This window comes from Nicotiana tabacum, chromosome 23, assembly GCF_000715075.1.
Source record: "Nicotiana tabacum cultivar K326 chromosome 23, ASM71507v2, whole genome shotgun sequence".
NCBI classification, from domain to species: Eukaryota; Viridiplantae; Streptophyta; class Magnoliopsida; order Solanales; family Solanaceae; genus Nicotiana; species Nicotiana tabacum.
The window spans coordinates 107,199,756-107,271,844 of record NC_134102.1 but is presented as its reverse complement, the minus strand read 5'-3'; the positions used below and the strand labels follow the sequence as shown (position 1 = coordinate 107,271,844).

Below are 72,089 nucleotides of genomic sequence, written 5' to 3'. Positions count from 1 at the left end.
GAAGCCTTTGGCTTCAGAGAAAGACTGGGAAAAGATTCAAGCACTCTCGAGGGAGTGTTTGTTGAACAATGCCATGCACAATGCCGCAATGGTGCATTCCTTTCCTCCTTTGTTATGTCTTCTACTTTTGCATGAATGTATTCTAAGTTTTACTTCTTCTTTTTTGTAGGCCAACTTTCTTTCTTCTGAGGGACTTTAGAGGTTGATTCGTGAGAATGAGGAACTTACTTCTAAACAGAATCGGCTTTTGGTGGAACGGGACCAAACTATTCTCTGCCTCTCGGAACTGGAAACCAAAGCTACTGAGGTCGTTGTTTAGGAAGCTCGTTTGCAGCAAAGCGAGCAAGAAGTGGTAACCTGACGAGCGTCTGGCGTGTATAAAATTTAAACTCGTACTTTATCAAATTATAATATAGAAAGATGTCGAACCCACAGAGATTGGTTTATCTACTCTATAGACGTTTCTTGTTTTAATTACTATTTGAGAAAATCAGGAAGAGTTGAGGTGTGAATTAACAAACTAAAAATGCATGAATAGAGCAATAGAAAATATTTTATTTTTCACAAATATAATAAAAAGGTGTTGGGATCATAACTTCACTTAATATTTCTATTATATAATAGATAAAATTATCCTTCAATTTTTATTTCTCACAAATGTATAAATGCTTTTAACGATTATATTTATATATTATTACTTAAGTTGAACAATTAATTGCAATCCTCTCGGTTATACAAATTAATCGTCAAAATAGTAATATTAAAGAGCCAGAAATATATGCTTAAACAAAAACTTGCTTTTTTTAGTAAGTCATTTTCGTTTACCCTACTTGTTATAACTGATTACTACAATATTCGCCTCTTTCGATTACAAATAAGTGTAGAATCACTTTTAACATATTAGAGTTAGATGTCACTAAATAAAAGTTAACATCTATCAATACCAAAATTAACTATATTACTCTTCCGCCTTTTTCGATTACAGAATTAGTAAGAAGTTAATATGTAGTACGAAATAGATGAATGTTAATAAAATTAAATAACACCTAATTATAAAGCAGATAAAATTTAAATGGAAAAAACTTCAGCTCAAACATGTGAAATTGAGGGATAATATGTACTGTTATATAGAAATATTAAGATCTGTCACTCTCCCAACACAAAAAAAGTTACTCTATAATGGAGTTAGTACTAACAACGAAAATATTCTTTCCCATTAAATAAGAAAATAGAAAGAAATATTCAAGAGAATAATTTCCCCTATTTAATTAAAAATAGGTGCTAGAGTAATTTCTAACATTATAATTTATTCGGAACTAGAAATGAAGACACTGTAATAGCTAAAAGAAGAAAAGAAAGTACTGAAAGAAGCAAGGAAAAGAAGAAGCTCTCCTCTCAATTTTCTGTCATGTGAGAAGCTCAATGTAACGTTATTTATACATGAAAAAGTACTGATTTCTCACATATATTTTCCCAAGTTAGCAACTTGCATGTACTTGTAGTTGTAAAGTTTGCTAAAATATAATCCTCCAAATCGGCAAGTGGGCCATTTGCTCGGATTTTTTCATGTGCACAAATACTTTCATCATTTGTCAAGTTGCATACACCACTTTTATTTTTAACTTTTCATCATTATAGTTCTTCTTTGCAAATTTGGAAACTGAACTTTTTCTTCTCATAGTTCTTTTTTCTTATTAGTTTAATTATTTCCTACAAAGAAAGAAAAAATATTAGTACTAAAAATTAGATTCCAACTCAACTTGTGCATGATATTTTTCTCTTATCATAACCCTTAGCCAAGAAATTGGCCCGCTGAGGGTTATATTTGATGAAGCCAAGGCCAAATGGGCTGAAGTCCAGGACGCTATTCTTTCTGCAACTGGGCGCGAGGCTGCTACTGCCGAAAAAGTGACTGACTTAGAAGCAGCCTTGAACTCCAAAATCAATGAGCTTGCTACTGTGAGGGCGAAACATGCCCAGTTAGAAGAGAAGTATGGGAAAACTATCGAGCATGATAGGCTCTTTAGTTCAACTGTCCGCGACCTTGGTATCAGCCTCAAATCTGCTAGGTCCGCTCGGGAAAACCTTTCTGCCAAGGTAACCCAACTCAAAGAAGAACTCAAGCGCCGAGAGGCTTCCCAAGTTGTTGAAAAAACTTATGCCATGTACAGCATGAGCAGAAAAACCATGGAAGAGGCCAAAGCTGCTGTCATTAACTTTGATGCCGAAATTGCTAAGGCACGCGAGCTTGAATTAGCTGCTAAAAGTGGACTCCCATCGAGGTCTGATGTACCTGGCCCTTCTGATTCAGGTTTCGAGTTTTCAGGAACTGAAGAATAATCGAAAGATGATGATGTTGAAGGCCAAACTGATGAAAATGTTGAGCCATCGGGGATGCGGACACTTCTCTTCCTCCTGGTTTCGGAGACACTGCAGTTTAGCTTTTCTTTTCTTTTTCCCATTTCATACTTTTACCGTTTTGGCATGTTCTTGTAAATAAGGACATATTTTTGCTCAAGTATTGTTTGAGTCTTACTTTCATTTGAATATCCATGCAAGTCTTTAACCTTTGCATTTGCTTAAGAACTTTGTGCACATTTTTCTGTTCACGCTTTACTATGTGAAGCCTCGGATGCATTTTCCTCGAAGCACTTTGGTTCCGAGCATTATCCCTTTTACGTGAGGGTTTCTATAAGTATTTGCGCAAGTTTACTTTTTGCGTCCTTTCGTGTATGTCTTCAGGTGCATTTTTCCTCGAAGGCATTTTGATTCCGGGCACAAATTCTTCCGAAACGAACCCTTTAATGTGAGGGTTTTCATAAGTATTTGTGCAAGTTTATTTTTTGCGTCCTTTAGTGTATGTCTTCGAGCGCATTTTTCCTCGACGACATTTTGATTCCGGGCACAAATTCTTTTGAAACCAACCCTTTAACGTGAAGGTTTTCATAAGAGAGGGCCCTCTTATATTTATGGTGCTCTTGAAGAGGACGTCTCCTGTTCATTATGGCACTAACATGTGAAGTACTTGTTTAACTTTCAAATGAAAAAGTTAGTTCATCGTTCAAATAAGAAACAAGATAAAAATAAAATGATTTCATTTCATGTAATTCCTTCTATTTTCAAGCATTTATTATGCTAAGAAATTGCCATTACTTCTGGGTAGCATTTATTATCCTAAAACGAAATTGCCATTACTTGTGGCTAACTTATATAACTTGTTTCTACGGGGTTGGTTGCGCAGTCCCCGGTCTCGATGATGCCTTTGGTTTCCAAATTTTTGTTTCCCGGTTGACGTGGCATTCAATGTTGTCTATCCTCATATCATTTCCCTCCCAGTGTTCGAATGCGAAGAATGTAAATTGGAACACTGGAAGTCTTGTATCTTCAAAGATTCCACCAATAAATTGCTAGATAATCCTTAACTCGGAAACATACCTTACTCCCCCTTAGGAATCCATGCTATCGAGCGAAAGAATATCTAACAATCTTCCAGTGGTTTGTGCTTGTGAACGGTCGGGTAACCTCTGTTCGGTAGCAAACTTAACTTCCTAGTGGGAATTTGCTATCGAACCAAAGATTATCTAACCGTCCCCGAGTGGAAGCTTGTTTGTTTGCCTTGCTATCAAAGGTCTTTTTGTTGTTGTCTTTGTAGTATGCTTTCTATCGTTGCCTCATTAAAAACCTTGCCAAAAAAACCCAATTGGGATAAAAACTGAACGAAGGTAAAAAGAGTGCAGCACATACTTTCCGCTTGAATAAAGTTCATTACCAATAATATCTTTTGAGGTGTGCCACGTTCCAGTTGCTAGGCAACTTGTCTCTATTATGGTTCTCCAACTCGTATGAACCTTTCCCAGTTATAGCTAAAATATGGTAGGGACCTTCCCACATTGGACCTAGCTTCCCCACGTTGAGCTCCCGGGTATTTTAGGTTACTTTCCTCAGAACCAAATCTCCTACTTTGAAATAATGGAGGTTGGCTCTTCGATTATAATATCTCTCCATTCTCTGCTATTGAGCTGCCATTCTTACACGTGCCGATTTCTGGTGTTTCTCGAGCAGTACCAAGTTGATTAACATTGCTTCGTTGTTCGATTCCATCTGTCCAAAAATATTTCAAAGTGGGTTCACCCACTTCCACCAGGATTAAAGCTTCAGCACCGTACACAAGGGAAAAAGGAGTTTCTCCTGTGCTCGATTTGGTCGTTGTTTTGGTGGACCCACAGAACTCCATGCAATTCTTAGGGCCATTTGCCTTTTGCTGCTTCCAATCTTTTCTTGAGGTTTTGAATAATCACTTTGTTTTTTGACTCCGCTTGACCGTCTGCACTCGGATGATAAGGAGAAGATGGGATCCTCTTTATCTTCAAATCTTCGAGGAACTTTGTAACTTTGGCACCGATAAACTGTGGCCCATTATCGCATGCTATCTATTTTGGTATTCTGAACCTACAAATTATATTTTCCTACAGGAAATCGATCACTTCGCGTTCTCCAATCTTCTGATAAGGACCTGCTTCCACCTATTTAGAAAAATAGTCAGTCGGAATTAAAAGAAACCTTACATTTCCAGGAGTCGGTGATAGCAGTTCGACGACGTCCATCCCCTATTTCATGAACGTACATGGGGATAGAACCGAATGTAAGGGTTCTGCCGATTGGTATACCAGTGGTGCGTAGTGTTGGCACTTATCACATTTTCATACGAAGTCTTTGGCGTCTTGTACCATGCGAAGCCAGTAATATACTGTCCGTACCAACTTTAGCACCAAAGAATCTGCGTCCGAGTGATTGCTGCATATCCCTTCGTGGGCTTCTCTCATAACATAATTAGCTTCTGATGCTCCTAAGTACCGGGCCAGCGGGCCTTGGACGGATTTTCTATACAATTGGCCTCTCTTGAAGCTATAACGTGCATTTTTGGCGCGAAACGCCTGTGATGCTTTGGGGTCTTCGAGCAACTTCCCATGCTCGAGATAGTTGATTATTTCTTTTCTCTAGTCCCAGAACTCGGAATCAAGTCCCCGGGCCAATTTGAGCCCTGCAATCAAAGCTTCATACTCTCCTTCATTGTTACTTAAAGGGATTGTTCTGATGGCTTGCCTTAAGGTTTTCCCCGAAGGCGTGATTAAGACTATTTTGAGTCCAGACCCTTTTACGTTGGAAGATCCGTACGTAAATAAGGTCCAAACCCACGATGTTGATTTTGACACCATTACTGCCTCCTTGGTTGCCAGAGGCAGTAGTCCCGGACTGAAATCGGCCACGAAGTCAGCCAAGACTTGCGACTTAATTGCAGTCCTTGGCTTATATTGTATGTCGAACTCACTCATTTCGACGACCCATTTCGCCAATATTCCCGAGAGCTTGGGTTTATAGAGGATGTTCCGCAAAGGGAAAGTAGTCACCACAGCTATCAGATGGCATTGGAAGTAGGGCCTCAGCTTCCTAGCGGCAACTACGAGAGCTAAGGCCAGTTTTTCCAAATGTGGGTAGTGATTTTCTGCTCCCGTTAAAAATTTTCTAACGTAATAAATGGGAAATTGTGTATCTTCGTCCTCCTGGACTAAAATCGCATTTACCGCAACTTCTAAAACTGCGAAGTAGACTAGCAAAATTTCACTTTTTTTTGGTTTTGAGAGCAATGGAGGGTTTGATAAGTACTTCTTCAGGTCCCTCAGAATCTGCTGGCACTCCGGTGTCCATTCAAAATTATTTTTCTTTTTGAGCAGTGTGAAGAAGCGATGGCAGTTTTCTGACGACCGATAAATGAACTTGCTCAAAGCTGCTAATCTTCTTGTGAGACTTTGGACTTCCTTTACATTCGACAATTGATCCGGGATATCCTCTATGACCTTGATTTTGTCGGGGTTTACCTCGATTCCCCTTTGTGAGACCAGAAATCCCAGAAACACGAACATGCACTTCTCGGGATTAAGTTTCATGTTATGCTTCCTCGGGATGCCGAATATTTCTTGCAAATACTTAAGGGGGTTACCTGCATTCAAAGCCTTAATGAGCATATCGTCTATATAAACTTCCATAGTCTTTCCTATTTGCTTTTCAAACATCTTATTTACGAGCCGTTGATAAGTGGCTCTATCATTTTTCAACCCGAAGGGCATCACATTGTAACAATATGTACCGAAATCTGTTATAACAAAGTCTTTTCTGATCTTCCAGGTTTATTTTGATTTGGTTGTACCCAGAATAAGCATAGAGGAAACTCATTAACTCATGCCTGGCCGCGGCATCAATTATTTGATCGATATTTGGCAGTGGGAACGAGTCTTTCGGGCATGCCTTATTAAGGCCTTTATAGTCTACACACATGCAAAATTTATTGTTCTTCTTCGAACTACTACTACATTAGTTATCCGGTCTGGATATCTTTCCTATCGGATTGAACCGATATTAGGCAAGCAGGTTACCTGTTCTTTGCCGAATTTATTCCTGGCCTCGGCAATAGGGCATTTCTTTTGTCTTACCGGAGGTAGGTTGGGATCCAAACTCATCTTGTGCATGGCTACATCTATCGGGATACCTATCATATCCTCGTGCGACCATGCAAGACAATCGGCATTAAATTTAAGGAATTCAATAAAACCAGACCTGAGCTCCGGGTGCAATCCTGTCCCCAAATGGAATTTTCTTTCTAGGAATTCTCCGAACAATGAAACTTGCTCCAATTCCTCTGTCGTGGACTTCGTTGCGTCTGTCTCTTCTGGAACTTGGAAATATCTCGGCACCCGATAATATTTTGATGACTCTGCCCCCGGGCTAACTTCTTCTAGCTTGGGAGTAGGTGTCGGTTCCTATAATTGATATATCGTGTGCTCCTTCTCTCTGCTACTGGAAACCAGAATTGCATTCATCTCTCTCGCTACTGGTTGATCACCTCTTATCATCTTGATTCCTTCAGGAGTTGGAAACTTCAGCAATTAGTGATATGTTGAGGGTACACCTTTCATCTCGTGTAACCATGGCCTTCCCAAGATGATATTGTATCCCATGTCACTATATACTACTTATAAGAGAGTTGTTTTCATTATTACTTCAGCATTTGTGAGCAGCAAAATATCTCCCCAGGTCGTCACACTCGCAAGGTTGAATCCAGCGAGGAGCTTTGTTGCGGGAATAATGCTTCCGGTGAGTTTAGATTACTCCAATACTCTCCATTGTATGATACTAGCCGAATATTCTGGATCCACTAGAACACGTTTAATCTTAAAATCCAATGCATTTAAAGAAATTACATGTGCATTGTTGTGTGGTAACAACAATCCGTCTGCTTCTTCCTCCGTGAAAGTGATATCGTCTTCCCGGAGTCTTTTACTATGAGTTATCGATACTTTCATCTTCTTCGTTGCCGAAAAGGTGACCACGTTAATCTCATTCTCTCCGAAGATCATATTGATCATTTGGCGTGGGGGTTCTTCTCCTGCTTTTGAAGGTTTTGCGTTGTCTCTATTACGACCATAATTGTTCTTAGCTCGGTCACTCAAGAATTCTTTGAGGTGACCATTCTTCAATAGTGTTGCCACCTCTTCCCCGAGGTGTCAGCAATCCCCTGTTCGGTGGTCATTCGTCCCATGGTATTCACACCATAAGTTGGGATCCCTCTAGCTAGAATCGAATCTCATAGGTCTCGAGAATCGTGCTTCTTTAATATTTCTCATGGCTGACACTAACTTCACTATATTGACGTTGAAGTTATATTCTGATAACTTGGGGTAAGAAGAATCCCGAGACCACGACATCTCTTTATCCTGAAGTGATCTATTATTTTGACCACGATCAGTCCCTCTATCAATGGTGAACTTGTTTGCTACCCGAAAGTTTCTCTTACGGAATTCGGTCAGCTCGTAAGGCTAAAACCGGCCCCTCGAAGTCCATCTGCCCGCATCGTAGTCATCCTTTGATTTTTATCTACTTTTCTCCCGACCTTTGGCCGATGATGTAGAATCGACCTGGTCATCTTCGATCCTAATCTTTGACTTGTACCAGTTGTTGACATCTGCCCGAATGGTTGCCTGAAACTTAAGCAGGCTCTCCTTCAGTTTTTGGGAAGCGTCTGAGCTTCTCAGATTCAATCCTTTGGTGAATGCTTCAGCTGCCCATTCATCCGGGATAGCCAGGATCAACATTATTTTTTTCTGGAATCGGGTAATGAACTCTCGTAATAATTCATATTCTCCCTGTATGAGCATGAATATATAGGATTTCCAGGCTTGTACTTTGCTAGCCCCGATATGAGCCTTGATGAAAGAATCTGCGAGCATCTCAAAGGAATCTATGTAATGCTCGGGTAATAATGAATACCATGTTAGATCTCCACTCGTGAGAGTTTCTCCAAATTTCTTTAATAACACAGATTTAATTTTGTGAGGAGCTAAATCATTTTCTTTTACCGTCGTTGTGTAGGTGGTAATATGCTCCTATAGGTCTGAAGTCCCATCATACGTTGGCACTTCAGGCATTTTGAACAGCTTTGGGATTAGTTCTGGTGCCGCACTCAGCTTGTACGATAATTGAGTATACTTCTTCGAGTCTGGGCCTTTCAATACTGGTGGAGCGCCAGGGATTTGGTCCATGCAGGCATCTACTTCCCTCATAAACCGTAAAAGTTCATTCTTGAACGGGTATTTTTGGTTGTTAAGACCGGATCCGTTCCCCAGCCCAGTCAAAGCCAACTTCACCCGTGGGAGTGTTGTTGTCGTCTCTCTGCGTTGTTTGGTTTGCCGGAACACCGGGAGGAATTGGATCTCGTCTGTTTGCATTATTTGAATCCCCCGATAGCGTCTGATTCAGCTCTGTCATAAACTTATCCTGCCGTGTGAGATGGCCTAGAATGATCACATGTTGTTCTTGCAGGACCCTCACTGCATCCGCAACATGCTCCTCATCAGCATCACCGGGAGTTGTCTACCGAACCTGTCGAGGGTACTACCTGTCATGCACCGGAGTGTCGTCATTCCCCTCATTGTGGGTGTCACTGATTGAATCCTCAAAATGAGGCCGATCCCCTCGAATTTCAGGGTTGTGCGTGTTGTTAACATTGTTATCTGCCATTTTTTGTGATTTTTTCTAAGACAAAATAATCAAATCACGTTAGTAAAAAAGGCAAGGATCAACTTAATTGCACGACTGTCTAGGCCCCACGGTGGGTGCCGAACTGTTTACCCATAAAACAGTACAGTTGAATTTATACGTATTTTCTAGATAAGTGAACTAATTTAATCCTCAAATAATGAAATAATTGAAGAAATGTACAATACTTAGCCTTAAAATATAGATGAAATAGCGGAGATGACAGTTCCAGGAACAAGATTTTCGGGCACAGCAATGATGAGATCAAAAAGCAGAAAGAAAGATTGTATTAAGCTTTGTATAGAATGTAGTGTAAGTTTAACCAGAAAATTTCTGTCATTTACAATGATAACTGGGTTCACTATTTATAGTTGTGTCTAGGGAAGGAGGTCCTAGGATCGTGCCCTCTTTTAATGGGACGTCGCTCTTAATGCTGCAGAATATTCCTTATTAAATGCTACTGGGCGTAGAGTATTTAATACACATTTATGAACGTTATCCCTTCCGGTGACAAGCTGAATGGTTGTATTCACTCTTCAGCCATCCCCGTCTTGTGTTCCACGTGTCTTTCCTTTTGATGGCCACATGTTATATCATATTTCATCATATACATTGCTGTGAAGTTAAGTCTACAGGTTTAGGTGATAAACCTATTTCAAGACTTAATATGATTTGAAAAAGAGCTTCAAGCTTCTGTCTTTAGAGGTGGGGCCGAGAGGGGAACAACAAAGGCTGAATAGAATTAGAACAAAGTCACAAACCCACACCTGTACCTGCACCGCACAGATTTTTAAAAAAATTATTTTGACCCGCCCCGCACCTGCACCCCCCATTGCCATCCCTATGTGCCAGGAACTAAGTGCAGTTTGGAGTGTCCTGCAAGTGCTCTGCGGTAGAAGGTGTTGGTAACTAAGGGGAAACTTCTGACGCATTAATTGTTCTTGTGACTAGATAGAAACATCGTGTTGGTGTGGACACGGCACAATTATACGAACGAAAGATGACTATCTTGTCACAATGATAGTTAAGATGTTGTTTACCCGTAAAATAATACAGTTGAATTTATAACGTGGCTTATAGACAAGCGAATCGATTTGATCCCAAAATGATAAATAAATTAAATTAAATGCAAGACTTAGTGGTGAAATCGAGATAAGACAGCAAATAGCCTAGTTCCGGGAGCAGAGCTTCCGAAGGCCGCAATATGAATATCAATAAGTAAGAAATGAAATGTTTTTGAGCTTTTGAATAGTATATAGTATAAGTTTGTCAGAAAATTCGTCTCCTTATAATGGCTGTTGAAGTCACTATTTATAGTTGCACTTACCGGAGTCGGATCCCTTACAATACGAATGCATGAGCTGTACAACCGTACCAGAGTCAGATCCCTTCATCTCCGTGGATGAGCCCAGGTTGGCCAGTATGTCAGCTTCTGCGTTTTCTTCCCTCGGGATGTGGGTGATTGACCATTCCCTGAATCGTGCAAGCAGAGTCTGGACTTTCACTACATATTATTGCATGCGTTCCTCTTTGGTGTTGAAGATCCCATATACCTGATTTACTACCGGTTGGGAATCACATTTGATTTCTACAACCTCAGAGTCCAGTCCAGGGCCAGCTCAAGTCCTGCAATCAAAGCCTCATACTCGAATTCATTGTTAGTCAAGAGAACAGTTCTTATGGCCTGCCTCAGGGTTTCTCCCAAGGGAATGATTAGTACTACCCCGAGCCTGGACCCTTTCACATTAGAATTAAGCTTCATCCGTGAACAAGGTCCAACCTCCCGATGTCGATTCCGATACCATCACTGCTTCATTGGTGGCCAAAGGCGGCAATCCAAGGCTTAAATCGGCCACAAAGTTGACCAAAACTTGCAACTTAACCGCATTCCTGGTTTATACTCTATGTCAAATTCACTCATTTTGAATGCCCATTTGGCCAGTCGACTTGAAAGTTCAGGTTCGTGAAGGATATTCCGCAGGGGAAATGTTGTCACCACGGTTATCAGATGGCATTGAAAATAAGGCCTAAGCTTACGAGAGGCAACTATGAGAGCTAAGGCCAATTTTTCGAGGTGTGGGTAGCGAGTTTCCGCTCCCGTTAAAATTTACTAACATAATAGATAGGATATTGTGTACCTTCATCTTCACGGACTAAAATGGAACTTACCGCTACCTACGAGACCGCTAAGTAAATCAATAATTGTTCGCCTTCCTCTAATTTTGATAGTAACGAAAGGCTCGATAAATACCTTTTCAAATCTTTCAAAATTTGCTCGCATTTCGGAGTCCATTCAAAGTTGTTCTTCTATTTCAGAAGTAAGAAGAAGTGATGACATTTTCTGAAGACCGGGAAATAAACCTGCTTAAAGCGGCCAGTCTCCCTGTTAACCTCTGAACCTCTTTCACATTTGATAGCTGGTCGAGAATGTCCTCGATGTCTTTAATTTTATCGGGATTGACTTTGATTACCCTTGACACCAAGAACCCCAAGAACTTACCGAAGCTGACTCCGAATGAGCATTTTTCGGGGTTAAGCTTCATGTTGTGCTTCCTTAGGATGTCAAAGGTTTCTTTGAGGTGTTTATGATGATCATCTGCGTTCAAAGACTTAACCAGCATATCATCTATGTAAACTTCCATTGTTTTCCCTATTTGTTTTTCAAGCATTTAGTTCACGAGCCTCTAATTAGTAGCTCTGGCGTTCTTAAGCTCGAAAGGAATCACATTATAGCAATATGTGCCAAAGTTCATTATGAATGAATTTTATTCCTGATTGTCCTGGTTTATTTTGATTTGGTTGTACCCGGAATAGGCATCGAGAAAACTCATCAACTCATGCCCGGCCATCACATCAATCATTTGATCAATGTTTGGCAATGGGAACGAGTCATTCAGGCACATGCGAAATTTATTATTTTTTTCGGGACTACTACTACATTAGCTAGCCAGTCAGGATACTTTACATCCTAGATTGAACCGATATCAAGCAGTCGAGTTACCTCTTCTTTGACAAACTTATTTCTGACCTCGGCAATAAGGCATTTCTTCTGCCTTACCGGAGGGATATTAAGATCTAGGCTTAACTTATGCACGGCCACCTATAGCGGGATACATGTCATATCCGCATGCAACCACGCAAAAGAATCAACAATAAATTTAAAGAATTCTATAAAACCTGATTTGAGCTTGGGGTTTAGTCTTGTCCACAAGTGGAATTTCCTTTCCAAGAATTTATCGAACAATGCGACTTGTTCGAGTTCTTCCACTGTGGATTTAGTTGCGTCCATTTCTTCTGGTACCTGAAAATAACTTAGCACCTAATGGGATTTTGATGACTCTTCCTTTTGTCTACTTCCTTTGGCTCGAGAGCAGGCATCGGTTCCTGTAATTGCTATGACGCATGTTCCTTACCTTTGCTACTGGAAATCAAGATTGCGTTTATCTCCCTTGCCGCCAGCTGATCTCCTCTTATTTGTTTAATTCCCTCTGGAGTTGGGAATTTCAGAAGTTGATCGTATGTCGACGGTACAACCTTCATTTCGTATAGCCATGGTCTTCCCAAAATAATGTTGTAGCCCATGTCGCCATCTACTACTTCGAACAGGGTCGTCTTCATTACCCCTTCGGTATTTATGGGCAGCAAAATCTCCCTTCGGGTTGTCACACTTGCTAAGATGAACCCGGCGAGGAGCTTTGTGGCCGGAATGATGCTTCTGATTAGCGTGGCTTGTTCCAGCACTCTCCATTGGATAATATTTGTTGAACTCCCTGGGTCCACCAAAACACGTTGTATTTTTAATTCTAAAACATTAAGAGAAATTACCAAGGCATCGTTGTGCGATAGTAGGAGTCCATCAGCGTCATCTTCCATGAAGGTGATATCATCCTCGACGACTTCCCAAAGTCTTTTGCGATCGGTTACCGATACCTTTGTCTTCTTTGCGGCTGAGAAGGTTATACCATTGATCCCGTTCCCTCCAAAAATCATGTTGATCGTTAAACGGGGAGGATATTCTCCCGTCTTTGAGGGCTTTGTGTTATCCCAGTTGCGACCATAGTTATTTTTAGCCCGGACGCTTAAGAACTCTATGAGATGGTTGTTTTTCAGCAATGTCGCCACCTCCTCGCGCTGATGTCGGTTGTCCCCAGTCTGGTGGCCGTTGGTCCCATGATACTCACACCATAGGTTAGGGTCCCTCTGATTGGGGTCGGATCTCATTGGCCTCAGGAACCGTGCTTCCTTGATGTCCTCATCACCGATACTAGTTCCACTACACTGACGTTGAAATTGTACTCGGACAGTCTAGGGTAGGTGGAGTCTCGGGAACCTGACGTCTCTTTATCCTGCAATGATATGTTGTTCTAGGCATGGTTGCCTCTTCTATCGGTAGTGAACATGCCTACAGGCTGGAAACCTCTATCGCATCCTTCGGCCCTTTCATAGGTCAAAAATCGACCTTTAGTAGACCGTCGATCTGCATCGAAGTCATCCTTCAACTTTTACTTATTCTTCTCTAGGTCCCGACCCTTGGTCGATTCCGAGAAACCGAGCTGGTCATCATCTATTCTTATCTTTGATTCATAGAGATTGTGGACATCTGCCCATGTTGTTGCCTAGAACTCGAGCAGACTTTCTTTTAATATTCGGGAAGTATCAAAACTCCTCGGATTAAGCCCTTTAGTAAATGCCTCAGCTGCCTATTTGTTTGGCACGGCCGGTAGCAGCATCCTTTTCTTTTGAAATCTGGTCATGAACTCTCACAACAATTTGTACTCTCCTTGCACAATTATGAATATGTCGGACTTTCGAGCATGCACCTTCCTGTCCCCGGCAAGGGCCTTGATAAAATAATATGTGAGCATCTCGAAGGAATCTATTGAGTGCTCGGGTAGAAGTGAATACCATGTCAGGGGCCCCTTTGTGAGGGTCTCCGTGAACTTCTTCAGTAAGACCGACTCAATCTCGTGTGGATCTAAATCATTTCCTTTCACTGTCATTGTATAAGTGGTGATGTGCTCCTGAGGATCCGAGGTCCCATCATATTTTGGAACGTTTAGCATTTTGAACCGCTTCAGAATTAACTCTGGTATTACGCTTGATTTGAACGGTAACTAGTTGTACTTCTTTTAGTCTGGTCCTTTCAACATTGGCGGTGCACCTAGGATTTGATCCATTCGGGCATTTATTTCCCTCAAAAACCTCATGAGTTCGATTTTAAAGGGATTATTCCCGTTATTGTTACCAGATCCGTTGTCGTCCCCCTCCCTCCCCCCCACCCCATCGAAGCCGACCTCACCCATCGGGGTGTTTTTATCAACCCTTTGTGTTGTTTGGTTTACAAGAGCACTAAGAGGAACCAGACCTCTTCCATTCGCATTGTTGGAAACACCCGACAACACTTGCTTCAACTCTGTCATGACTTGATCTTGCCACGAGAGATGGCCCATAATAGCCTTTTGTTGCTCCCTTAAGATTCTCACTGCTTCTGCAACGTGCTCGTCTTCAGCATCATTAGGAGTTGCCTCCAGAACGTGTCGTGGATATTGCTCGTAGTGGACCGGCGTGGCTTCATCCCCTCGTTGCGGGTATCGCTTCGAGTCTTCGTGTTGAGGCTGATTTTCTTAGGCCTCAACGTTGTGCATGATGTCGATATTGTTATCTGCTATTTTTTTTTATGATTTTTCGCTAAGAAACAAAAAAATAAATAGGTTAGTAATAGACGCAAGGATCAACTCAATTACGCAACTGTCTAAGCTTCACGGTGGGCGTCAAACTGTTTACTTGTAAAACGGTACAGTTGAATTTATAACGTGATTTTAGACAATCGAATCGATTTTATCCCAAAATAATAAATAAATTAAATTAAATACAAGACTTAGCGGTAAAATCGAAATAAGCTTCCGAAGGCAGCAGTATGAATATCAATAAGTAAGAAATGAAATGTTATTGAGCTTTTGAATAGTAAATAGCATAAGTTTGTCAGAAAATTAGTCTCCTTACAATGGCTGTTGAAGTCACTATTTATAGTTGCACTCAGGGAACAAGGTCCTAGGATCAAGTCCCTCTTAAATGATAATTATGGGGGCCATTGAAGAATGTGTAACGATAGGCTATGAATGCCAAAATTCTCTATAACGGATTGTGTATTTAATACTGCAGAATATTCTTTATTGAATGCTATCGGGTGACGGACATTTGTTTGTCTTCATTAGCAATATTTCCTTCGGGGGCTTCCCGGTGCCAACTGAAGCTGCTGCCCCCGGTCTTGATTCCACCTGTTTTTGGTTCCACATGTCGCTCTATTACATGAGTATTTAATATGAATCGATTTTACCCTATACGGATGTTTATCTAGTCGTTACTTACAACCTTTAGGAGCCGTCTGGTAGGGTGTATAAGAATAGTATTGGACATGATATATTAGTAATATTATGATTAGTAATGTTGAGATTAGTTATACTGAGATTAATCCTTATTTGTTTGGTTTAGTGTATTAAAAATAGCATGCATTGCCAATTTTTTTTAAAAAAATTGCTTGATTACAAAAATACCCTCCACATTCTTTGGAAAGGATTTGGAAAAGGTTTTGAAAGAATAATTTTGTCTTTATACATGCTTATTCAGGTATTAAAAATACAAAATACATAAACAGCCCCTTAAACTTGTTACCAAATTTTATTTAGACATTTTAACTAAGACCTTTTACTATTAGACACTCCAACTTCAACTAATGTGTGTCAATTAAACACATATTTCACAATGCTAGACTAAGTTCAGCGAGTGAATGCCACTTGCTGTGAGGTGGAAGTTAAAGCCAATAGTAAATATACACGTCAGCATAGAAAAAGCCAGAATTAAAAGAAAAAGAAGAGAGAAGAAAGAGTCTTTGAAAGAATTTTACACAATATGAATTATGAAGCAGTCATACAACACCCATTGGAAAAAATAGAGGAATGGAAAACGAAGCGTCTTCGAGTTCTCAGAAACGTCAAAAAACAACTCCACTACAGCTAAAGTTCATGACTTCTATCTTACAGTTACAGATGTCTCTCTTTTTTTAAAAAACATTACTCGAAGAAACCAGGAGAATTCTTCTTCCTTTCTGTTACGATAATATTATTACCATATCACAATCCCAAATATATATTCTTGAAGTGATGTAGAATCTTGGAAAGTTTATATTTTAATCTCTTTATTAGCTAGTTTACGACCATATACATGGAGGAGCTCCGGCGGGTCCAACAATCGGAGACTAAAGATCACGAGCGGAGACGGATTCAACAACATATTCCAGAAAAGAAAAAGGATAATGCTGAGTGTTTTAGAAAGTACATCTGTACATGCTATGGGACTCTATTTCTCAAAAAGAAATGAGGAACAGATCTAGCGATAAATGCAGGAGAGAAGAAAAGTAAAAAGGCAAAATGGACAAGAATAGCATTTGGATAGAAGTAAGAGGGGGGAAATGAAATAGTCACTATAATTTTCCTTTTTCTCTGTTAACACTTATTTTTTGGGCAATTTCAGACTAACATAAAACTATTTCACGCTCTCAAATGCTGTGTGAAACACGCATGGTGCCACATCAGCAACTTGTGTTCAGTTGACACATTTTAAGTAACATCGGGTGTTCAATAGATTAGCCCCTAAGTTAAAGTGTCTAACTGAAATTTCGTGATAAGTTTAAGAAGTTATTTATGTATTTGGCCTATTAAAAATTATGATATTGTTAATGTCATGATTTGATAGGTATAAGAACAGTACTGAATATGATGTATAACTAATACATATATTAATTATACATAAGTTAAAAAACTACTTACCAAACAAAGAATTAATAATATCAAAACTAATACTTGTATTATTTTTTCTAATACATCCTACCAAATGAACCCCTAAGTGTTTAGTTATGTATTTAGCAAAGTATTTATGAAAATATCCCAAGAATAAAAAGTTGACCATATATTGCTTTAATGTTGATTGTTGAAGCGTTAGAATATTTGTAAAAAACAAATACTTAGTAAATTCTGCAGAAAGCATTTCTCTCCTTTGGTGAAATATTAAAAAAATCATCAGAATTAAAAATAACTAAACACTAAAAGTTATTTTTCTTGGAAAAAACATCTTTTGACATATTTTATTCTTTGGATATTTTTAAAGGGAACCACAACCGTTATCCTTTGTGTGTGCATTGAGTAACCTGCTTACTATGCAATAGCTTGCAAATCACTCTGGAGATGTAAACCACACTAGTCAAACCCGCTGCGATGAGCTGTGACTGAGAAGACTGCTGGTGAGGAAAATCGATCTCAAGTCCCCCATGTGAGAAATTACTCACCCAACCAACTCAACCAACTCATGTGAGCTCCTTTTGTAGAAATGAACACCCCAAAAAGAATTACTCCATCCGATCTACTTTAATTGATTTTTGAATATTTTCACATATCTTTTAGCATTAATTAACAATAAAATTGATCATAATAACTTTAATTTGTTCTTTATAAATACCACAAATACTTCTAGCTTCTTTACTCTAATGGCAATTTTTTAACAATAAAATTATTTATAATAACTTTAATTTGTTCTTTAGAAATACCATAAATACTCCTAGTCTTTTTACTCCAATGACAACTTTAAAAAAAAACTAATTCTTTCTTAATATCTGAAAAAATTAAATATTTAGACACAAAAAAAAAATCAGTTAAAGTGGAGTTGAATAAGTAAAAGAGAAAAATGGAGGACAAAAGACGCGCAAGTAAATGATATCCACATGACAATTCTGAAATGTAGAGGTGCTTTTCAAACTTTCAAGTTACAAACAACTATAATCTTAGCTGTCATCGTAATATTCGATTTTAAAAATGCACCTCCACTTTATTATTCAGTTCCCCCATGTATGATTACTTCCTACTTAACATTTTAAAATGCAGATTAAAAAATTGTACGAAAACATAATATGAATATAACGAGTAGTTCGAGACTTATAGCTTGTTTGACCAAGTTACAAATATCAGTTTATTTTGAGAAGTATTTTTTCTTAAAATTATTTTTCTCAAAAAGTACTTTTGGTAAGAAATAGTTTATGTTTGGCTAATTAATTTAAAAATCACTTCTGAGCAGCAATTAGTGTTTGGCCAAACTTTTAAAAACGATTTCTAAGTGTATTTTTTTCAAAAATACTTTTCAAAAAAATAATTTTGGAGAGAAATTAATTTTTATGCTTCTCCAAAACTACTTCTGCTTTTACTCAAAAGTATTTTTTTTTCTTCTAAAAGTTTGGCCAAACATTTTAACTTTGAAAAAAATATTTTTTAAAAAAAATAAATAAATACTTTTGACTCATGAGAAGCTTGGCCAAAGGCTATTACACAAACCCTTTTGTTTTAGAAGTGCTTACACAACACATGTGGAAAAATTATATTATTCAACACCCTGTGTAATTTGTTTGGCCAAACTTTTGAAATTTTCTCAACTGAAATTATATCACATTATTTTTTTATAACCATAGTATATGAGTTAGCTTGTGTATATTTCGACTAATTCACATGTTACTTGTCATCTTCCACCAGCATAAATACTGAATAATTATATTCATTAAAATTTGAAAGTATGAGAAGAAATCACATACCCCTCCATTTCAAGTTATGGTGTCATACTTCCTTTTTAGTCTATTTAATTTGTTTTTATCTTTTTCAATATTTAATAACTCTTAACTCTAACTTTTTCACATTATATATTTAAGACCACAACATTTAAATATATGTACACACATTTGATTTTAGTACCACAAGATTTAAAAGTTTTCTGACGCTCTTAAATTTCGTATCTAGTCAAACTAAGACTCATAAATTAAAACGGAGGAATTGGTATTATTTGCTTTTGTTGGAATTAATACCCGAGAACTCATGATTTTCAACTCACTTTATTGTTCACTAGGCAACATCCTTGAATATTGTAAGGTATTGTTCTACACATTATTTCACATAGAAATAACTTGTGAATGTATTATAAATCATAGTTTTGAAAGTGAATTTATCTGATATTCTTAAAAAACTTTAATAGTTGATTACTCGCTTGATCATTTATTGACTCGCCATGAAAACAAAAAAAGAAAAGCTTTACTTTAAATCCAATTAGTAATTTTGACCTCACAAAGTCAAATTATTACATCAAATGGGATGAAGGAATATTAGTTTCTTCTTATCTGCCAAAATGCTGAATACAACTTTCTAAAAAAATGAAACAAACAGTTATATTGTTAGACTTTATTTACTGACAAATAAATGCCAAAGATCTTTTGCTATAAAAGAATAATTATGGATTTATCTTTTCCGCCTTTATTAACAAAAGAATAAATGCCGAAAATCCAATAATACTTTTTACTCAAAGAATAATTCCCTCTTTCCTCATCCAGAATCCTCTTTTACCCTTAACTAGGGGTGTCAATGGTTCAGTTCGGTCGGTTATTTTGTAAAATTTGTACCATACTAATTTTTCGATTATTCTATTATATATAACCAAAATTATACTTTTTGAAACCGTCCCAATCATATCGGTTTCTCTTCGGTATTGGTACGGTTCGGTTTATTTTTTGTTTTTTTTTTTAATATCATGTAAAAATCACTAGTAGAAATAGAATGCAATAATATACGTATTTTTATAGGACTTAGCAAAACTCTCTAGACATTTTTACATTTTAAAGGATGATGAATTAAGAAAATATGAAAGATGGCTAGAATATAGATTCGTCAACTATTATATAAGATCGTAAAAGAAACTAAGCAAATTAATATAGAAAAATATATATCACACGAGTGAAAAGTATATAGGGTAAAATATGAAATGACACGTGGCTGACTAAAAGGAGGAGACATAGAATCCAAGATGAGATGGCTGAGGATCGAACGCAGCCACTCTGCTTGTCACCGGAAAGGATAACATTCATAAATATGTATTAAATGCTCTGTGCCTGATAGTATTTGCTAAGGAATATTCTGAAGCATTAAGAGCGACGGTCCGTTACAGAGAATTTGGCATTCATGTTCACTGTTACATCTTCATCAATGACTCTCAGAATTAGCATTAAAGGAGGGCATGATCGTAGTACCTCTTTCTCTATGCATAACTATAAATACTGAGCTCAATTACCATTGTAAAGGACACAAATTTGATCGCAAAAACATATACTATATTCTATACAAAGCTTTATACAATTTCACTTTCTTGATTTTAGATCTCATCATTGGGGTTGATACCCAATTTTGCCCTCATATTTTTTAAAATATATACATGCCTTCAAAATAGCATTTTATGCATCATTATTTAGTTTACAAATCTATACAAGCATTTTCTATAATTTTTCATATTTTTAGAGCTCTTAAATTAATTTTCTCGCATTTAAATTATATAAATATCTAGTAATTATCCTTTTAAATTATTTTGTGATGACTTAATTACCTAAAATTATTATTTTGCACCTATAATATATGTTTCAAATATTTTATTTCATTGCATATAATTATATTAGCATTTTTCAGCTATTTATCTAATTTTACAATAATGACTTATATTCATACACAATTGCTCTTTACTTTATATTAGTTGTGTCAAAATAGCATATTTATATTTTTTATAATACTAAGTTATTATTTTAAGCATTTCAGTGTATAAATAATATTTTTATTTATTTATTAAGTATTTTTTATAAATTATTTTGATAAACTTTTGGGTACTTAAATAATAGCCCATTCTAACCAATTTTGGACCACATTAGTGGCCCAAAACTACCCAAACCTTAGCCCAGTCCATCCCAGCCCAAAAGCCAAACGACCCCTAGTCTCAAACCCGGTCGGTACCCGTCTCAAATAACCCGCCTCGTTTCCCCTGTGATCCTGGTCGTTGATCTCAAATGATCAATGACCCATAATTAACCTATCCATTTTATATTACCCCTCACCCTAAACCCTAAAGACCCATTTTAGCCCGTCTGCCGCCCCCAAATCCTCTCGAACCTTCTCCTTTCTCCACAGAAACCCTAGCCGCCCCCTCAAATCTCTCCAAATTCGTCTCAACCATGGATTCTATCCATGATTTCCTTACCTTCTATGTGTTATCTCATTATTTTCTACAAAACTATGGTATCACCTAGTACTTGCCTAAACATGGCAAGTACTATCTCTCAGAATCCGGCCATTCGACTTCAATCGCTTGAATCTGGACAGTATTTAGTCCATATAAATCATGATCATGGCTATATGGGTCCGATTAGCCAATATTTTCGGCCAATATTTGATTTTTGTCAATTAGTGTTTACCTATTTTTTCCCTAATCCGATTTTATTGATTCTGCATGTTAATACTTTCTTATTTATGTTCGATTTTACAGTTTCCCTTGTTTACTGGTTCGATTTCTGTCACTATATAAACCCTTCCCCATCCCCCTTTGAAAAGGACTGGAATCGATATACTTTCACTAAAAATTAGAGCTTTGTTCTATGATTCCCTCATTCTCTTGTTCTGTACTTCATTTTGGCCGGCTGAAAGCCAAGGCCACTGAGATTCTGTTATTCGAACTCTCTCTTGGTGCGAGCATTGCCCGGAGTTCTTTTGAAGCTCTTGGGAACTTTGACGTATTGAGATTCTGGATTCTTGTGGAGTTTTTGTTCTTTGTTGTTGTCCGTTTAACTGGTAAGTCGCTTGATCTTTTACAATTTTATTTTTTATGTGTCTCGGATGTGCATGTGCTCTCGCTTTTGAAATCTATGGCTTAATGTGTTTCTAGGCTACTTTTATGCACAACTCTGTTAGCTTTACACTCGTTTTAAATCTCTCTAGCATTTAACTCCTCCTAATGCTGCTAGTTCTGAGATAATCTATGTCTAACTTGGATAATCTGAACCCTCCTAAGCTCGTTTAGCTAGTGTATTGGTGTCTGAATGTTCATGAATATGCTTACCTGCTTTGTCCTGAATCTCTGTAATGAATGCCTCACATCTGTAATAACATGTGTTAAGACTGTGTCACTCAGCATGCTCACTTGATCTCACACCCCTTTAATGATGGCTTTAAATTATAGAACAGTTATCTCAACTTGTTTTCCCTACCATGTTTGAATAGTTATCTCAACTTCCAATCAAACCCACCGCATCAAATGGGCACAGGAAAATTTTCACCCAATTGGCAAGGACCTTACATAGTTCACAGAGTACTAACAGGAGGAGCACTCATACTCGCAAAGATGGACGGAGAAGTTTGGCCAAAACCTATCAACTCAGACGCAGTCAAGAGATACTATGTTTAGATTGTATATATTTCTTCATCTGATGTAACTAAACTACGCTTGACCTAATTACCGTTTAAGAGGGGATACGTAGGCAGCCCTATGGGTTCGGTCACATCTCAATAAAATCTTCATTTTTGCCATAGTCAGAAACTGGGGCAGAATTTTGAGGGTCCTCCTCAAAATTCTAAAGCAAGTCTAGCCAACTTCGTCATACATAGAACAGTCAAAGAATTGCTTTTAAACTGGGGCAGAATTTTGAGGAGGACCCTCAAAATTCAAGAGCAAGGAAGCCGCAATGTCTCTAAAATATCTCACAGTCATTGATTCATCTAACTTAGTCGATGTTGTATACTACTATATTTTAAATAACTACATTCATCAAATACACGCATTTCTTTCGAAAAACTTTATTTCTATAAAGAGCCAGATGTTACCCAGGGTGACTCAAACAGGATCTCAAGACATGAGCACAGGCAAAGCAAAAGACAAAAGTGTGAACCAACTTTTCCCTACAAAACTCATAATTTTTCTTTGGATGCAGGCACAGTAAGACAATAATATCTGCAGACACGTCGGGTCACTACCTTCAAGATAGCATATTATCTATCCCAAGCATCTCCAGTTAAGAAACACTCTACTATCACTCATCGTTTTCTTTGCATAAGGCTAAGTCATGCCTCCCTAATTGCATGAGACTAAGCATTGTGTCCTTTCTTTGCATGAGACTAAGCATTGTCTCCTATTTTGCATGAGGCTAAGCCCTGCCTCCCTAATTGCATAAGGCTAAGCACTACCTTTCCTTACATTGAGACTAAGCATTATCTCCTATTTTGCATGAGGTTAAGCCCTGCCTCCCTAATTACATAAGGCTAAGCACTGCCGTTCCTTGCATGATACTAAGCATTGTCTCCTTTCTTTGCATGAGACTAAGCATTGTCTCCTATTTGCACGAGGCTAAGCATCGCCTCCTTAACTGCATAAGACTAAGCATTACCTCCTTAACTGCACAAGGCTAAGCACTACCTTCTTTGCATGAGACTAAGTATTGTCTCCTAATTTGCATGAAGCTAAGCACCGCTTCCCCTTCTTAGCATGAGACTAAGCATTGTCTCCAATTTTTGCATGAGGCTAGGCCCTGCCTCCCCCTCCTGCATACGGCTAAGCACTGCCTTTTTCTCAGGATTAAATACTATCCCCACTACACCACCTAAGACCTAGCACTATCCTCTGTTTACCTAGGGCTAAGCATTGCCTTCATCTTACACAAGACTAAGCCTTGTCTTGTCTCATCTTCGCATGTGACCAAACGTCACATCTTTGCACTTCATAGGCTGAAATATCGCCATTTTGTCCGAAGGCATCACCCTCATAGCCGGAAGACACCATTCCATGGCTTGAGGATCTCTCAGGATTGTACATCATTATTCAAAGGAGTCATGGTTTAGAGGCACCATTTTCATAGCCCGTGGACATCACTTCATGGCCTTTGAATCCCTTATCACATGATTCATGGCCCAGGACGTCATGGTCTAAGGACATCATCCTCACCTTCCAAAGACAACTTTCGTGGTCCAAAGGGAATTTGCATCATGTTTAAATTCTCGCAATAATCCATATATATTTGCATACATCATGTTTTAAGTTTTGCAGGTAATCCAGAAAGTAACCGTTCTCCTAACAGAAGCAATCTTTGCTTTGGTTTCCGTTCAATGTTCACATCCTGCAATTATTTCAAACGCAACCAACCACCATCAGTTACCCACTTTTACTTGATAATCGTTCAGATACTCATTTTGAGATACATCCATAACATTTCAGAGTCACATTCATGATTTCGCGCAAATTCGTTTGATATTGTCCTACCCAAAAGAACCCTTTTCGAAGCATACGACCGTTCCTATGACAACTCCATCGGTTCAGTTCACCGTTGGATCCAGAATTACACACGACCTGATTCCCATAACACCGGGGATATGTAGGCAACTCAGGAACTAGGGTTCGGCCCCATTTTTCAAATCACACCATCCCTCCCTCAATTCGTCCAAAATTGATCATCATATTCTTTACCCGATAACTCTTTCATCATTTTCGAGTAAAGAGGGGCAGGTGTTGATACCCAATTTTGCCCTCATATTTTTCAAAATATATACATGCCTTCAAAATAGCATATGCATCATATGCCTTCAAAATAGCATTTTATGCATCATTATTTAGTTTACAAATCTATACAAGTATTTCCTATAATTTTCAATATTTTTAGAGCTCTTAAATTAATTATTTTGCATTTAAATTTTATAAATATCTAGTAATTATCCCTTTAAATTATTTTGTGATGACTTAGTTACCTAAAATTATTATTTTGCACCTATAATATATGTTTCAAATATTTTATTTCATTCCATATAATTATATTAGCATTTTTAAGCTATTTATCTAATTTTGCAATAATGACCTATATTCATATACAATTGCTGTTTATTTTATATTCGTTGTGTCAAATAGCATATTTATATTTTTTATAATACTAAGTTATTATTTTAAGCATTTCAGTGCATAAAAATTATTTTTATTTATTTATTAAGCATTTTTTATAAATTATTTTGATAAAATTTTGGGTATTTAAATAATAGCCCATTCTAACCAATTTTGGACCACATTAGTGGCCCAAAACTACCCAAACCTTAGCCCAGTCCATCCCAGCCCAAAAGCCAAACGACCCCTAGTCTCAAACCCGGTCGGTACCCGTCTCAAATAACCCGCCTCGTTTCCCCTTGTGATCCTGGTCGTTGATCTCAAATGATCAACGACCCATAATTAACCTACCCGTTTTATATTACCCCTCACCCTAAACACTAAAGACCCATTTTCGCTCGTCCACCGCCCCCAAATCCTCTCGAACCTTCTCCTTTCTCCACAGAAACCCTAGCCTGGGAGCATCAGACTGCGCTGGGAGTCCATTTTTTGCAGCCAACTCAAGCTCTCGAGCCATAGCAATTTCGACATCAACATCAATGATACCAGCTTTGGCCTCTTCCAAGGTTTTTCTCCTCATAATATACATGGAGTAAGTTTTTTCAACAATGAGGGAAGTCGCTCAGCGCTTAAGCTCTTCTTTGAGTTGAGTAACCTCGGCGAAAAGGTTTTCCCAGGTGGATCTAGCAGATTTAAGGCTGACGTCGAGCTCGCGGACAGTTGAACTAAAGAGCTTATTATGCTCGATAGGTTTCCTATACTTCTCTTCTAGATGGGCATGTTTCGCCTCCACAACAGTTAGCTCTTCACTTTTGGAGTTCAAGGCTGCTTCCAAGTTAATCACTCTTTCAGCGGATGCAGCCTCACGGTCGGTTGCAGTAAGAATAACGTTCTGGACTTCTGCCCATTTGGCCTTGGCCTCATCAAATTTAACCCTAAGTGACCCAATTTCTTCGCTAAGGGTTACCACTTCTTGCTCGCTTTGCTGCAAACGTGCCTCCAAAACAATGGCCTCAGTAGCTCTGGTTTCCAGCTCTGAGAGGCGGAGAACAGTCTGGTCCCGTTCCACCAAAAGATGATCCCGTTCAGAAGTAAGTTCTTCCTTCTCACGAATCAACCTTTGAAGGCCCTCAGAAGCAAGAAAGTTGGCCTATAAAATAAGAAGAGTTAAAATTTAGAATACATTCTTTCAAAAGTAGAAGAAATAACAGAGGAAGGAGGGAACGTACCACCGCAGCGTTATGCATAGCATTGTTCAACAAACACTCTACCGAGAGTGTTTTAATCTTTTCCCAGTCTTTTCCTAAAGCCAAAGGCTTCAGGTAATTAGCAAGCTCCACCGGCCGTGATAGTTGGTTGCACCCGGTAGAAACCAAAAGAATAATGTTCCTCCTCCTTTATGGATTTTCAGAAGGAGCAACATAATTTTGCCCCAAACTCTCTTTGTTTGTTTATCCTTCGGCCGGGGACTCTATAAAGAAGTATTCACACCCAAAACAGGCCCGGAGATACCTGTTCGAGTAAGTGCTTCCTGAAGCAGCCTCGCTGTATCAGCAAGATCAACCAGAACGTCCTCCTCGGGGACATCAACAGAGCCCGCAGGTAGACCTAATTTCATGAACAAAGTCATAAGAGTTCAACCAAGTTCTTCATATACAAATATGGAAACAAGGTAAATTAAAGTTACCATGATTTTTGACCTTACACCCGTATTTAAGGGCCAGTTCTTTCCACGAACGAGTTTTGGGCGTTGTGACGTCCAAGATCTTCTGTACCCACTGGTTCAAACCTTTCACCATCAGTGGGATCTATCGAGTTGCTGAAACATGCGAAGGGTAAAGAGATGATACGTCCATGGAAGAATATCTAGTAAGAGGAATACTATACAAAGAACTTACGAGTGCGGTTCCAAGCAACCGGAAAGGATGAAGTCGTTATCAGAATGATGTCGTTGGTGGCAACTGCAACGAACCATTCTATCCACCCACGGTCGTTATCATCATCCATGCTAGATAACAAAGCATGGTGGCCACGCTTGAAAAGGTTTATCATTCCCCCATAGAAGATTTTGGGGGAATAGAGATTCATTATATGAGCTAAGGTTAGCTCCTCTATAGTTTCTTGGCACAAACGTCGAAGGCAGGCAATCGTCCACCACACTGAAGCACTTACCTGTGCCAAACACACCTGCTAGCGAAGGCAAAACTCCGCAATCACGGAATTAAGCTCTCCACTCAAAGAAAACGAACCCAAAGTAAAGGAATATGTGAAAAAGTATGTAAAACCTTCCTTGGGAAGGGTCACTCGCTCCGATAGATCAGGAGCAATAATTTCCAACTCATTGCAGCGGCAGTCCTCCTTCACAGCAGGAATACTGGAAGGACGAATGGAAGAAGGGTACCTACTAACAACCCATGTACGAGGGCTAGTAGTAGGAAATTTCTCTTCAAAATCCTTCGAAGTACTAAGCCTTCTTGGGATGATAGAATCCACTGTTAGAGGAACGGAATCCTCGGTTTTGTTCTTATTCTTTGTAGAACCAACACGTTTAGAGGAAGAAGCCATTGGAAAAGAAGAAGGTAAAGAGTTTACGTTTGAAGAAAATTAGAAAACAGATAGAAAACAAGGATACAAATCAGAAGCTCAAACAATTGTGAAACGCAAAGGAAACGAAAGTTGCGTATAAGTAAAATTTTGGCGGCTAAATTCATGGCTATGATTACCTCGATAAATTGGCAAAAGTTGTGCTGAATCAGGAGATGAGGCGTGTTCGGGGTATTAAATGCGGAGAGACATGTGTCTAACCAACTGTTAGATACCTTCGGAGGAAATTATAGTAACTCCCGCCAAAAAGGTATTTCTACCAACTTTCCGGTAACACAAAAGTTATGTCATCGGAAAGTAGGGGGTTATCTGTATAGGGTAAAATATAATATGACACGTGGCTGACTAAAAGGAGGACACATGGAATCCAAGATGGGATGGCTGAGGATCGAACGCAACCACTCTGCTTGTCACCGAAAAGGATAACGTTCATAAAGGAGTATTAAATGCCTACGCCCGGTAGTATTTACTAAGGAATATTCTGTAACATTAAGAGCGACGGACGTTACAGAGAATTTGGCATTTATGTTCACCGTTACATCTTCATCAATGACCCTCATAATTGGTATTAAAGGAAGGCATGATCCTAGGACCTCTTTCTTTAGGCATAGCTATAAATACTGAGCTCCATTAATATTGTAAATGACACAAATTTTCTGGCAAGAATATATACTATATTCTATACAAAGCTTTATACAATTTTACTTTCTTGATTTTTGATCTCATCATTGTTATGTTCGGAAACCGTGTTCACGGAATCACCATCTTTGCTCTTTCATATATATTCTAAGGCTAAGTACTGAGTATTTTTTCGATTATTATATTATTTCAAAATCAACTTGTCTAAAAATCACGTATAAATTCAAATGTACCATTTTACGGGTAAACATAAAGATATTAACCAAGTTGGGACTGGGACTCAAGAATAAAATCTATAGAAGATTAAAAATTCAAAAAGATAAATCTAAATCATACGAAAGGGAACATATTTAATACATTGTAGTTTGCTACTCATAATCGCTACAATACCTTGTGTCTTGCCGGTGAATATGCTGAAAATAATTTAGCTTCAATAGGAGTAACATAATAGGTTTGGGAATTAGGATTTTGAGTTTAATTACTTGTTGGCTTGTAACTGTTTTCATAATTCTAAGACCCAAGGAAAAATTTAATGCTTTATTATTTTCAAACTTAATATATAAATATATTTTTCACATGTAAATTTATTCGGTACGGTTCAATATTTTTTCGGTTTATTTTCATAAAATAAAAAAACCTACCCTAATTATCGGTACGATTATAGATTTATATAAAAACATACGATTTTGTTAAAAGAAACCTAAAAATCGGTTCGGTACGATCCGATTCGATCGATTTAATCGGTTTTTAAATATCTATTGACACCCCTGCCCCTAACCTATGTCCTCAAGGGGAGAAAAAAAAAAAAATCGAGCTTCTTTTCTAACTTTAACTGCAAATATTTCTCCCTTCTATGTAACTTAAGTTTTTAGATGTGTTATTCTCTAAATTGTCAGCTTCTCTCTTTTTAATTTTCCCCTATGATGATGGATTTTCTTCCTTTTTAATCTAGGTTATTAGATTCACCTATATAAGTAATTAGATTTTATTACTGTCGTCAAAAAAGTAAATGAATAATAGTCAAACACATTACTTAATAGCTTTGAATAATGAAAACATTACGAACAACAAAATAATTTTTTAAAAATAAAAAAATTTTCTCATATCAGTAATTTTGTTTATGACAACCAGACTCAAAAAATATATCTACAGTTCTTAAATAAAAGAAAGCGACAACTTAAGCACTTAGGGGTTCTTTGGTTGGAAAATAAGATTATTTGAATCCCACCATTATACCACACGCCTCTTAATGCAAATACTACTAGAATAGAAGTATTAAGAATAGCAGTAGCTAGTAGATTTTATAAAAAAAATTCATAAAAGAATATTTCCTATTTATTTTGAACAAAGTTGAAATGAGATGTGCCGTCATTTGAATTATATCTAAATAATACTTCCGTTCCAGTTTACGTTAACCTATTTTTTTTTGGTCCGTTCTAAAAAGAATGACCCCTTTCTAAATTTGAAAATAATTTTGCTTAAACTTACAATTATACCCTCAATGAGAAGCTTTTATAACCAAACAAATACTCTGGGTCTTTTTTTAAATTGTTTAGAACCACAGTTCACATAAATTGGAACGAAGGGAGCATAATGTAAAAACAACTAAAACTTCATGAAACAAAAAAATATATTTACATACTAGGAGAATTGACTATGTAAAAAAATAAAATAGACATTATTTAGGACAATAGGAGAACGTTTTCATTCTTTCCAAGCTCTTGAAGATATCGGAGAAAAGAAGCTCCGCGAGATTCCAAAAGGACGAATAGCCTGTTTGGTAAGCGGGAGAAATCAACTTATTTTGATAAGTATTTTTTTTTAAAATGGTTTTGAAAAAAGTACTTTCGTAAAGAAGCAGTTTGTGTTTGGCTAATCACTCTGAAAAGTACTTTTGAGCATTAATTTGTATTTGGCCAAGCTTTTCAAAAAGTGTTTTTAAGTATCAAATTACGAATAAAGACATGAATAGATTTGCTTAATAGTTAATATTATAAGTAAATAAATAATCTTAAAAATTTATTATTACAGACAATAATTAAATCTTTTCACTTAATTCTTTTAATAGTATAAGTTAAATATATTAAAAATCATTCAACAAATATAAAAACATTTACCCCTAAAATCACTATATATTAGAAAGTTATCCTAAAAATAATAAAAAATATTTATACATTAATATCCTAAGTATTAGGTTTAACGGTTATTTTGGTATATACTATATTTTATTAAGGGTATTTTTGGTAAGAAGAAAAGTCAAAACTGCTTCTGCTTTTGGAAAGAACCTACTTTTTTCTGTTTCTACTTTTTTTTCCCCAAAAAAGCTTGGCCAAATACCTAAATTAGGAAAAAAAGTATTTTTGAGAAGAAAAAAAAAAAACTTTTGGCATATTGAGAAGCTTGGCCAAACAGGCTATAACTCTTCCAAGTCTCACTTTGTCTTGACACCTCACTTCTCAAAATTCAAATAAACAAATATAATACTATGATTTAAGTTATACTATGTACTTACATTCTATAGATTTTTTATATTATTGTGTGATAATATGTTAGCTACTCCTATTATTTTTATCATAATAATTTTTTATATTTATCACGATATTAACTCTAATTACCTAAATGAAAAAATTGCATAAATTAATTTTATACTATCAATACATACAATTTAAACTAATATGAAGAGGAAAAGAAAAACAAAAATGTCACATTTTCAATCACCTAAAATAGACCTCTAGTCTTCTCCCCAATTATTCATTTTCCCATCTTCTAAATTCTGCAAGACTCCAAAAGGGATAAACTCTTCCAAAGTTTCAAAACTCACCCCCCTTTTTCTACCCAACCCCTACTCCAACTCATAAAAAATGTAGTTAAAAATTCTACAAAAGGAAATAACAAAAAATAGTAACAAAATTATCACACTACCACATAAAAATAAGACCTCTTCTTCCCCCATTCTTCACTTTCCCCTCTTTGTCAAACCCACGGCAAGACTCCAAAAACCAAAGCTCTTTCAAATCCTCACCACCCTTTCACCTCCCCTCTCCACCACCCACCACCGCCACCGCGAAAATGGGGAAAGGCGCCGCCTTGTCAAACGGATTAGTGAAAAAGATCATTCTTTCCTATACCTATGTAGCAATCTGGATCTTCCTTTCCTTCACTGTCATTGTCTACAACAAATACATTCTTGACCGCAAGCTCTACGGCTGGCCTTTTCCCATTTCTCTAACAATGATCCACATGACCTTTTGCTCTTCTTTAGCTTTCCTTCTCGTTCGTGTCTTCAAAGTTGTTGAACCTGTTTCCTTATCTCGTAATGTTTATCTCACTTGCATACTTCCTATTGGTGCACTTTACTCTGTTTCCCTTTGGCTTTCAAACTCTGCTTATATTTACCTCTCTGTTTCCTTTATTCAAATGTTGAAAGCCCTTATGCCTGTTGCTGTTTATACCATCGGGATCTTGTTCAAAAAGGACACTTTCAAGAATTCTACTATGGGTAACATGATGGCTATTTCTGTTGGTGTTGCTATTGCTGCTTATGGTGAAGCAAAGTATGATTCTTGGGGTGTTTTACTTCAGTTGCTTGCTGTTTTGTTTGAGGCTACTAGGCTTGTTATGATCCAGATCTTGTTGACTTCAAAGGGTATTAGTTTAAACCCCATTACTTCTTTGTACTATGTTGCTCCTAGCTGCTTGGTTTTCTTGTCAATCCCTTGGATCTTTGTGGAGCTTCCTGTTTTGAGAGAGAGCTCGAGTTTCCAGTTTGATTTTGCTATTTTTGGGACTAATTCACTGTGTGCGTTCGCTTTGAACTTGGCTGTGTTTCTTTTGGTTGGAAAGACATCAGCTTTGACTATGAATGTTGCTGGGGTTGTTAAAGATTGGCTGCTTATTGCATTTTCTTGGTCGGTGATTAAGGATACTGTGACTCCAGTGAATTTGATTGGGTATGGATTGGCATTCTTAGGAGTTGCGTACTATAATCATCAGAAGTTACAGGCATTGAAGGCAAAAGAAGCACAGAAGAAAGCTCAGCAAGCAGATGAGGAAGCAGGGAGATTGTTGACTGAGAGAGAATCTAATGGATCAGCTGATGGAAAGAAGGGTGATTCACAGGCCTAATTTGAATCCAATTGACAAAAGGGTATCAAATAAACCTTATGAAATTGGCTGGAAAGCATAAGATTTGGGGGCTTTCCTCAAGTTGACTTGTGTTTTTAAAAATGGATCTTGGGGTTTTAAGTATGTAGGTGGATGGATCTGTTACTGTTCTTTGATAGATCAGTTTCATTTCATATGTAGGCTTATTTGGGATATCCACATTTCTTTGTTTACACTGCAGATTCAATTCATGTATCTTATTAGTAGAGTTAAGATCTGAGATCCCTTATAGCTGTTTTTGATATTATGAGTACTGTTTTTACCTTTTCTTCCTCTTCTTCTACTCTCTGCATGTTTAGGTACTTGTTGATGTTACCAATGACTGGTCTTATATAATTTATTTACAATATTTCCTTTATCAGATTTGTGTTCTTTTCGCTTCTAATCTGATATTTGGGGCCGCGGTTGAGGTAATTGTCCATTTGGATCTGCTTCATAGCTGAGTCTCAAGTCATAACTGATCTGTGAATTCTTGCTTTGCAGCAAACGGTTCTGCTCAGGCTTAGAGTGGAAAGTGAAGTGAAATCTGTCTGTTGAAGTGGAGAAAGTTTAATGAGACTAATTAATGTTATGAACTGTCACCATTTTTTCTATGTTGGATTTGCATTAATGGCTGTTCCTTGCAGTAAATTTTCCTGTGTCATTACTTGTTCTTAACTGTGGGGATTTAATGCATGTCAAATGTATTTGGGACACGTATTTGGTGGCTTAAAGCCCGAGTAAAGCTTCACAGCTTTAGTTGTTTCCTTTTCAGCTTAGGGAGGTTGTGTATGGTATCCTACATTGATTGTCCTTGTGAAAAAAGTATCCTACATTGATTGAAGGATTTGAGTGTTGTTTTCTTGTAGGGTATTGAAGGATTTGAGTGTTGTTTTCTTGTAGGGTCGTGACTTGTTGTTTTCTTATGAGGTCTTGAGTTCTCAAGTGATGAAATAGTTTTTCAGATTGAGTTAGGTTCAAGATCTATTTTCAGTCGCATGGTATTATAGCCAGACCATCCATGTTATTGTGTTTCTCTATGTTGGGTCTCTATGTTATATGTTATTCATATTTCAGTTGCCCCGATCTGGGACGCTAGGTCTTATAGTATCCCAGTTTGGTTGAGAGATTGGTTTATTGTCTCCTTGTATAGTTTTAGATTCAAGGTCTATTTTCTTAGAGTATCATCATTTTGACTAGCCTGTAGATGGTTCTTGAGAAAGAAAATTATCTGTTCATCTCTGTATAGTCAGAGACATGGATGTAGGTGATTGGAAAGGATGTTCAAGGTTTATGAGAAGGCAAGATAGAGATGAAAGGAGTGGCTAAATATGCAGTGGCAGTGTAAAGTTTCTTGGCGAAGGCGCAACATATGTAAGGAGAGGCAACTCACTTTTATCTAACTTGGTACTTTTCATGTTTCGACTTAGGTTAGGACAGCTCTGCTCTTCAAAGTTAACCACATTTTTTATCTTCTTCTTGGAGGGTTTTTTTTGTTGAGGGATCTGTGGACACAATCCCTGATATCCGGTACAAGATGATGTAACACGTTAGAGGTAGATCTGCATATGGACAACCACATGGGAGGAGATTGGGTGAAGAGAGGGCAAACTTTGGCATTGTTTGACTTTTATTTTGTTCTTAGTTTCTATTGTTTATTGAATTAATGTGCTCTTATAATGTCACCATGTTGGATACACTGGTGATGCATTGTGTCACTCTTGAAAGTGAAGTCACCAAGTGATTGGTACAGGTTAATGGCTTTAGTCTTCCTATTTCTAGGTCCATTTTGATACCACTAGTAACACTTTCCAAAAGCCGCCATCTAACCAAAAAAGAAGCGGTCTTCTGTCTCTTGATACCATTTGCAACTTGAACCTTACACTAAAAAGAAGTGGTCTTCTGTCTATTGATACCTTTTGCAACTTGAACTTTACACTATAAAGAATCTCTTGTACGCGTGCATAATAAGGAAAAATAGCTTGTTGGCTATTCCTTATTCTTGATAGCACAGGAAAGAGGGACAACTCAGTACTTGGAAACTCTTGAGATAGTCTTCTGCTGCACATTAGACTCTGGTTAGAGGTGTTTGTAAAGGAGGTCAATAGAAAAACTAGAGGAAACAGTCAAAAGGGAAAGAAAAGAAAGGAAGCTGTGATGCTTAAGAATCCATTTGCTAAGGTTTTTTTCTGCATAATTGGGAAACCAACAAAAGGAAAAAGTCAAAGGGAAAAGAAAAAAAAACACAAAGAGAAACAACATGCAGCAAGAGGAACATTGTAGGCATCTTCTTGGTAAACTATTGCACCTAACCATTTTTGGGAAGTATTTATACGTATTAGTCATTTCTGAGCCAAATAGACCAATTATTGCACCTAACACAATACTTGCTTTATAACTTGTCTCACGTTTTAAAGGTAGCCACATATAAGGGGATGAATATTTTTTGAAGTGGGAGCTCCTAATGTGAAAATGAAAGCTTCCACTTTTTCTATATGAGACGGTCAGCACTTGGCATTTTGGCTGATCTACTGTGCTTGTGAGGATGCAGAAAGCCGCCGGCAGCTGGGATCAATGCCAGCTGTTTTCTTTAAAGAAAATAAAGAAATCTAAAGGAAGAAGTATAAAATTTATGAAAGCAACATTTCTTAATAAGAACTTCTAACATTCCTATGTTTGTCCTTTATGTTGCTTTATGAAAAGGATAATTGTTCCAATAGTTTGTAAAATTTATCTAATTCATCACTCTTTTATTTACAGCAACACAGTCACAACACATGCAGCAAGTATCATTAGTACAGTACACTTAATTTGCTTCAGCTCACTGGCAAGAACATTCATTTGAACAATAACAGCAACAATAAATTCAGTTTAATTTCATAAGTGAAATTTGATGAGTGTAGTGTGTACGTAGACCTTACCCCCTACCCTATAAAGGTTGAGAGGCAAGAACATTCATCTGAACTTTTCAACAATAAATACTCAAGTTTGAGTCTAAAACATATCAAAAAGAAAGGATTCTAATTGCTCAAGAAATAAGAATCCAGTAGGAAAAAGAATACATAATTTCTTTTCAAGAATACTACTTACTTGTATATCTGTTTCTCATTATAATTATGCTTAAGTAAGCCAATTTTCTCTAAATCTAATCTATAAATACATGAAAGAACAAAGTAAAGAAGTGCTTCACTTAATTAGTTATGTAACAGTAAATAAAGAAACATGCTTTATTGTTGTTGTTGCACGTCCTGTCCTTGTATGTTGTTAACTCCAACTACAGGTGCTGACTCAGGAGTAACATAACAGGACAAGATATCTCTGCATTCACCAATTTGCCTGTTCTATTAGGAGGCCAATGTTTGCATGAACGCTCAAAAATCACCTTCCAAATTCCATAGAGTTAATAGCCTTTCGCCAAGTTTCTTCAAGTTCAAAAGCATTTTTTTTTTTCAAAAAAAGTATTTTTTTTTTCAAATTTGAAGTGTTTGCCAAGCTTTTAGGAGGAAAAAAAAATGCTTCTGAGGAGAAGCAGAAGCATTTTTGAAAAAACAGAAAAAAATAGTTTCTTCTCATAAGCACTTTTTTGAGAAGCACTTTTGAGAAAAATACACGCACTTTTTAAATGCTTGGTCAAATACTAATTGCTGCTTAGAAGTACTTTTTAAATTAATTAGCCAAACACAAATTGCTTCTCACCAAAAGTACTTTTGAAAAAAAATACTTCTCAAAATAAGCTGATTTTTTCAGCTTGGCCAAACGGGCTATAAAGGTGTTTGACCAAGCTTTGGGGAAAAAGTGCTTTTGGGAAGAAGCAGAAGCAGTTTTTGAGAAGCAGATAAAGGTAGTTTCTTTCCAAAAGCAAAAGCAGAAGCGGTTTTGACTTTTCTTCTTACCAAAAATACCCTTAACAAAATATAGTATATACCAAAATAACCATTAAATCTAATACTTAGGATATTAATGTATAAGTATTTCTTCTTATTTTTAGAATAATTTTCTAATATATAGTGACTTTAAGGGTGAATGCTTTTATATTTGTTAAATAATTTTTAATATATTGGAATAATATTAAAAGAATTAAAGTACTTTTTAATTTTATTTTCATATTTTACTTAAATAAAATAAAAAGATTTAATTATTGCATGTAATAACAAATTTTTGAGATTATTTATTTACTTATAATATTAACTATTAAGTAAATCTATTCATGTCCTTATTCGTAATTCGATACTTAAAATATTTTTTGAAAAGCTTGATCAAACACAAATTATTGTTCAAAAGTGTTTTTTAGAGTGATTAGCCAAACACAAATTGTTTCTCTCCAAAAATACTTTTTTCAGATGTACTTTTAAAAAAAGCACTTCTCAAAATAAGCTGATTTTTCCCGCCGGCCAAACATGCTATAACTCTCAAAAAGAAAGATCTGACGTTCATTGAACACTTTCAAGATTTTATTTCCACATACCATATACTATTAGTTACAGAAGACAATTGAGACAATCTTTATTTCTCTGACATTCCTATCTTAAAAGTAGAAGAAAGGAATTGAAGTCAAACATAACCAGAAAAGCAGTAGCCAGATTTGCGAATAACAGACTTGAGTACTTGCGAGGAAAAAGAGAACAGGAAAGTTGATCAAGCATAGGCATCAGGATTCTGAAAGAGATAGGCCTCCACAGCTTTGTACGCTGTTACGACCCGGATCCTGCCGTATAACATTTCACTTGCTAGACAAGCCACAGTTAACTAGATTATTTAACCAATTTTAACAATTCAAAATAAAACATTAATAATAAAAAATAAAAAAAAACGAAATAGTCTGAAACGGATAATAAAATATATACGACGATACCTAAACATCTTCCAAAATCTGAAGTCACAAGTGCATGAGCAACTAGAATATTATATATATGATCTGAAGCAAAGTACACTGTTTGAAACTAGATAAACAGTAGAATAGATAAAGAAGGGGACTTCAGGACTGCGAACGCCGTGCAACTATACCTTAAGTCTCTGAATGTCGCTGGATCCAAGCAGAACCTTACTAGACGCCGCTGGGACCAATACCAGTATCTGCACAAGAAGTGCGGAAGTATAATATGAGTACAAGTGTACCAATATACTCCGTAAGTGTCGAGTCTAACCTCGATAAAGCAGTGACGAGACTATGTCAAGACACCTATGTAAAAATATTGTACAAATATATATAGAAAACAACAAAATAACAAGTGGAACAATAAAATATTAACTGGGAGGGGACATGCGAAAGGGGAAATGTCATAAAAATCGCAAGTACGAAAACACCAAATAATATCTTCCGAAATAAGCAACAATATAACCAAGTAAATCACCATTCCGAAAATCAAATAAGGCAATAAAATAAAGATGGCACGACATCACCTTCGTGCTTATACTCTAGTCCTCACCATGTAATATCATAAATAAAATGGTACGATATCACCCTCCGTGCTTTAATTTTCACAACCTCTCAATATATGATAATGAATGCAAATAAGGCACGACAACACCCTTAGTGCTTTTTCACTCGACTTCACCAAGCAACAATACAAATACAAATTAACAATGTAAGGCGGAAAGCAATTTCACTTCAATTAAAGAGCCATGGTAACTAATTCAACTTGCGAAAATTACCAACCTCTTCAAAATAAAACAATAAATACTAGGCGACTAATTAAAGGATTAATAATCTAACCTAAGCATGGAAAGCATAGTCAATGAAATAACTTAGATCAAAAAAATAATTTCTACCTGCATTCTTTAACCCAATAATAACGCATATGTACTCATCACCTCACATATACGTCATCCCCACATATAATACACGTAGCAAATAGGCCAACAAGTCCTAATCCATCAAGTCAAGGTTAACCACGACACTTACCTCGCTCCGCAATCAAATCAAGGCACAATCACGGGTTTTCCTTTGGAATTAGTCTCCAAATCAATCAAATCTAAACAAATATAATTCAGAATAGGCTTTAGAAACTACCCACGGGTGAAAAAGATACAATCTTTAATGATTTTGAAAAAAGTCAACCTCGGCCCGCTTCGTTAAAACCCGAGATTCAGACCAAAACCCTATTACCCATTCACCCCCGTGATTGTTTATGTAATTAGTTTCAAAATCCAACCTCAATTTGAGGTCTAAATCTGAGTTTTCTCAAAATTCCCAATTTCTATCTAAATCCCTAATTTCTACTTTGAAAATCCTAAATTTGATGTTGAAATCTCATGAAAAGTAACGGAGAATTGAAAAAAAATGAATTAAAGTTGCTTAACAATGAATATATGAATAAAAATCTATTTGAAGATCGTCTCTAAAGTGTTTAAGGTTGAGAAGTGGTGTAAAATGAGCTAAGTCCCGAATTTCCCCTCATTTACCCAACTATAAACGTCGTAATTGTGAGTATCGCAAATGCGAGACAAAGGACGCAATTGCGAACTCTGTCACCAACCTGCTATAGTCGCGATTGCGACAAAATCATCGCAAATGCGATCAACGTTTCGCATTTGCAAACCTATCTAAACCTAGGGCTCAGTCGCAAATGCGACCGAGCCATCGCAAATGCGAATCTGGGATGTCCGCAATTGCGAATATTTTTTCGTGAATGCGAAGACTACCTTAGACAGTTCCCCATCGCAATTGCGAGCTCAACTTCGCAAAAGCGGAGTTCGCATTTGCGAACAGGTTCTTGCAATTGCGAGTCCTACAACCCAGCACCAGAATTGAAACACACCAGCACTTCTCTCACTATCCAAACTCAATCCGAAATGCATGAGAAACTCACCCGAGCCCCTCGAGCTCCAAACCAACCATGTACACAAGTGTAATAACATCATACGAACTCACTCGATCAAAACACCAAAATAACACCTAAAATTTCGAATCGGACATCAAAATGCATGAAATTTCAAAGAAAACTCAAGCACTTCTAAAATCACAACCGAGCGTTTGAATCCTATCAAACCAACTCTAATTTGCACCAAATTTTATAGACAAGTTTCCAATAGAAAAATGGACCTATATTAAGTCCCGAAACCAAAATTTGGACCTGGTAGCCATAAAGTCAATCTACGGTCAAACCTAAGAAATTTTCAAACCTTCAAATTACTAGCTTTCGATAAAACATAAATCAAGTTAGGGACTTTCGAATTCAATTCCGGGCATATGCCTAAATCCAAAATTAGGATACGGACCCACAAGGGTCGTCAAAATAATGATTTGGGATCGTTTACATAAAATATTGGCCATAGTCAACTCAAGTTATTTTTAGATCCAAAAATCATGTTTTCTTAAAATTCTCACATAAAAATATTTCCAGAAAAAAGACACGGACTGTACACGCAAATCGAAAAATATTAAATGGAGCTAATAGAGGTCTTGGAACACGTAAATAAGCGCTAGTACTCAAAACAACCTATAAGATTGTCATATTCTCCACATCTAAATAGAACGTTCATCCTCAAACGGATTTAGAAAAGTACTTGGACTGGTGAAAAGGTATGGGTATCTACTCCGCATATCGGACTTGAACTCCCACGTAGCTTCCTCGATCGGCTAAATACTCCACTACACTCTAACAGAAGGATAACTCTTAGACCAGAAGAATCTCTATGGAAAACTGGAACAACACCTGTGATGACGACGTCAGATGACTCTACGTCAAGTCTAGCTGGAAATGCATGAAAGCGGGGTTGGGGCCCACCACTCTGACCTCCGCCTCTCGGATGGCCTCTAGTTGGCTAGACTCCACCTCTAGTTGGCTGAGCGGGCGGTGGCGTAACTGCTTCTGGAACCATGGCACGAGAACCCTGTTGTGGCTTGCCGCCCTGTGACCTAGGGCAAAATCTCATAACGTGCCTCGGATCTCCACAAGTATAGCAAACCCTCGGCTGTTGTGACTGTCGAACCTGGAATTGGCCCTGTCGACCAAGATAACCACCCTGATAACTCTGGATCGGCGGTGCACTAATAGGAGCTGATGATGTGCTGTCAGCTAGTTGGTCAGGATGAGACCCATAAGAACCACGACTACCCGAAGTACCAAGGGATGCCTGAAGCTATGAGTGAATCGGCCTGGGAGGATAGCCTCTATCAAATGAACCCCTGCCTCTAGACGAGGCACCACTGAAACCACCAAAATAACGAGGTCTCTTCTCAGATACTTCCCCTTATCATGGCCACGAACCATCTCGATCCGTTTAGCAATCTCTACGGCCCTCTGGAAAAAAATATTATCTCCGGTCTTTTTGGCCATCAGTAGCCTAATATTGAAACTAAGTCCATCAATGAATCTCCACACTCTCTCCCTCTCATTATGTAGTAAGATAATTGTATGGCGAGCTAGGTCAATAAATCGGGTCTCATACTGGGTAACACTCATGCTACCCTACTGAAGGCGCTCAAACTGCCTACGGTACTCCTCTCTTAGAGTGAAAGGATTAAACTTCTCCAGAAAAAGCTGCGGAAACTGATCCCAAGTGAGAGGTGGTGAACCTGCTAACTTACCCCGCTCATAATCCTACCAATACCTATGTTGTGCAACACCTCATAACAACGGTCCAAATAATCATGTAGATCCTCATAAGATGCACCACTGAAGTGAATAGGGAAGATCTTTGTGAACTTATCCAACCTCATCAATCCCTTAGAAGACATCGCAGGCCTCTCCTTGCTATGTGCATGAACAATAGGCTGAACTACCTCAAATGGAAGAACATCTAGAGTCTGATATATGGGAGCCATCTGCTCCGGAGTGTGAGTAGCGGGAGTCTGTGCTCCTCCCCCAGTGTGAGAGACAGTTGGTGCCACTGGGAATGTACCGGTCTGGGCCACTTCTCCATAAGTCCCACCAAACGGACTAGAGTGTCCTGAAGCACTGGAGTGGCTATGAATCCCTCCGGGACCTGAGCTGGTCCAACGGGTACAACCTGATATAGAAACTCCTCCTAGTGATCAAGTTGAGGCTCCACTGCAGGTGCTGCTACTCGAGCTCTAAGCTGAGCTCTGCCTCGGCCTCAATTATCAACCTCGCCCCAGCCTCTACCCCTAGTAGTGGCTGCAACAGAGGGCTCTGGTTCCTGTACGGCTGTAGATGTTATGCGTGTTCTCACCATCTGTGAGAGAACAAGAATGAAATGATTCGAACATTAATGATAGAATAAAATTACACAATAGGGAAAGAAAGAAGTGACATTTTCCTAAAGCTCCATATCCTCTAGAAGATAAGTACAGACGTCTCCATACTGATCCTGCAGACTCAACTAAGCTTGCTCATGACTCGTGATACCTAAGCAACCTAGTTCTCTGATACCAAATTGTCATGACCCGAAATCTCACTCTCGGGACCGTGATGGCGCCTAATATTTTACTTGTTAGGCAAGCCAACGTTAACTAAATTATTTAACCGATTTTAACAATTCAAAATAAAATATTAATAATAAAACAAAATAAACTGAAATAGTCTGAAACGGATAATAAAATACATATGATGATACCTAAACATCTCCCAGAATCCGACGTCACAAATGCATGAGCAACTAGAATACTACATATATGGTCTGAAGCAAAGCACACTGTTTGAAACTAGATAATTGCGGACGCCGTGCAACCATACCTCAAGTCTCTAAATATCACTGGATTCGAGTAGAAACCCACTAGATGCCGATGGGACCAATACCAGTATCTGCACAAGAAGTACAGAAGTATAGTATTAGTACAACCAACCTAATGTACTCCGTAAGTGTCGAGTCTAACCTCGTACAAAGTAGTGACGAGGCTATGACAAGACACCTACGTAAAAATATTATACAAATATATATATATAAACAACAAAGTAACAAGTGGAACAATAAAATATTAACTGGGAGGGGACATGCAAAAGGGGAAATATCATAAAAACGGCAAGTACGAAAACACCAAATAATATCTTCCGAAATAAGCAACAATATAACCAAGTAAATCACCATTCCGGAAATCAAATAAGGCAATGAAATAAAGATGGCACGACATCACCTTCGTGCTTATACTATCGTCCTCACCATGTAATATATAAATAAAATAGTACGACATCACCCTTCGTGGTTTTACTCTCTGGCACAACATCACCCTTCATGCGTTAATCCTCACAACCTCTCAATAAATGATAATGAATGCAAATAAGGCACGGCAATACCCTTCATACTTTTCACTCTTCCTCACCAAGCAACAATACAAATACAAATTAACAATGCAAGGCGGAAAGCAATTTCACTTCAATTAAAGAGCCATGTTAACCAATTCAACTTGCGAAAATCACCAACCTCTTCAAAATAAAATAATAAATATTAGGCGACTAATTAAAGGATTAATAATCTAACCTAAGTATGGAAAGCATAGTCAATGAAATAACTTGGAACAAAGAATCAATTTTCACTCGCATGTTTTAACCCAATAATAATGCATATATACTCTTCACCTCACATATATGTCATCCCCACAAGTAATACACGTAGAAAATATGCCAATAAGTCATAATCCCTCAAGTTAAGGTTAACCACGATACTTACCTCGCTCTACAACCAAATCAAGGATACAAGCGCGGCTTTTCCTTTGGAATTAGCCTCCAAACCAATCAAATCTAGCCGAATATAGTTCAAATAATTCAAAATATGCTTTAGAAACTACCCACGGGTGAAAAAGATGCAATCTTTAATAATTTTGGAGAAAGTCAACCCTGGACTCGCTTGGTCAAAATTCGAGATTCGGACCAAAACCTCATTACCCATTCACCCCCAATCCTGGTTATGTAATTAGTTTCGAAATCCGACCACAATTTGAGGTCTAAATCTCAATTTTCTAAAAGTTTCTACCTAAATCCCTAATTTCTACCACGAAAATCCTAACTTTGATGTTGAAATCTCATGAAAAGTAATGAGGAATTGAAAAGAAATGAATTAAAGTTCCTTACCAATGAATTTAGGAAGAAAAATCTCTTGGAAAATCGCCTCTAGAGTAAGGTTGAGAAATTGTGTAAAATGAGCTAAGTCCTAATTTTTCCTCTTTTACCGAGCTGCAGACGTTGCAATTGCGAACTCTTGTTTGCAATTGCGAGACAAAGGTCGCAATTGCGAACTCTATCACCAGCATGCTATAGTCTCAAATCGCGAGAAAATCATCGCAAATTGTGATCGCCCTTCCCACCGCAAATGCGATCAAAGGTTCACATTTGCGAACTTGTCTAAGCCAGGGCTCAATCGCAAATGCGACCAAGCAATCGTAAATGTGAATCTGGGATGTCCGCAATTGCGAACATTTCTTCGCAAATGCGAAGACTACCCTGCCCAGTCCCCTATCGCAATTGCGAGCTCAACTTTACAAAAGCGTAGCTCGCATTTATGAACAGATCTTTGCAATTGCGAGACCTGCAGCCCAGCACCAGAACTGAAACACACCAGCAATCCTCACACTATCCAAACTCATTTTAAATGTGTCCGAAACTCACCCCGAGCCCCTCGAGCTCCAAACCAACCACGCACACAAGTGTAATAACATCATGTGAATTAACTTTCGCGATCAAAATACCAAAATAACACCTAGAATTATGAATCGGATATCAAAATGCATGAAATTTGAAAGAAAACTCAAGAACTTCTAAAATCACAACCGAGCATCCGAATCCTATCAAACCAACTCCGATTTGCACCAAAATTTTCACACAAGCTTCAAATAGCAAAATGGACCTATATCAAGCCCCGGAACCAAAATCCGAACCTGGTAGCCATAAAGTCAACATACGGTCAAACCTAAGAAATTTCCAAACCATCAAATTACTAGCTTTCGACAAAACAAGTCAAATCAAGTTAGAGACTTTCGAATTCAATTTCGGGCATACGTCCAAGTACAAAATCACGATACGAACCTACCGGGATCGTCAAAATACCAATCTGGGTTCGTTTACACAAAATGTTGACCGTAGTCAACTCAAGTTGTTTTTAGAGCCAAAAATTTTGTTTTCTTCAAATCTTCACATAAAAGTTTTTTAGGAAAAAGTCACGAACTGCGCACGCAAATCAAAAAACATTAAAATGGAGCTAATAGAGGTCTCGGAACATGAAAATATGGGCTAGTACTCAAAACGACATATCGGGTCGTCACACTTGCCTTCTTTGATCTCTTCTTCATTTAACTTGAAATCACCTTCAGTGTAGTATTGCCTAGTCACCTTTGATATAGATACACCATTCACTGATTTCTCAAACTTGACCTTATAATTTATCTTTTCAAGCTTGTCTATCAAGGCTTCACCTTCAATCAATGTGCATTTGTATTTGAATGTCTTTTCGTTAAGCTCATCAATCCGATTCTTTATAGACTTAGAGTTGATACCTGCACGAAAAAATATTCATTTTTAATTGTTAGTTCCATTAGAACTAACTACTCAAACAAAAACCTTCAGGCCCCCGCTGACAACCTTCAGCAAGATTGATTTGCCTGATGCTTCCAACACCACCATTCGCTTTTGACAAAATGTGCATAAGCTACACAATATTTTTGGTTAAGAGTTGGGTAGGGGCCGCGCGAACGCAGGCCCCGCTGCCACAAATTATGACGTAGGCTCGACCACTTGGGTCGACCTTAAGCGGGCACCCCTCCAAAGTGCAATGGAGGTCACCAACCTAGGCCATGGGGCTTGTTGATCGCCCATTGACCCCGTCCAGGTAAGTAAGTTTCCTTGATGCTCCTCTCTATGGTTTTATACACCTCTCTGATCCTCAGTTTTCTTTGTGCCAGCCGATGAGGGAGATCACCCATTTAAGCTTTCTCTACTTATATTCTTAATGAAATAAATATTTTTACTTAAAACTATGGTTGTTTTCGATTTAGACTAAATGTGAAGCAGTTGGCAATCACAAGGAGTTATCATAGGGGTTAACAGCCATAAACCCATGAGATATCAATCTTTGAGTAGATGGAATAAAAGTAGTTGCATGGAAATACAGATATGGCATATCGAAAAAGGGCAGAAACAGCAACTATACTGCTGTTTGCAATAAGCAGAGTATCTATCGTTGTCCCATATTAATTTTGCTTTTGATCCCAATGCAACAAGTTAGTTGTGTGTATCTTCTTTAAGCTTTTGATTATACTATGTTAAAATAGGCACTTTTGCTGTATCTATGTAACTATTGAGTATTAAATTATGTTTAGTTCATCGTCCAACAGTCAACCAAAACATATATTTGATGCTTCAATTTTTTCCTATTGATATCATAACTCTTGAAAAAACAATATTGTTCCAAGTGGAATCTGGAATGTCATCCTTCCTATAAAAAAGAAATAATTACTTCTCTGTTCTCAGATTTGGTGTAAAAAAAAACATGATATCCTCACAAAGAGAGAATAAAACAAACTTTATACTACAACTTTTAACTGAAACATAAGATTTACAAAAAGAATTACCACAAAGCCTCATATTCACTGATTACCATGCGGTATATGAAATCATTGACTATAATCGTTTGATAGCTACTTAAATTGACTATAATCTCCAGGTTTCAGGTCTTTACCATGGTCACGGCCGTAAAAGTCAATAATTGTTTGATAACTACTTAAATTGACACAAAATTATAAACACTGCTATTATGATTTATGAAATATAAAGATAGCACATTATACATATTCCAACAGTTTTACTTGTTAAGGAGAACAATTTCAAAGATCACTGGAACTATAATATAAGAGAGCAAGCACATATATTCATATTCCACAGTTTCACTTATTAAGAAGAACAATTTTAAGGAGCATTGGAACTATAATATAACAGAGCAAGTTAGGAGTACCTGTTTAGTTTCCAATTTAAAAATAACAGAGGATTTCAGAGGTCCTTAAAACAGTTATCTACTACAATGTTGCCGGTTTCACGGTTAAACACTAGCCCCTACTTTCTGCAAGATTCTGCAACCAGTAATATTTAACTGAAACGTAGGATTTACAAAAAGATATACCACAAAGCCTCATATTTATTTAACCTAAGTAGAAAACGAGTTTTAGTACTTGAATTGTTAGGGGAACTCAATAAAGAGAACACCCTCCAAAAATAGGCATATGCCACTAAATGCAGCTCACACACGGTATTCTTTAGTAAAAGGCGAAAGAATAGTTCGCTTTGTGCTCACTGCGTGGCTGCGTGATTTCTACAATGTCAATGCTTCCCTTTTTATATTGTTAGAATGTTTGGTTTTACTCTTTCTTATCGATGTGGGACGCGTCTTACTCCTTTTTGTTCAACTTTATGAATTCAGTACATGATTGACTATCATGTTGACCGTAGTTTTTACCATAATCAGATCTTGGTTCTATTGGAATCACCATACTGTTACTCTTCAAAAATGTCAGCCAAGTTAACTATGACAACTTCATGACCAAAAGGATTAAGGTAATGAGTGCTAAAATTGGGGTGTATTCAGGTAGCGAGTTACTCTTTAACAAAGGCAGAGGCTATTCGATCAATGTTAGGTGCTTCTGTGCCTCTTAAAGAGGCATCCATTAACTTTGTGATTCCAGCGTCAAGGGGTTTTGATTCGTTGAGTTCGCTACGCGGATATCTGTTTGGATTCTTAGCTTGGTCCGAAATGTATGTTTACAAAGTCATGTATGAGACATTAATCATGACAGGATCTCCCATACTAAGAGACCCAAGAGTTCGACAAGAGGCCGTCAATCTTTGCGATACTAATAGGGCTGTTAATGAGTCAGATTATCCACAGTTTTTCCACTACACTGGAGGAAGAATTAACTGCACAGACAAAGCTAGAGAAGAGTAGATTTCCCATTCTCTTTGCTGCGGCTCAAAATCTGACGCCCTATAGACAAAATTCAAACTTTGTTACTACTAATTTGTCTGAGCAGGACAATCAGCTTGTGAGGGAATTAATTGAGATTCACAACAGGGAAATGTCCAGGCCTGGCCGTACTATGCCTATCACAACAATAATCAACGATCTCACTGCTGACATTGAAGTTGACTGATAATGGTGTTTGTTTGGTTGACGCTTATCATTAGGCGTGCAAAGTTATTCTTATTGGTTTGTTGCATCAAAGTTGAAATAGTTGTTTCTGTCATGCGCTTGAATGTGTGATTTGATTAATTAAGATTGCTTATGTTTTGACAAGAAATGGAGTAAGATATTATGCCTCCACATAATATCAAGCCAGGTAAAGACAATATTGCATATCCGCAACTTCATATTATGAACATACATTTAGGAACATAACATTTGTTTGTGAATGTTGTGTGGTTAATAAATGATACTTTTTTAACATCCATGAATACCATGATTGACATGTATATTATTTACATTTTGGCAAGCAGTGATTTTCTAACAACCATCATGTTGGTAAGCACCTTTCTTGCATTGTTTGAGAAAAATGCTGGTACCTGAATAAATAAGATAAGTGTGCTAATAATGAAATAATAGATGGAGAAAGTAGTAGTGAGAGAATTAAAGTAGTTAGTTGCAGTTGCTATACCAATTTAAAAGAACTAATTGATTACCTAATAAACTTTGGCGCAGACGTGTAGATTTAGAGTTGTGCAGAAGACAGACTTGAGTAGTTGGAAAGAAGGAAAACAGGATGTCTGATTAAGTATAGGCATGATCAGGATTCTGAAGAAGACAGGCTTCCACAGCTTTGTACATAGCCAATACCCTCTCCTTGCCTGCTTTGATTTCCTCTTCATTCAGCTTGAAATCACCTTCAGTGTGGTATTGACTAGTCACTTTAGAGATAGAACCACCATCCGCCGATTGCTCATTAAGTTATCTTTTCAAGCTTGTCTATCAAGGCTTCACCTTTGATCAATGTGTATTTGTACATTAATGTCTTCTCGTTAAGCTCATCAATACAATAATTTATAGACAGAAAGTTGCTACCTTCTTATTTGCTTTATGCTTCCAACACCGCCAGCACCTTGCGCAAATTCGATGCTTTTAATAGCCTGTGGCAGCAGCTTTGGAATTAAGTTATGGGAATCAACAATGGAAGCCTAGAAGATCCTTGATGGGGAGACTGGTGAAGTGTGCTCGTCGGTGAAAGTGGTGATGCCCATGATCAGCTTCTAGTAGAAAACTCAAAGATGTTGTAAATAGCTAGGATGGAGAGGTTTTCTTGGATGGAAAAAGCTTAAGGAGTAACAAGGTACTTATAGGCTAAAATGAGAAATTATTAATTCTTGAAGTGTTTCCCATTGCAGATGGAAAACCATATTCTTTGGCCTGTCTTGTACTGTTTTTTTTTATAAGAACATAAGTTAATAATGCTTCCAAGACTTTGTAAAACTGCTCTTATCCATTATAATTTCTGGAGTCAGAACACAGTGAATCTGGTTTTTCCCCACTGATATAACTCCATTCCTCTGCTCTATAATAAGCTGCTGGAATACATTTTCCGTCCATTAACCTTATGTTCTTAATCGAAAATTGGCTTCAGAAGATTAAAGTTAAATTTAAGGATCAATCTGCTTTACCAAATTGTGTTCAACATTCTTAAACTGCAACGAAAAAATAAGACATGAGGAAACAAACAAAGATCAGAAATTTTTGCATGATGGTAATTGTCTCCTAATGCGCAGAGCCAGTTGGAAGTAAATTTAACTAGAAGAGCCAGTACTGATACAACATCAAAAACAACAACTACTTGATAGTATCATTGTATTGAGTCCCATAAAACAGGTGAAAAGATGAAAATTTAACTAATTTGTCAATGTCTAAAGATCACCACAAGTAGTTATTTGCATAAAGAAAAAGAAAGAAGAGAAATTGAGCGAAAATATTGTACTAAAGCATCTTCAAACTGCTTCAAATGACTATCAAGACCATATGGAATTCTAAAAACTATGTATGAAATCGCTCATTTGTTTCTGAAGCAAACGGGTTGCCTCTGATTCAGGATAAAACACATGATAAACATGAACCTGTCCCTCAGCTTCAACCAACTCCACTCTTTTCACACCATTCTTTTTCAAGAATTCAGCATACTTTACTCCCCTTTCTTTCAAAAAGTCCGAGCCAGCAACGAAAACTATCACTTCTGGAAACTGAGAAAACTCAGCGGCAGACATTTCAGCATTCTCAAAATTACATCCAAAATAATCACGGTTTGATCCTTGGGGCAAGCTCAGCCCCCAAAACATGTCGTTCATCTCCACTTTCCCGGCTGATCCATTAGCCATCTCTAATTCTGTCCTCTTTTCACTCCCAAAATAGGGATGAATTGGCAGCAACCCCTTAAGTCTACCACGAAAATCTTCATTTCTAGTCGCCCGGATAGCAACCTGATGAACTATATTGCCTCCAGCACTGTCCCCCGAAAGAAAAACCTGAGAAAGATCAGCCCTTTTCAGCCATGGTTCATATTCTAAGTTCTTGATCAGCCATTCCAATGCAGAATAACAATCTTCATAAGCTGTAGGAAGCTTATTTTCCGGTGCAAGGCGGTAGTCTACTGAAAGGATGATAGATTTGGAAGCAACACTTAAATCTCCAAGAAAAAGATGGTAACCAAGCCATGTAGTTGAGCCAATGCAAAATCCACCACCATGGAAATAGAGTAAAACAGGAAGCTGCTGGTTAATAACTCCTGATTCAGGAAAATCAGGGAGGTATATTCTACCAGATATTGGCTTTAAAGGGTCAATGATCACATCTTTGGACTTGTATCCATTGCATGGTTCAATTGATGCAGTGGCAATTTCAGGCTCGAATCGCTTAACTGAGCCATCGGAGAAAACTTGGATGTAACCAGGTGCTTCTGCAACTATGGACATCTTTTTTGGGGATGTGTTTAGATACCACTTGCTAATATGGCTTGGAATTGGAAGGTATTGCATTTTTCTGGGATTTATATAGAATTAATGGTTGGATGAAAAGTAGGGGAGATTTTGATACTAGAAGAAAGATAAATGAGAAGAAGATGGATAGTTGGTAGATCATACAAATTGCAATCAAGCTTGAAAAGAGGGAGAATGATTTTACAGCCTATATTCATGAAAAGGAAGTGAAGGTGGAATATGCGGAAGAAAATACATCTGTTGGAGTTGGTGAAGTAATCCAGTGAAATAAACAAAGTAAAAAAATGGAAACGCGCCAGGTAGGGGTCGAACCTACGACTTTCTGCTTAGGAAACAGACGCTCTATCCACTGAGCTACAGGCGCTTTTGTTGGTCATTTCTCTTAATATGTATACACACACACACACACACACACACACACACACACACACACACACACACACACACACACACACACACACACACACACACACACACACACACACACACACACACACACACACACACACACACACACACTAAGAGAGCCTTCCTTAAAGTATCTATCTATTTTGTCAAGAAAGCATACAATAATCATCATCTTAAGATTTTGGAACAATGCCTTCCTCTATTGGTTGTGTCAGATGCCGTAATTTATTCGGAGAAAAAAAAGCTAATAAATTATCTAGGGATCGAATTGAGAAATGCAAAAACTACAAAAATATTTACTCTATTTGATGCAACGAAAAAGGAAAAACTAGAAATTATTCTGGGCTTTGATAAGCTGGTATGTCTATCTTACCCAAATTACCCTCAAACCTATCAAATTCTGCCTCCAATACAATCAACAACCTTAAATCTATAGAAGAATTAACTTGAAAATTCCTTGAGCCAATAGCACTGGACTACAAATGCTGTAGACGAGTCACAAGTGTACATATTTGATCAGGTAACATCTCTACAAGATACACTGGAAATCTAAAGCTATATTTCAACTGTAAGGTAATGTAGTCGTGGCAACTGCACTCATTGCTTCTAGATGTACAAGCACCTTAACTGGAAAAAAACAAGGAAAAACAGCAAAGACATATATGTACTATGTAGAGAAGCTTGTCACAGACACAAGTGTCCATTACTTTGCTACTTGTTCGGCCACTGGAATATTCTTCCAGATCTTGTCTAGCTCGTTGGTCTGCATTGGTGGCAAAGAGAACGCGCTGACAGTTGAACTTCCGCTACGAATCTCTTGCAAGACTCTCAGTGCTGAATATGTAAGTTTCAAGTACATGTTTTCCATGTTCTTTATATCTGCAAGTTCTTCAGGAACTTTAACTGGCTTCTCTCCGCCACCTCCTTCTCCTCCTCCGCTACCTCGTGCAATACCTTCTTCTGCTTCTGGGACTTTAAGCGGCTCAGTTTGGTATAAGAGGTGACTAAGAATTGTATCACACTCCTTTATTAGTTTATTTAGAACCTCAGTTTTAAAGAATGGCTCCTCGAGCACCTTTTGGATGAAAGGCAAACGAATAAGATCGCCACTGAGTTTGTCATATTTCTTTAAGATCTTCACTACTCCTGTGGAAAGCAAAATTAACAAAGCGAAATAATAAGTATAAACATAAATATTAAGTTGAGGGAAAAACTATTCCGATCATATCAGCATGAAGTTGAGGACAACTGAGAAAAGAAGAAGAAATCTAAAGTTTTGAGGAGCCAAAAATTCTTCAGAAAAAATTGAGCCACAAATTCCTGACTGATTAGCAATCAGCTTGTAACATGAGCCTTAAGAAAATCAATAGATTTATCGTGTCCATATATAGTAACAGAATTTGATCAAATGAGCTTAGCTGAGATACAGTTAGATAGGAACTCTTAATCTTGGCCGTACAGATTAGAATGCCCCAAGTTCTTTAAAAAATCTCATTCAAGATTACAGGCCATGCTCCAACAATCTACAGCTCATAGCTCACGTTCGCACACATTAAGCTAGCTAAGAATTTTCATTAATTGACAGATCCTTCACATAAACTGATCTACTTCTAATTATCATAACTCTACCAGCATCCTCAAGCTGTCAGAATCTCTTTTTTCATTGCTTTCACAATTTAAGATGTAAGAATATAAATCTCATAATGAAAGTGGAACATTAACATGTTCAAGAATAGTTCCATTTACAACATGGAATTCCATCCGAATCAGCCTACTTTAAGACATTAGTTAACACTGTTGACCCAACAAATAGAAATATCAACGAGTGGTACCTGTGTAGTTAAGAGCACTGTAATTCTCTAACAAAACCATCTCTCCGTGGAGATCCACGACGTCCCTACCTACTCTAATCAGCTCTTCATTTGTCTTTTTCATCTCAGCTACCATCTCTTTCAGAACCTGCAATCAACCAAAGGAAAGACAAAAACCAACTTCAGTCTCTTGCGTTAACTCAAACAGGGCAACAGAGGCATATGGGTTCGAGCTCGAAATTCTACCACATCCAACATGATTTACTGGGTTCAAAATCTATTATTTGTACTAATTTGGTGAAACTTTTAACACATATACAATATCTGAGCTAAAGCTACTTGGCTCGATATGAACTCGCAACATGCCATATTCCCAAACTCAATTACCCACCTAATATCAAAGGACTTGATTATCATTTCATTATTAATTGCCTAATTGCAAAGGTACCCAAGAAATTCAAACAATAATAGGTTAACCAAAAGTAACATGATAAAGGCACACAACAAATAAGCTACCATTCAAAATTAATCAGGTAACCATAAGAATAATAGGTATAGGAAACTTGCAAAATAAAAAGGGAAACAATTAAGATACCTTAAGCTGAATAATATAGTCCTCTTCTTTCTCCATAAAGAAATTGTTAAACTTCTCAATCTCCTCTTCCAACAGCTTCACAAAATCATTCACCTCCTTCGTAACAACCTCCCCCTTATCATCATCATCCACCTTCTGCCTTTTATTAGGCCTATCACCATCTTTAGGATAAATCAACTTCAATTCTTTCTTCAGATCCTTATAATTCAAGAACTTGTCTTGCCATTCAGGCAATGTTTCCTCTATATGGGCCTTCAATATTTTCCAGAACTTCATGATCCCTCCGAGAAAATTCAAGATTTGATTTTTCTGAAACACCCAATACGATAAAAAGTTTGAAAAACTGATTTTTCAGGAAACCCAATATAATTAAATTTCAAGAAAAGATCTCTGGCAAAGTATATGATTGAAAAAATGGAGTGAGAAATGGAGAAGGATAATAAAGAAAAAGAAGGGTATATAAAAGTAAGAGGTGTGTGGTGTGAGAAGTTAGCATACACGACGAATATTCGAAGCATGAATTCCCCCACTGGGTTAGAGGGGAATTGGCATAAAAGAGGAATATCCAAATTGGATATGCTGGCTTTCGGTGTTTAAATACTCTTTGGTTTGACCGTTTAAAGTAGTACTTCCTTGTCTCGTGGTGCCGTTTTCTGTTCGGAAATAAATATTACCTTTTTTATATAAAAATAATTATTTAATTTTTTATTTTACCTTAATATAATGATTTATATTAATACAAATAGTTTTAGTAATTTTCTTTACTTTCTTTTTGGGATTTCCTCTCAACAACAACCATAATTCAAATTCCAAATGTAGTTGAAAAGGATAAAGGTTAGCGTATTTAGATTTAGTGAGATATGTTTATTTCAATAATTCAATTGACAGGTTGAGGTTTGAGTTTTATTAGAAGTGCGTACGTTCGTTCTCTTAACAAAGTGGAGTAAAAAAAAATTAATTAAAATCGAATACAAAACTATACTTGAGCATGTTTATTCTAGCACTCAAATAATAAAAGTATTAATATTCAGTCCGTACATGAACAGTACCATCTATATTTGCAGAATTTGATATTCTTTGTTTAATTATTAAGTCTCGATACTTTCTCCTTAACTGTTACGTAGTATGTTATTTTTTCAATAAAACTTTGCATTATTTTACAAAAAAAGAATATTCCAAGCTTGAGCCACCCCCACCCCCCAAAAAAAAAAAGATTTGGCATAATAAAAGGAATATCCATATAGGATATGCTGGTTACGGTGGTTAAATACTCTTTGGTTTCACCGGTTGACGTAGTCTTTGTTATGTAGTTAACATTTCTGAGGCCAATACTTATGTTTTCAGTAATTTCTTTTTTTATCTTTTCAGTAATTTTCTTCACTTTCTTTTTGTGTTTTCCTTTTAACAGCAACTATACATCAATTCAAAATTAGATGAAAAGGATAAAGGCTAGCTCATTTAGTGAGATGTGTTTGATTTAAATCAACAGGGTGAGATTTGAGTTGCATGAGAAGTAAGTATGTCTTCTCTTCACAAAGTGAAGTAGGGAAAAGGACTCATTAAAAATTTCTTTTATAGTATATTTGAACACGTTTATTCTAGCACTTAAATAAATAAAGTACTAATATTCAGTCCGTACATGAGCAGTATCATCTGTATTCTGTCGATCTTGATACTTTTTTCTCAATGTTATAAATAAAGTACCAATATTCTGTCCGTACATGAGCAGTATCATTTGTATTTTGTCGATGTTGATACTTTCTCCTCAATGTTAAGTCTCGATACTTTCTCCTTAATTGTTAAGTTATTACGTCAATATGATATTTGTTTTCAAGAGAATTTGCATTGTATTCAAAGATTGTTGAAAATATTTTTGGAAAAAAAAAATTCTTCAATCTTTCAAAAGTTTTTTATCCAAATACCATTTAGAGATTTTCTGTAAATAATCTTTCAGTTTTTGTGTTAAATGGCATTTAACTGGAAAAAATCGAAAGTCTTTCAGTTTCCATCGTTTTCCTACAAACCATCCTTCTCCTTTTCCTATTTTACTTATGAGTTCGTCATTTTGTAGTTGTTTGATCTTCGAAGTTTGGAGTTAAAACTCATAGTATAAATTTAATAAAATAATATTCCTTGGACTAAATCGGACAATGGGCGGGACAAATTCAGGATATTCTTAGTGCAATGAGGATATTCTTAAACCTAAGTTTTAGCCAGTTAAAACGATTCCTAGTCAGAAAAATAGGGAGAAATGTTGTCATACAAACTGAATCTCGTAAAATTTAGAAGAATTATATACGATAGTAATAAAAAATATTACTGCTACTTAGTGTTGAAAAACTGAGGTGCGTGAGTGTCATAATGTCGTATAATATGACAATTTAGAAGCACATTTCACACTAGAGATTATAATCCAAAGAGAAAGTGTAATTTGCTTTATAATTTACAATCATCCTCCAATTATTAGAAAAAATATGCTCCCTAGAACAACAAACTCCCAAAAGTTTGATTGGTCAAAGATATTTTGTTATTTCAACTAAATCTCTGGTAAATTTAATCTGTTTTGAAATACTCAAGATCTAATGACAAATTACTTCCAACAACAATATTATATTGTACAAAAAACAAACTACTACTTGACACATTCAATATATATATATATATATATATATATATATATATATATATATATAGATAGATAGATAGATAGATAGATAGATAATTAAAAGATTGGAAGCAAATAAAAATCTCATTTCTGAACTAAAGGTGACAAACTAAAGATGACAACGTCTTGGCTTTTGACAACTAGGCCAACTTATTTATTACAAACACTTGAAAATAAAACGATTATTTAATTGGAGTGGCATGTTAGAAGCTAAGCTTATGATAATAATTATTTATAGATGTTTCATATATGATTAGTTTGATCAACTTCTTTAATCATCTTCTGGTCTTAGTTCTTTGTAGTTAAATTTTAATCAAACTGTTCAATTGGGATGGTTGTTAGGAACCCTAGTGATCTGATTAGCATAGCTGCATAGTTATTAATCTCATTCTTAAAATCATAATTTTATTTTTCAATTTGGAATACTTTCTTGTATTAATTTTCGTCAAAATATCAGCTGTTTTGAACTGAATTTTTATAGTATAGTTTTCAATTCTTTCATAATGTAGCCATATAAAAAGAATGAAGAAAGGGTAAGAAAAATACATAGAACATATATAATCCTTCATGTTTCATGTGAGCGAACCCACAGCCCTTACCGTTGAACCAAGACCCCTTTTGTTACTGGGTTCGGCAGTATATATTTATATAGATTTAGTAAATATTTCAATACAAATACAGAGTTCCGAAAAAAATCACGGGGTTCGCCCGAACCCGCACCCACTGCTGTAGCTCTGCCCCTGATTCCAACTGCAATCATTGATATCTTTCTAATGCAAGCCTAGCTTTAATTAAAATTTTCTGAATGCGTCCTTTATTCTACTATTCTATTTGTGCGTAGGAGTTTGGTAAAATTTATCTGCCAGCGAATACTCATACCAAATAAATAGACTGCATAATATGTGTTTGTATAGCACTTTTTTAACTTAATCATGGCTAGTTATTATATATTTTTACCTTATTAAACCACTTAACTATAGTAAGTTAATATAGTTTGGTATAAATATTTCGTGCCAGTAAATTTTAGGAGAAGAGTTTGGATGTCTGTTACCTATCCTGAACATTTATTATATACTACTAGTACATAACTTGTAATTCTAATAAGCAACTTTTGTCCTTTGTAGCCATAATTTAAATAATATGAGGATGTTTGTATTGGCTTTTAAGCTGGTCAACTTAGCGTTTAAGCTTCTTCTTTTTTTGTATTTGACACAAAATTAAAAAATAATTAAAATAAGCCAAAAGTCATAAGTTGATCAACTCAACTTTGACTTTTTGACTTAACATCTATTTCTATGTTTGAGCAAGTATTTTGCTATCCTATCCTTTATAATTTTGCATAATTTCAACACTATGTGCCCTCAATTACAATAGCCCTAAACTATCATTTCTTCTCTTTCATTCTTCTTTTCCACGGCCATTCATCCCATCTGTTCTGTATAGAAACTTTTAATGAGACTGGATGCAGTGGTATTGTAACGACCTGGCCGGTCGTTTTGAGAATTTAAGTCCCGCCCGATGGTATAAGGCCCTGAGCAGCTTCATATTATGTGTATTGACTTGCGTGCGTGGTTGAATTCAGTTACCGGATGATTCAGAGTGATTTGGGACACTTAGTCCCTAAAACAGAAGCTTAAGTCTTAGGATTTTGACCGTAGTCGGAACTATGTGAAGACGACTCCGGAATGGAGTTTCGTCGATTCCATTAGCTCTGTTGGGTGATTTTGGGACTTAGGAGCGTGTCCGGACTGTAAATCTGAGGTATGTAGCTGATTTAGGCTTGAAATGGCGAAAGTCGAATTTTTGTAGATTGGGACCGGAAGTGGACTTTTTGATATCGGGGTCGGAATGCAATTCCGAGAGTTGGAACAGCTCCTTTATGTTATTTGAGACTTGCTTGCAAAATTTGACGTCATTCCGGGTTGATTTGATAGGTTTCGGCACAAGTTTTAGAAGTTGAAAGATTTGAAATTTATAAGTTCGATTCATGGTGTGATTCGTGGTTTCGACGTTGTTTGATGTGACTTTAAGGCTCGACTAAGTTTGTATGGTGAATTAGGATTGGTTGGTATGTTTGGTTGAGGTCCCGGGGGCCTCGGGTGAGTTTCGGGTGTTTAACGGATTAAAAGTTTGATTTGTGTTACTGCTAAGTCTTCAGGCTTCTGGTATTTTTGCACCTGCGAAGAAGAGACCGCAAGTGCGAGAGCGCACGTGCGGAGAGGCAAGCGCAGAAGCAGAAAAATGGAGGAGTGATAGGGGTCGCAGGTGCGATGAAAATTCCGCATCTGCGATGCCCGCAGATGCGAAGATTGAGGCGTAGGTGCGAGAAGAGCTGGACTTGATAGTCTCCGCAAGTGCGAAGAAATTGTGCGCATCAGCGGCTCCGCAGAAGCGGATTTTGGCGCGCAGAAGCTAGAGGAAGCGCAGGTGCGGTTGGACATGCGCACTTGTGGTCGCGCAGATGCGGCTAATTATGTGCAGGTGCGGTCACGCCTGGGCAGAAAAGAGAAATCTGAGGGTTTGGTTTCATTCTTCGTTTTTGGACTTGAGAGCTCGGAATTTGGCGATTTTTCGAGGGATTTTCATAGGAAACTTTGGGGTAATAATTCCTAACTCGTTTTTGGTTGTATTCCATTAATCTTTTTGGGGTTGAAATTGGGAAAAATTAGAAGAACTTCTTCTATGAAGATTTCGAGTTTTGAAAGGAGATTTGTGGTCGGATTTGAGTAATTCTTATATGTTTGGACTCGTGAGTGAATGGGTGTTCATATTTTATAATTTTTACCCGATTCCGAGAAGTGGGCCCCACGGGCGATGTTGAGTTAATTTCGGAATTTTCGTTAAAATGTTGATTTCGTTAATTAGATGAGTCTATTATTGTTGTAATTATGATATGTTGGCTAGATTTGGTCCATCCAGAGCCGGATATTCATGGAAGGGGCATTCTTACGGATTTATTGAGCTTGACTCGAGGTAAGTATCTTGCCTAACCTTGTGTGGGGAAACTACCCCTTAGGATTTGAGTTATCTATGTTGATTGTAGTCTGTGTACGCGAGGTGACGAGTACGTGCTCGGACCTATTTGTGGAAAGTTGGCCTTTTAGGGTTCTTATGTCCTTATATTCACTGTGTATGATGTTGTTTTTGATACGTTTGAATTCCTATTTGCTAGTTTCACCTCTACATGCTTTGACTAGAGATAATTGCTTTAGGATTCACTCTTACTGTCTATTTGACACTTATTCGACTTAACCAAAGATTTTTACCTCTTCTATCGTCGTGTTATATTTTTTTTATAACTGCTTATCTTTAATTGAAATCATTATTTTCTCACTCTATAATTGTTTAGTCTTAATTGGAGTTGTGATTATCTTCCGCTGCTTATCCTTATTTGAATTGTTGAATTTTTCTCGTAATTGCTCAACCTCAAAAGGATTTTAGATAACCTATATCTTAGTTGACTTGCCATTATTGGAACTATTTGACTCGTGTTGGCTTCTTATTGTTAACTTGAATATTGTGGAATCGTTGCTACATTTTTATTTTGTTTTCCCTTGTTAAGCTGTTCTCCTTGTGCCTAACATTATTTACTGTGGTTATTTCTTGTGAATGAGTTATACCATTTTTGTGACTTAAATTCTTGAGTTGATTTGCTCGCCGTACTTTGCATTTCTGTCATTGTTGCTTTTGTACTCGTTGTGGTGATTTACGAGGTTTCTGTCGTGTTATAGTTGTTATCTCTGTTGTTTGCGCTGCATATTTAAATTGGGACTACTGACGTATTCTGGGAGATCCCCCAGTACTGCATATTTAAATTGGGACTACGGACGTATTCCGGGAGATCCCCTTATCTTGCATATTTAAATTGGGACTACGGACGTATTCTGGGGGATCCCCCTGTCTTGCATATTTACTTTGGGACTACTGACGTATTCCGGGAGATCCCCCAGCACTGCATATTTAAATTGGGACTACAGACGTATTCCGGGAGATCCCCCATGTCTTGCATATTTACTTTGGGACTACAGACGTATTCCGGGAGATCCCCCCAGCACTGCATATTTATTTTGAGATTATGAAACGGTATTCCGGTAGATTCCCCGCTGTGATTATATCTGTATTCGGGGTTGCAAATCTTCCATGCTCAGGTGTCAGAGGGTGACTTATGCTCGAAGGATATGATTTGAAAAGTTTATATTTGAAAAGTATTTATCTTGAAAGAACTATATTTGAAGGCTAATTATTTGAAAAGTTTATATTTGAAAAGTATTTATATCGAAGGAACTATATTTGAAGATATTTATTTGAAAGGGTTATACTTGAAAAGTATTTATCTTGAAAGAACTATGTTTGAAGGCTAATTATTTGAAAAGTTTATATTTGAAAGGTTTTATCTTGAAAGAACTATGTCTGAAGGAAGTATATTTCAAAAATAATTTCTTATTGGAAAGGATTATTATCTAAAGACCTCAATTTTTTTTAAAAAAACTTACGGGTGAAAGTTTACACTTGAAGGATTTTGACTAATTTATTGGGGTTGTTGGCTGAGACCTGATGTGAAAACTATTGCAGCTGCTGAGTTACTACTTGCCTTTACTTTATTGTGAATTTCTGGATTTGGGTTGTGTTTTCATTCATTCTTCTGTGTCTTATTCTGGTGTTCCGCTGTTACTTGCTGTTTTTTCTTCCTTATTGCAGTTGCTATGTCGTTAGCCATATCTCGGGGTCCTTAGATAGATGTCATGTTCTGTCATCCCTATACTTATACTTGTTCAGTTTATTAGACCAGTGGGTGTCTTAACTAGTCCTCGTCACTACTTCACCGAGGTTAGTCTTGATACTTACTGGGCACCGCTGTGGTGTGCTCATGCTACTCTTTTGCATATTTTGTTTTTGTTGTGCAGATCTAGGTACTTGTTTGTTAGTTATCTGTGTGGACTGTAACTGTGGAGACTCAAGGTAAATCTGCTGCTGTGTTCGCAGGCTTCAGAGTCACCTTCAACTTTTCATTTTGCACTGTTTATTCTTATTTTTAGACAGTTGTATTTAGAAGTTTTCTAGCAAACACTCTGTAGAGCTTATGACTTGTACTACCGGTTTTGGGAGTTTTAAGAGATTCTATTTAAACAATGTTGTTTTAATTATTGTTAGGCTTACCTAGTCCCTAAGACTAGGTGCCATCACGATACCCAGACGGAGGAAAAATTGGGTCGTGACAGGCATAGTCACATATGATGAAGTATGGTCAATTGAACACCCTTCATCAAAAAATTATACTGTGTATATATGAAATTATATTGCATATATGAATCAAAAATTACCTTTTATATACTATATTAAATCTTGAATACCCTTAGCAAAATTCCTGGCTTCGCCACTAACTGGACCAGATAACATTATTGAAATGGTGCCGGGAAAGTGTTTCAAATTTGAGACTGTAATAATATTACATGGATATGCATATGTTAGGTTCGTGCATTTCATTTGCTGCCCAGATTTGAATTAATGGTACATATATTGTATATTGTAGATGAGTTCATCAAACAAAATATTTCGGTAATTCTTGTTGGTAATCCGTGTTTGAAATCAGAAAATCAGAGAAGGGAAAAACGTTAGTTCAATAAACAAAATATAAAATAATTCCGAGCCCTCAAGTTGCTTGTGTGTTCTTAAGGAATTTAATCCCCTCACTGTTGCCCAAGGTTATAGATTAATTCCTCCCAGAATAGAACGGAATAACTATTCTGTAATACTGGCAGTCGAAATTACAGAACTTCAGTGAACTCAATAAACGGAGCAAATCACACTTGACACTTATATTTATTTAGAAAATAATACAACAATGTAGAAAAGAGGGGAGAAATTTTTAGATTTTCCATATTTGCAAAATGAGGCCAAGTCTCTAAATTTATAGACAAAGGAAGGTGATATGAAGAGGTGCAATCCAAAAGGTGCCTATTCCATTTTCCATTCACACCCTTTAAAGAAAAACGCAACAATCCCCCACATGAATGGGGAATGTCCATATGGGTAAAACTATGCATGGAAAAAAATATGTGTGATTCGCAAGTAAGGATTAATCGTATCTGGATAAGTAGGTTTCCCTTTGAACTTTTCGTAGTGAGCTTATGTCGGATATACTCGGTCAATCGGTAGATTTGATATCTTTGAACCGTCGAACTTTGGTGTATACCTAGACAACCATAACTCACACAATCAATACTTAACCGTCTTTGGTTCTCATTGTTGTGTTCGTTTCAGCCATGAACACCGCCTGATTTCATAAGTGCGTAGAGAATTGGCCTTGCAAAATTCTCCTTGAAGCAGCCAATACTTCACACTTACATAGGTGATTCCTAAACGTGTCATCCTGTAGATACACTATTTGATATACCCCGTATCAAATTTAGAAACCATTAAAACCTTAATATTTTATCCTTGGTACTAAACATTATCTCATCACGAGAATGGAATAAAAAGAAATTTTATTTGATAATGTTGAACCGTTATTAATGACTTTGTTTGAGCTCCTTGAACCTAGATCTTGGGATATTCAGTCTTCTAGGTAGAGTTACCGCCACAATGACTTGTCCTCGGCCATAGTCCCATTCCCCCCGATGATCTTTCAACTACCTCTCTAGTTAGGCCTTTTGTAAATGGATCCGACACATTATCACTTGACCTTACATAGTCAATTATGATAACTCCTCTAGATAGTAGTTGCCTAATAGTTTTATGTGTTCGTCGTATATGACAAGATTTTCCGTTATACATAATGCTCCTGACCCTTCCTATTGCCACTTGACCATCGTAATGTATGCATGTACGTGCCAATATTTTAGGCTAAGATGGAATTAAAAAATTCCGGAGCCATTCAGCTTCTTCACTGGCTTTATCTAATGCTATAAAGTGAGCCTCCATTGGATAACGTTCAATGCACGTTTGTTTGGACGATTTTCAAGACATCGCTCCTCCGCCGACTGTTTAGAATCGGTTGAACCGGTGATCTAATTTGCATCACTATACCCCTCTCTACTATCACGGGATACTTATTATAGTGCAAAGTATAATTTTGAGTATATTTCAAATATTACAAGTCTCGTTTCATTGTCACGAAAGTTCAATGCAAACTTTCTTATGTCGTAGACTAATACTTCGTGATTTTCTATTGTATATCTTTCTATGAAAAGTCACAACCTTCGAAGTGACATCCTTGCATAAAAGAACTAAACAATATAAATTTTAAAGAAAGAAAATAACCTTTCGAGAAAGACACGTGACCAACTTCTGAATTGGTAGTTTCATCAGCGAGTCTTTACTAAGACTGAACAACTGATGAATTCACCGACTACCATATCAATATACACTAAAGATTTGTGGGATCCAAAAAAGTATATCATTTAATTCTTCTAAATAATATAGACATTAAATCTAACATTAGATTTTGTCATGCATATGCTAAACGCCCCCATATTTTAAATATTTCATGTGCCTTTTTTATTATTCGTTATCCACATACAATCCACATATAAACACACAATGACTACATGATTTGGAGTATTCTTAATGTAAACACATTTGTTTACACTCATTAATTTTGAAATCATTTGACAATATTATTTGGTCAAATCTCGCGTATCATTACTTGAGTGCTTGTTTTAGTCTGTAAAGTGACTTAATACATTTGCACACCTTCTTTTCTTTTTCAGGAACCACAAACCCTTGGTTGTTCCATATGGATTTTTTCCCTCCAAATAACAATTTAAAAAGGTTGCCTTCACATTCATTTGAGGATTTCAAGACCATATATTTTAGCCAATGCTACTAACATTCATATGTACGTAATACTCGTAACCAATGAGTATATGCCAAAATAGTCAAGGACTTCTCGTTGTCTATACTTTTTGACAACAAGTCTTGACTTATCCATGTCAATAGTGCCATCATCCTTTATTTTCCTCTTGAAAATCCATTTTGAATCCAACCATTTGTGCCCTAGAGTAAGATCAACTAACTCCCAAGTGTAGTTATTTAATATGGATTCTATCTCACCATTGAATGCCTTTTCCTAAAAAAGACAACTTTTTTGTAAATATTTGAGACTAATTTTTCCAACAAGAATGTTAGAAAATATGGTCCAAAGGAAGTAGTTCTCCTTTGATATTTTCCATGTCTTAGATTTTTTACTAAACGACTCACATTTATTTTTATACGGATAAATATTCTCAAAGAATTCAGCATTATCGGATTCAATTGTCGTATTAATATGAATGTGGGGATTTTCTGATTTATGAACCAGAAAATGATATGCCTTACCATTTGTTGTGGCCCTCGGCCGCGATTTAACAAAAGGTCAAGTTCGACCATGCTCGAACAACACCTACCGGCCCTCGACCGCGATTTGATAAAAGGTCAAATTCGACCATGCTCGAACAAACACCTACTAGCCCTCGATCATGATTTGATAAAAGGTCAAATTAGACCACGATCGAACAAACACTTACCGACCATCGGCCACGACTTGATAAAAGGTCAAATTCGGCCGCACTCGGATAAACATCTGCCGGCTCTCGGCCACGACATAATGAAAGAACAAAGTTTGAGTAAGCTCGAATTAACATCTATCGGCCCTCAGTCATGTCTCGATAGAAGGTTAAATTCAACCAAACAAAAGGTTAAGTTCGAACAAGTTCAAACAATACCTATCGATCCTCAACTAATGAGACATACTCGATTTATACAGATAAAGGGATGATTCGGCCTATGGTAACCCAAGGACTGTGATCAGCTAGAGGACAACAACAAAAAATATAAAGGAGCAAAACATGCAAGCACATAAACAAATCACGGCAAATAAGAAAGGCACAAGTGAAAGCAAAAATTAACTTTGATATTCATAGATAAAAGTTTGTTACAAAGGATCTTGGGGACGCCAAACCAAAACACAAAAAATGTTAAAAAAGAACTACTGGTCATCTCCATCACGACCCACAATAGCTTCATCAGCCCGATCTTTAGCAACATCACCACCTTGACTATCGACACCATCACCGTCCCGGCCTCCAGCGTCCTCTCCCTGAGGGTATATAGTATCATACCAGGCATCCTCTTCAAGATGATCCATGGCATCCTCCCCATACTCATCCTCTTCGCCAGGCCGAGATGTAGAAGTGTCGTAGCCACAAGCAAGCCGAGCCCCGCGAGCCTTGACCCGAGCATCCTCAAAGGCCGCCCCAGAAATGGAGCCCGTCACATGCAACTCATGAAACACATCCACTCGGGCCTTGGCATGAATCCATTCTTCATACAACTCACATGGGTCATTGGGGAAGCCAGAAGCATTAGACAAAGAAGGCCACGCAAGCAGTTGGTCCTTCTCGGCCTCTAAAGCAGCAACTCAATCATAAAGATCGGAGGTTTCCTTTTCCAACTCCCCGATCCCCTTCTCAAGCTGGTCCTCCTTAGTCCTCGCCATTGACAGGTCATTTTCCCGCTCGGAATGAAGGGTTAGGTTCGCCAACTCAAGGAACTCCACCCTCATCTGAGCCTCCGCCCGAGAAGACTCCGCCTTCTCAAGCTCCTCCTGCTTCTCGGTGATCTCCTCCTGCCTCCATATGAAACTGGCACTCGTCTAACTGGCCTTGCAGCTGGGCTACTTGCAGTTGGGTACTGACATTGGGCCTCTACGCCTTTGCTGAGTTCCAGCTCCTCCTCCTTAGCTCTTAACGTCTTCTCAAGAACACTGAAATGCTCCACAACCGCCATAAGCTTTTTATCTTTTTTTTTTAAATCCTCTCTCAAAGCAAGTACGCCGCCTCCTTTGTGAAATTGGCCCCGGAGCTCCCGGTACTTTCCACGACACGTTGTATACTTATCTTTCAATTTCACGTAAATTTCTTTACGCCTCTTCTCCCACCGAGCACTCTCAATCTCTAGAATGGCCGTCTACAAAATGAAGAAATGATGTTATGAGTTGCACATAAACTAAGGCATAAGGAAAAGAAAGGACGACATTTGTACTTACCCTGAGAGAGAGACCAACAATGTTATTAGACAAGGTACCATCATTTATCTTCTCGAGGGTCATGCCCTCTACTTCAGAACAGAGAGGACCGAGGGCAGGGATTACCTCCTCGGTATTTACAAGCAGATTACGATCCATTGGGATCGTAATAGTTCTAGAGCCCCCCTCCAACCTCACCTCAAGTTGAGTGAGCCCCTAATCAATTATCCTCAACTCGTCCAGATCCATGTCAGAATCAAATCTGGCGTCTTCCTGAGCAATAGTCTTTCCTCTATCACCGGCAGACGAGGAGACATATACTGCAGCCCTAGAGGAAGAATCCTCCTCTTGCCTTGGAAGTGCGAGGCCGTCGTCAAGCGCCCCCTTCGATCGTCTCCCCCCCGGGACACACCAGTGTATCCACATTCATCTCCTTCAGGTGCAGGGCCTCGTAATCCACCCCAGTACTTTCTCTAACATGTATTACGGTCATCTCTCGAAGAACAAAGTCGCCCTTCTCTAAGTCGACGACCATTGGTCTTTCTCCCTCCCCCCTTCTACAGCTCTCCTCTTACGAGGCATTAGACCTCCATCATCATGGGAGACATCATCGTACTCGTCAACCAGCAAAAAAAGTTGAGGAGCACAAGTAGTAGACGAGACGGAGATAGGCTCTTGGACTGCAGTAGCCAAGGCAAGGCACGGAAGGTACAATAGTTGCAACAGGGGCAGAAGCCGAAGGCGCAATAGCCTTCCTTTGAAAAGAAGGCACAGGCGCCCGGCTCCTCCGAGAAGATCCTCTGCCTGGGAAAAAGACAAACGCAGAAGTTAGTAGAATGAATCGACAAACAACAAAGAGTGAAACGACCAAGTCCAGAGAGAAGAAGTTACCTGTCGAAGGAAGAGCCGACTTGAACTTCTTGAAAAAGCTCGACCAAGGAATAAAGATAGAAACAAGGCACTTACGTGTGTAGTTCCAAGCCTCAAGAAAGCCATCAACGTTAGCAACAACGTCATCAGTTCTGACGTAAAAGAAGTTAAGCCAAAACTGACGACTGGCCTTGTCGTCCGTCTTCACCACCAAGAATTTGCCTCCACGGTGGAGAAGGTTTAGCATCGTTCCCTTATAAAAGCTAGCTTCCTACTCAATCATTTCCACATCTTCCTCATCATCATCAGCTTGTGGTGTAGCGGGGTCATAGCCACAAGCAAACCGAGCTTCACGTGCCTTAGCACACGCAGCGAGACCACTTGGCCCTGAAGGTCGGCGCATTGGGCCTGGATCCCCTACTCTCCTCGAGCTCCTCCTATTTGTCCTTCAACGCTCCCTCGAGATCTCTACATTTTTTGATGACCTTCACCAATTCGTCATTCTTCTCCTTTAGCTCGTTTAGGAGGGCCCAGAAGTTGCTACTGCCACCAAGTCGCCGACAAAGCTCACAGTGCTTATCACGATATTCACATATTTCTGCTCCATCTTTTGGAAGATGGCCTTACGTTTCTTCTCTCGGTGGGAACTTTCAATATCCAAGATCATGGTCTGAAAAGAAAGCCAAAGCGGGTAAGAACAAAGTCAGAGTCGACATGAAAAATGAATATGGAAACGGAATCCCAAACTTTCCCTAAGAGCAAGGCCGACTATGCTCTTCGACAAATTGGAATCCTTCAGCTTCTCGAGGGTCTTACCCTCCACATCGGAACAGAGTGGACCACGAGAAGGGACCACGTCCTCCGTGTCAACTAATTGATCCCGGTCCAGAGGGATCGCAATAGTCCACGTGCTCCCCTCCAACCTCACCTCAAGCTGGGTGAGTCCTTCCCCTATCATCCTAACCTCCCCGGCGTCCATATTGGAGCCCGTATCATAATCCTCTTCGGCAACACTTTTGCCCTTGGTATCAACCCAAGAAGAAGGATCCTCGGCTGGTAACGAGGTCGATGTCTCACCCCTTTGTAAGGCGTCAGGGACTCGTGCCGACGACCTTTCAAAATCCATTTCGACCTCAGGGAGCAACATACATCCCTCGTCCCCCGACAATGGCAGAATTTTTGATAGAAGCTCGACATCAACTACAAGATCAATGGTTGCCGTTTCTCTGATGATAAATCCCCCCATCACCGAACTACCCATGCGGAAACCTCCCTCGCCAATACTGATGGATCGCCTCTTGCGGGGGAGCCGATTATCATCATTCGGCGATGATCCTTCCTCATCGTCCTCATCAATTATATGACGCAGAGGGGAAGTGGAAACACCCACCGCAGTATTCGACGACCGAGCAGATCTCATTGCAGCAACAGGAACAGAAATGACCTTCCTCTTACGGAATGTCGGAGTAGGAGCTTTCTGCCTTCTCGAAGATCCTCGGCCTGCAAAAGAGATTTGAACGTCAACTCTTAGAGTTATGACGAACACGCGACCACAAGGTCAGGGTGACATATGTAAAAAGTCACTATATATGAGTATAGATGGACAAACTCACCTGTCGCTGAAAGCTTGGGCCCGAATATCTGGAAAAAGGCCGGCCACCCACGAATCCCCACTGTGTGAGGCAACACCTGGCTAACCCAATCGTGAATATCCACGACCAAAGGAGGGGACTCGGTCTCGGCTGAACGAGAGAAAGACAGAACGGTTAGACTACGACCAGAACGAGCAAAATGAGCACTTAGTAAAAATACTTAAGGGTGTAATTCCATGCCTCATGAAATCCATTTGCGTTCGCCACCACGTCCTCAGTCTTGATGTAGAAGTAGTTAAACCAGAATCAACAATTTGCTTTATCGTCCATCTTCACTACCAAGCTTTTGCCTCCACGGTGACGAAGGTGCAACATCGTCCCTCTATGGAAACTCGGCGCGAAGAGGTGCATCAAGTGGCAAAGAGAGACCCCGCGGCCAGCCAATTCCGCGTACTTTGTCAGCATGAGGATGAGCTTGTAGATATAAGGAGAAAGCTGAGCCGGGCAGACACCGTAGTAGCAACAGAATTCCTCTGCCAATGGGAGAATGGGAAAATAGTAGCCCGCGTAGAATGGATATGCGTAGAACGCACAGTATCCGGGGCGATGAATCTGTACCACATCGCGTCCAGCCGGGACCAGATCGATGTGGACTGGAATTTTGAATTTCGCCCTAAAATTAGCAAGGGAAGCCGCATCCATCTCAGACTCTACGGTCTCAGGGTCATCCTCGGGCATCTTTAAGAAGTCAGTTCTAGCCTTCTCATTACGGGAAATTATTTCCTCCACCGTAGGAAAACTTTCATCGTCTGCAACAATGGCAACCCTACCGTCATGGGGAGGCATGCACACTGCCAAAGGAACAAGGTCAGGTTCCCCCCCAGAACTGGAAGACACATTAACCATTTTGGTTTATGAATAGAAGAGGTATAAACACAGAAGAGTAAAGAGTAGCAGGAGCCACCAAAATCAGTGAAGGCAAGAGTATGAAGTAAGGTCAAGAAAACAGAGATTCTGATCGAGGAAGGAAGAAGAAGATATGAAAACCCGATTTTTAGAATGCAAAGAGTGAATCGAAGGATTGAGTATCCCCATTTATAAGAGTTAGGGCATCAATATCAAGGAAGCAAACCATCGTTTCCCAACTCAAGAATCAAAATGGCAGAGGCGCGGGAAACGATACAGGGTATCAGAAAAACACGTAACAATGATGCATGATGACATGACATCACTCTGAAACGATGTGACCCTAGGTTGCGGCTCACGAAAGGCCACGTTTTCATCCCGTCCGAAGCGCTACTACTCGACCTGCTCGCATAAAAACTCCCAATCCTAACTAACAGAGTTTGCTCATCAAGGTCGCCCAAGGTCGACATCAATAGGTGTAGGGACTAACTGTATAGGTCAAAATCTATTTCAGTGGGATTTGGCACAGAGCGATATCATGAAAAGCAATATGGTCGAGGTCGACTAGTAGATAACGGGACTCGTAGCCGAGCAGTCAATAACGGCCGAGGTCGAGTATCAAGGGCAGTGCTAACGGCTAGTTTTTGTAATAGGATATTCAAGAGAATATTTCATTGAATATTCTTGGTGTCTGTACTTTTAGGGTTGACTAGGGTATGTCCCATATAAATAGAAAAAGAGATAGGGGAAAAGGCATGTAACATTCTCTAATAAGAACACTTTTTTCAGAGGAAGACTTTCTCTCTAAAAAAGATACAAACACTACCTTTCTGAGAAGATTCGATTATATATTATTCCACACTTTTCCATCAGATCCGAGAATAGTTTCAATATCATAGTATTTGCCTATCACTCATCACTGTCAGAAGGAGGAATCATCCACCCCATTCAATATTGGGTGAATCATTCTCCTTATTTACGTTAGTGCCATTCATTATTATTTATTACTTGAAATTCTTCTATCATTAATGATCTAAAATATTGAATGTACGCAACATTTAATCCTTCGCCAACATTGTCCGGTTTTATTTGAGTTGACTAGTTATAAATCTGGAGATATTATTATTAACTAGGTTTAATCCCTTTTCATATAAAATTAATTAGTTTAATCAAAGATCTACATTTTTGGTCAAACAGTTTTCATTATATTGATAACATAAAAATCTGTTCTTCCTTTGTTCAGAGTTCATTATTTGTTTTTTTTTAAATTAGATTAAGGTCACATAATTTCAAGTTTAATTCTTGTTTAGATAATTAGGATAGTCTAATTTAGTTAATAGTTAATTACAAGTCCTCGTGGATTCGACATCTGACTTTTAATCACTTTATTACTTCACAACCGCGTATACTTGCATGTGCGTTTGGCTGCAACAGGATGGTCGTTAGGAACCCTAGTGATTTGATTAGCATAGCTGCATAGTTATTAATCTCATTCTTAAAATCATAATTTTATTTTTCAATTTGGAATATACTTTGTTGTATTTATTTTCGTCAAAATATCAGCAGTTTTGAACTGAATTTTTTAGTATGTTTTCAATATTTTCATAATGTGGCCATATAAAAAGAATGAAAAAAGGGTAAGAAAAATGCATAGAACATAATCCTTCATGTTTCATGTGTTCCAACTGCAGTCATTGATATCTTTCTAATGCAAGCCTAGCTTTAATTAAAATTTTCTGAATGCGTCCTTTTATTCAACTATTCTATTCGTGCGTAGGAGTTTGGTAAAATTTATCTGCCGGCGAATACTTATACCAAATAAATAGACGGCATGATATGTGTTTGTATATGCACTTTTTAAACTTAATCATGGCTAGTTATTATATATTTTCACCTTATTAAACCATTTAACTATAGTAAGTTAATATAGTTTGATGTAAATATTTCGTGGCAGTAAATTTTACGAGGAGAGTTTGGATGTCTATTACCTATCCTGAACATTTATTATATACTAGTAGTACATAACTTGTAATTCTAATAAGCAAATTTTGCCCTTTGTAAATAATATGAGGATGTCTGAATTGGCTTTTAAGCTAGTCAACTTAGTTTTTAAGCTTTTTTTTTTTTCTTATTTGATACAAAATTAAAAAATAATTAAAATAAGCAGCATTATCGTATTCGATTATCGTATTAATATGAATGTTGTTTTATCTGACTTATGAACCAGAAAACGATATGCATTACTATTTGTTGCATATCCTACGAAAACGCAATCAATGGTCTTCGGTCTGATCGTTACCCTTTTGTGTTTAGGAACTTCTATTTTAGCTACGCACCCTCCACACTTTGAAATATTTTGTGTTGGGCTTCCTTCCTTTCCATTTTTCATATTGAATGGATTGCGTTTTGTTGTAGGGAACTCGATTGAGTATTCGGTTAGCTGTAAAAATAACTTCTCCCACAAGTTCAGGAGTAAACCAGAACTTATCAACAAAGCATTCATCATCTCATTTAATGATTGATTCTTTCTATCCGTAATCCCATTGGATTGGGACGTGTAAGTGAGCATTGTTTGATGAATAATGGTATATACCAAACATATTTCTTCAAAAAATATCATATTCGCCACCCCTATTGCTTTGTAGACCAATCAGATGAACTGTTGTCGTGTCATGATAGAGCCATAATTAATAAATGGTGAAGTTTTTAATCTTTAAATCAATCTGACACAACCAGAATTAATGAACAGTGAAGTTTTTAATCTTCAAACCGAATGATATCTCATACAATCAGATCTAATAGACAATGAAGTTTTTAATCTTTAAGTCGAGTAATATATGTGTCACGAACCGAAATCCATTAAAAGTCGTGATGGCGCCTAACACCGCTGTCAGGCAAGCCAACAAAAATTAATTAGCTTAATTACCCATTTTAGTATTTTTAAATCGTAATTTCCTTCAATTAAATAGTAAAAGATTGAACTTACAGAGTAAATGATAATATTTTCGCAACTAAACTACTGAACAACCCATAACCACTCCCAAACCCCGGTGTCACAAGTGCATGAGCATTAACTAGGGAGTAAAATAAAATACAGTATCTGTCAGAAATATAAATTAGGCAGGAAAGATATAAATAACTCCGATGGAGACTCT

General features: G+C 37.6%; 3 protein-coding genes and 3 non-coding genes across 6 annotated transcripts; 1 reads left to right on the top strand and 5 right to left on the bottom strand.

Moving 5' to 3' along the window:
- The first annotated feature begins 30,916 nt into the window (after nucleotides 1-30,916).
- Nucleotides 30,917-32,521, top strand: LOC107766750 (putative sugar phosphate/phosphate translocator At2g25520). Its single transcript, XM_016585586.2, has one exon. The coding sequence runs from the start codon at nucleotides 31,159-31,161 to the stop codon at nucleotides 32,212-32,214; it is 1,056 nt and encodes a 351-aa protein (XP_016441072.2). The 5' UTR covers nucleotides 30,917-31,158; the 3' UTR covers nucleotides 32,215-32,521.
- Nucleotides 32,522-44,800: 12,279 nt separating this feature from the next.
- On the bottom strand, nucleotides 44,801-44,960 carry LOC142177864 (U1 spliceosomal RNA). The gene has a single exon (XR_012706409.1). It is a non-coding gene; the product is annotated as a U1 spliceosomal RNA (small nuclear RNA).
- A 1,341-nt stretch (nucleotides 44,961-46,301) lies between these two features.
- Nucleotides 46,302-46,419, bottom strand: LOC142177695 (U5 spliceosomal RNA). The gene has a single exon (XR_012706262.1). It is a non-coding gene; the product is annotated as a U5 spliceosomal RNA (small nuclear RNA).
- Nucleotides 46,420-48,972: 2,553 nt separating this feature from the next.
- LOC107761606 (putative carboxylesterase 17) lies at nucleotides 48,973-50,416 on the bottom strand. The gene has a single exon (XM_016579847.2). It carries the CDS (start codon nucleotides 50,121-50,123, stop codon nucleotides 49,122-49,124), a length of 1,002 nt encoding a protein of 333 aa, XP_016435333.1. The 5' UTR covers nucleotides 50,124-50,416; the 3' UTR covers nucleotides 48,973-49,121.
- TRNAR-CCU (transfer RNA arginine (anticodon CCU)) lies at nucleotides 50,376-50,448 on the bottom strand. Its single transcript has one exon. It is a non-coding gene; the product is annotated as a tRNA-Arg (tRNA).
- A 747-nt stretch (nucleotides 50,449-51,195) lies between these two features.
- On the bottom strand, nucleotides 51,196-53,174 carry LOC107761605 (SPX domain-containing protein 1-like). The gene is made up of 3 exons (NM_001324722.1): nucleotides 52,899-53,174; nucleotides 52,325-52,451; nucleotides 51,196-51,638 (listed from the first exon to the last, which is right to left on the bottom strand). Exons 1-3 carry the CDS (start codon nucleotides 53,172-53,174, stop codon nucleotides 51,196-51,198), a joined length of 846 nt encoding a protein of 281 aa, NP_001311651.1.
- Between the last annotated feature and the right edge of the window lie 18,915 nt (nucleotides 53,175-72,089).

Coding starts and splice junctions, on each gene's coding strand:
- LOC107766750 (XM_016585586.2), top strand. CDS start 31,159: ATGGGGAAAGGCGCCGCCTTGTCAAACGGATTAGTGAAAAAGATCATT.
- LOC107761606 (XM_016579847.2), bottom strand. CDS start 50,123: ATGCAATACCTTCCAATTCCAAGCCATATTAGCAAGTGGTATCTAAAC.
- LOC107761605 (NM_001324722.1), bottom strand. CDS start 53,174: ATGAAGTTCTGGAAAATATTGAAGGCCCATATAGAGGAAACATTGCCT. Junction 52,452..52,898: donor ACTATATTATTCAGCTTAAG/GTATCTTAATTG, acceptor GGTTGATTGCAG/GTTCTGAAAGAGATGGTAGC. Junction 51,639..52,324: donor CAGTGCTCTTAACTACACAG/GTACCACTCGTT, acceptor TGCTTTCCACAG/GAGTAGTGAAGATCTTAAAG.